General features: G+C 65.9%; 21 protein-coding genes across 21 annotated transcripts in view; 11 read left to right on the top strand and 10 right to left on the bottom strand.

The window, feature by feature from the left end:
- EMIHUDRAFT_227853 (hypothetical protein) overlaps positions 1 to 1,073 on the top strand; it is a gene marked incomplete at both ends in the record, with an annotated part of 2,275 nt that extends 1,202 nt beyond the window's left edge. Inside the window, 2 exons of the mRNA XM_005787462.1 lie at positions 480 to 736; positions 1,049 to 1,073. Of these exons, the coding sequence (XP_005787519.1) occupies positions 480 to 736; positions 1,049 to 1,073 (282 nt within the window). The remainder of the gene's footprint in view (positions 1 to 479; positions 737 to 1,048) is intronic.
- An 857-nt stretch (positions 1,074 to 1,930) lies between these two features.
- Positions 1,931 to 2,404, top strand: EMIHUDRAFT_47319 (hypothetical protein; the record flags this gene model as incomplete). The annotated part of the gene is made up of 1 exon (XM_005787461.1): positions 1,931 to 2,404. A coding segment is annotated over one exon (474 nt), but the record flags the coding sequence as incomplete, so codon positions are not given.
- Positions 2,405 to 4,056: 1,652 nt separating this feature from the next.
- EMIHUDRAFT_441036 (hypothetical protein) lies at positions 4,057 to 7,578 on the top strand. Its single transcript, XM_005787460.1, has 9 exons — positions 4,057 to 4,676; positions 4,747 to 5,457; positions 5,522 to 5,569; positions 5,724 to 5,969; positions 6,146 to 6,220; positions 6,285 to 6,395; positions 6,471 to 6,627; positions 6,874 to 6,948; positions 7,019 to 7,578. The coding sequence occupies exons 2-9, from the start codon at positions 5,104 to 5,106 to the stop codon at positions 7,444 to 7,446; spliced, it is 1,494 nt and encodes a 497-aa protein (XP_005787517.1). The 5' UTR covers positions 4,057 to 4,676; positions 4,747 to 5,103; the 3' UTR covers positions 7,447 to 7,578.
- Positions 7,579 to 11,287: 3,709 nt separating this feature from the next.
- Positions 11,288 to 13,231, bottom strand: EMIHUDRAFT_417860 (NADH dehydrogenase). The gene is made up of 4 exons (XM_005787459.1): positions 12,840 to 13,231; positions 12,193 to 12,290; positions 11,767 to 11,995; positions 11,288 to 11,583 (listed from the first exon to the last, which is right to left on the bottom strand). The coding sequence occupies exons 1-4, from the start codon at positions 12,975 to 12,977 to the stop codon at positions 11,464 to 11,466; spliced, it is 585 nt and encodes a 194-aa protein (XP_005787516.1). The 5' UTR covers positions 12,978 to 13,231; the 3' UTR covers positions 11,288 to 11,463.
- Positions 13,232 to 14,191: 960 nt separating this feature from the next.
- Positions 14,192 to 14,652, bottom strand: EMIHUDRAFT_227847 (hypothetical protein; the record flags this gene model as incomplete). The annotated part of the gene is made up of 2 exons (XM_005787458.1): positions 14,192 to 14,326; positions 14,404 to 14,652. 2 exons carry the CDS (start codon positions 14,650 to 14,652, stop codon positions 14,192 to 14,194), a joined length of 384 nt encoding a protein of 127 aa, XP_005787515.1.
- A 32-nt stretch (positions 14,653 to 14,684) lies between these two features.
- EMIHUDRAFT_227846 (hypothetical protein) lies at positions 14,685 to 15,384 on the bottom strand (the record flags this gene model as incomplete). The annotated part of the gene is made up of 3 exons (XM_005787457.1): positions 14,685 to 14,932; positions 15,069 to 15,245; positions 15,300 to 15,384. The coding sequence occupies 3 exons, from the start codon at positions 15,382 to 15,384 to the stop codon at positions 14,685 to 14,687; spliced, it is 510 nt and encodes a 169-aa protein (XP_005787514.1).
- A 65-nt stretch (positions 15,385 to 15,449) lies between these two features.
- On the bottom strand, positions 15,450 to 17,272 carry EMIHUDRAFT_227845 (hypothetical protein; the record flags this gene model as incomplete). Its single annotated transcript, XM_005787456.1, has 9 exons — positions 15,450 to 15,465; positions 15,601 to 15,734; positions 15,874 to 15,939; positions 16,056 to 16,284; positions 16,466 to 16,559; positions 16,645 to 16,695; positions 16,861 to 16,889; positions 16,996 to 17,108; positions 17,174 to 17,272. 9 exons carry the CDS (start codon positions 17,270 to 17,272, stop codon positions 15,450 to 15,452), a joined length of 831 nt encoding a protein of 276 aa, XP_005787513.1.
- Positions 17,273 to 21,468: 4,196 nt separating this feature from the next.
- EMIHUDRAFT_71170 (hypothetical protein) lies at positions 21,469 to 21,720 on the top strand (the record flags this gene model as incomplete). The annotated part of the gene is made up of 1 exon (XM_005787455.1): positions 21,469 to 21,720. The coding sequence occupies one exon, from the start codon at positions 21,469 to 21,471 to the stop codon at positions 21,718 to 21,720; it is 252 nt and encodes an 83-aa protein (XP_005787512.1).
- A 320-nt stretch (positions 21,721 to 22,040) lies between these two features.
- EMIHUDRAFT_441031 (hypothetical protein) lies at positions 22,041 to 22,455 on the top strand (the record flags this gene model as incomplete). The annotated part of the gene is made up of 1 exon (XM_005787454.1): positions 22,041 to 22,455. A coding segment is annotated over exon 1 (255 nt), but the record flags the coding sequence as incomplete, so codon positions are not given.
- A 26-nt stretch (positions 22,456 to 22,481) lies between these two features.
- On the bottom strand, positions 22,482 to 24,180 carry EMIHUDRAFT_441029 (hypothetical protein). Its single transcript, XM_005787453.1, has 2 exons — positions 23,344 to 24,180; positions 22,482 to 23,156 (listed from the first exon to the last, which is right to left on the bottom strand). The coding sequence occupies exons 1-2, from the start codon at positions 24,148 to 24,150 to the stop codon at positions 22,518 to 22,520; spliced, it is 1,446 nt and encodes a 481-aa protein (XP_005787510.1). The 5' UTR covers positions 24,151 to 24,180; the 3' UTR covers positions 22,482 to 22,517.
- A 405-nt stretch (positions 24,181 to 24,585) lies between these two features.
- On the top strand, positions 24,586 to 27,457 carry EMIHUDRAFT_363137 (hypothetical protein). Its single transcript, XM_005787452.1, has 10 exons — positions 24,586 to 24,636; positions 24,710 to 25,180; positions 25,249 to 25,303; positions 25,423 to 25,498; positions 25,699 to 25,762; positions 25,871 to 25,978; positions 26,439 to 26,689; positions 26,822 to 26,857; positions 27,081 to 27,123; positions 27,375 to 27,457. Exons 1-6 carry the CDS (start codon positions 24,619 to 24,621, stop codon positions 25,886 to 25,888), a joined length of 702 nt encoding a protein of 233 aa, XP_005787509.1. The 5' UTR covers positions 24,586 to 24,618; the 3' UTR covers positions 25,889 to 25,978; positions 26,439 to 26,689; positions 26,822 to 26,857; positions 27,081 to 27,123; positions 27,375 to 27,457.
- Positions 27,458 to 27,868: 411 nt separating this feature from the next.
- EMIHUDRAFT_467456 (hypothetical protein) lies at positions 27,869 to 28,072 on the top strand (the record flags this gene model as incomplete). Its single annotated transcript, XM_005787451.1, has 1 exon — positions 27,869 to 28,072. A coding segment is annotated over one exon (204 nt), but the record flags the coding sequence as incomplete, so codon positions are not given.
- A 4,145-nt stretch (positions 28,073 to 32,217) lies between these two features.
- Positions 32,218 to 36,028, top strand: EMIHUDRAFT_455397 (hypothetical protein). Its single transcript, XM_005787450.1, has 5 exons — positions 32,218 to 32,900; positions 33,046 to 33,447; positions 33,605 to 33,718; positions 33,929 to 34,153; positions 34,358 to 36,028. The coding sequence occupies exons 1-5, from the start codon at positions 32,421 to 32,423 to the stop codon at positions 35,729 to 35,731; spliced, it is 2,595 nt and encodes an 864-aa protein (XP_005787507.1). The 5' UTR covers positions 32,218 to 32,420; the 3' UTR covers positions 35,732 to 36,028.
- A 2,993-nt stretch (positions 36,029 to 39,021) lies between these two features.
- Positions 39,022 to 39,828, bottom strand: EMIHUDRAFT_110927 (hypothetical protein; the record flags this gene model as incomplete). Its single annotated transcript, XM_005787449.1, has 1 exon — positions 39,022 to 39,828. The coding sequence occupies one exon, from the start codon at positions 39,826 to 39,828 to the stop codon at positions 39,022 to 39,024; it is 807 nt and encodes a 268-aa protein (XP_005787506.1).
- Positions 39,829 to 40,355: 527 nt separating this feature from the next.
- On the top strand, positions 40,356 to 41,054 carry EMIHUDRAFT_363135 (hypothetical protein; the record flags this gene model as incomplete). The annotated part of the gene is made up of 3 exons (XM_005787448.1): positions 40,356 to 40,635; positions 40,693 to 40,694; positions 40,863 to 41,054. Coding segments are annotated over 2 exons (282 nt in total), but the record flags the coding sequence as incomplete, so codon positions are not given.
- Positions 41,055 to 42,486: 1,432 nt separating this feature from the next.
- On the top strand, positions 42,487 to 45,326 carry EMIHUDRAFT_441026 (hypothetical protein). The gene is made up of 11 exons (XM_005787447.1): positions 42,487 to 42,568; positions 42,639 to 42,717; positions 43,248 to 43,299; positions 43,371 to 43,485; positions 43,608 to 43,732; positions 43,976 to 44,251; positions 44,456 to 44,515; positions 44,590 to 44,794; positions 44,924 to 45,034; positions 45,106 to 45,143; positions 45,210 to 45,326. Exons 2-11 carry the CDS (start codon positions 42,650 to 42,652, stop codon positions 45,246 to 45,248), a joined length of 1,089 nt encoding a protein of 362 aa, XP_005787504.1. The 5' UTR covers positions 42,487 to 42,568; positions 42,639 to 42,649; the 3' UTR covers positions 45,249 to 45,326.
- Positions 45,327 to 48,024: 2,698 nt separating this feature from the next.
- Positions 48,025 to 48,855, top strand: EMIHUDRAFT_227832 (hypothetical protein; the record flags this gene model as incomplete). The annotated part of the gene is made up of 1 exon (XM_005787446.1): positions 48,025 to 48,855. One exon carries the CDS (start codon positions 48,025 to 48,027, stop codon positions 48,853 to 48,855), a length of 831 nt encoding a protein of 276 aa, XP_005787503.1.
- Positions 48,856 to 50,121: 1,266 nt separating this feature from the next.
- Positions 50,122 to 50,316, bottom strand: EMIHUDRAFT_48453 (hypothetical protein; the record flags this gene model as incomplete). Its single annotated transcript, XM_005787445.1, has 1 exon — positions 50,122 to 50,316. A coding segment is annotated over one exon (195 nt), but the record flags the coding sequence as incomplete, so codon positions are not given.
- Positions 50,317 to 51,228: 912 nt separating this feature from the next.
- Positions 51,229 to 51,444, bottom strand: EMIHUDRAFT_71181 (hypothetical protein; the record flags this gene model as incomplete). Its single annotated transcript, XM_005787444.1, has 1 exon — positions 51,229 to 51,444. A coding segment is annotated over one exon (216 nt), but the record flags the coding sequence as incomplete, so codon positions are not given.
- Positions 51,445 to 53,328: 1,884 nt separating this feature from the next.
- Positions 53,329 to 54,446, bottom strand: EMIHUDRAFT_363132 (hypothetical protein; the record flags this gene model as incomplete). The annotated part of the gene is made up of 2 exons (XM_005787443.1): positions 54,246 to 54,446; positions 53,329 to 54,020 (listed from the first exon to the last, which is right to left on the bottom strand). The coding sequence occupies exon 2, from the start codon at positions 53,800 to 53,802 to the stop codon at positions 53,332 to 53,334; it is 471 nt and encodes a 156-aa protein (XP_005787500.1). The 5' UTR covers positions 53,803 to 54,020; positions 54,246 to 54,446.
- Positions 54,447 to 58,389: 3,943 nt separating this feature from the next.
- Positions 58,390 to 59,388, bottom strand: EMIHUDRAFT_227827 (hypothetical protein; the record flags this gene model as incomplete). Its single annotated transcript, XM_005787442.1, has 2 exons — positions 58,390 to 58,428; positions 58,975 to 59,388. 2 exons carry the CDS (start codon positions 59,386 to 59,388, stop codon positions 58,390 to 58,392), a joined length of 453 nt encoding a protein of 150 aa, XP_005787499.1.
- Positions 59,389 to 62,639: the final 3,251 nt, after the last annotated feature.

The following is a 62,639-nucleotide window of genomic DNA, read 5'->3' as shown; positions in this document are numbered from 1 at the left end:
CTCGTTGCAGAACAACAGCGGTGGCACCGCGCTGAGCCTCGCCGCCGCGAACGGCCACGAGAACCTGGTCGAGCTGGCATTGCGGCGTGGCGCGGAGATCGACCAGCCAAACAAGATTGGCAGCACTGCGCTGATGGAGGCCGCCTACAGAGGCCACGAGCGGGTTGTAGACACGCTGATCCGGCGGCGCGGAGATCGACATGCAGGACAACGACTTCGACACCGCTCTGATGGCCGCCGCCCTCGGCGACCGCCCCGCCGTCGTGCTCCGCTTGCTGCGGGCGGGCGCAGACATGACGCTGTGCACTAAGAAGGGCAAGACCGCGCTGCAGTACGCCAAGGAGAGGGGCCACGCCGAGTGCGTGCGCGCCCTCGAGGAGCATGCGGCGGCCGAGGCGGCGGCCGAGGCGGCAGCGAAGGAGGCGGCGAGGGCTGCGGGGGCGGCGGCGAGGGCGGCGGAGAGGGCGGCGGCGGAGAAGGAGGCGGCGCGGCACGCCGAGGAGCTGCTGGCGGAGGTCGAGGCGGAGAAGCGCGCCAAGGGCAAGAAGGGCAAGAAGAAGAAGAAGAAGGGCGGCGGGAGTGGCAGCGCTGGGCCGTCGCAGGAGAAAGAGGCGCCGGCGGAGGCAGCCGCAGCCAAGCCCGCGCCGTTGGACAGGGAGGGGCTGCTCCGGCTTCTCGCGGAGCTCCACGAGGACAGGATCCGGTTCGGCATCACGGCGGAGACGTCGGTCGAGGGGTTGGCGGAGGCGCTGGGAGAGGCGGCGGGCGAGGCGAGCGAGGAGGAGGGCGACGAGGAGACGGCGGAGGCGGCCGAGGAGGAGGGCGAGGAGGAGGGCGAGGAGGAGGGCGAGGAGGAGGGCGAGGAGGCGGCAGCGGAGGCGCGCCGGCAGGCTGAGGCGGAGGCTGCGGCCGTGGCAGCGGCAGAGGAGGAGGAGGCTGCCGCAGCGGAGGAGGAGGCGGCAGTAGCGGCGGCCGAGGCGGCAGTAGCGGCGGCAGAGGCGGCGCTCGCCGCAGCGAAGGCAAGGCGCGCGTCAGGTGCCGCTGCGAGGGCCAGGGCGCGGGAGGCGGCCTAGCCCGCGCGCAAGGACAGCTGGCGCAGTGGCAGCCGTGGGGAAGGGTCTCTCGTACTCTGGGGTGCGTTCTCTTGTGAACGATCGTGGCTGTGGGCTGGGCCCCGCGCCGCGCGGGCGCGCGTGCAGTCCCTCGAGGTCCCGCCGGGAGCTGCTCACACAGCCGTACGAAGGGTGGGCGGTGGCGCGGGAAAGTGGCATAGCCTACCAATGCCACAGAGTGCGAGCATCTCTCAGACACCAGAGAGTGTGTGGGGAGCTGGGTGGAGGGCGGGCACCCTGCCATCATCTGGGCGAAGACCTGCGTCGCCGGTCCGGCGCTGCGCGCGGACGGCGATCCTCGCGGAAACTCTTCCCGTGTGGGTTTGTTCTAGCCCCCAGGTTAGCGCGTGGGTTAGCGTGTGTGGCTGTGGGTTAGCGTGTGGGTTAGCGTGCGGGTTTAGCTCGCGGGTTTAGCTCGCGGGTTAGCGCGTGGGTTACCGCGCAGAGAAAATAGAATGGAATGGAACGCGTCGCCGTTCAACAGACGTTCAACATAACAGTGGTGTCAGTGGTGGGAACGAGATGAGGGGGGAGATGGAACAGCCTCGAGCCTGAGCGCCGTGAGGGAGGAGAATTCAACTCTGGGCCCTAGAGGGTATCCATGCGGGGGGGAGATGGGGTCGGATGGCCCGCCGCAGGCGCCGATTTTTTCAGGATTTGTCTTTTTTTGCGCAATTTTTCACTTCCGAAGTGTCACTTGTTTCATGGGAATTCGGCGTACTTGCGGCCATGCTATCACGCCTTGCGACAGCCTGTCGGCGCTGCTGACCGTGCCATGCTGCACAATTGACCACCTGCATAGCTCGCGGCCTTACGGCCACGGCACGCACTGCGCCTCGACCGCGGGGGGTGCAACCTACGGTGTCGCCGAGGGCACCACCATCATCACCGTTCAGGTGCTGAACTGCGGCGGCTCCGGATCGACGGCCGGCATCGTCGCGGGCATCGAGTGGGCGGTCGCAGACTCGAAGGATCGCGGCTTGCCAGCGGTGATCTCGATGTCGCTCGGTGGCGGCGGGGCAAACCGCTTTGACGCTGCCATCAATGCCGCCTTTGCCGAGGGTGTCCTGAGTGTCGTCGCAGCCGGCAACTCCAACGCCGATGCGTGCGACTACTCTCCCGCCTCTACACCACTCGCAGTCACCGTGGGATCGACAACCAACAGCGACGCCAAGTCGGGCTTCTCGAACCACGGCACGTGCGTCGACATCCATGCGCCTGGCTCCGGCATCACGGCGGCGTGGGTCGGCTCTGACTCGGACACCACCACTATCTCCGGAACCAGCATGGCGTGCCCGCACGTCGCGGGAGTTGCGGCGCAGATCCGCGCGCTGCGGCCGAACTTTGGCCCGGGCCAGGTCACAACGTCTCTGCTATGCTTTGCCACTCCAGACACCATCAGCGGCCTCCCCTCCAACACTGTCAATGAGCTGCTGTTCAACGACCTCGACGACGCGGCTCTATCGGAGTGCCTCCAGGCATCAAGCCCTGCGCCACCGACGCCGCCCTCGCCGCCGCCCTCGCCGCCGAACCCGGGCAGCTCGTGCGAGCTGGCGCACTCCTTTGGCGACTCCTCGACCAACACCTTCTCGCTGGACATCTCCGACACCTCGGTCGGTGTCGGCCCGCCCGGCTACGATCCCTCGCTCTGCTCGGGCACGTGGTTCACCGGCAGCGGCGCCGTCTACTGGCTCAAGCTCGACGACGTGCGGCCAGGCGTGTCGCTCGACCTGACCGCCTGCGGCTTCGACACGGACCTCTCCATCTTCAAGGGCTCCTGCGACAGTCTCGAGATGGTGGCGTGCGACGGCGACTCCGGCTCGTGCAACGTCGCCTACAGCTCCTTCATCGACGACTTTGTGCCCGAGGCGGACACGCAGTACTACATCGTCCTGGCCGGGTACAATGGCCTCACAGGCGCCGCCACAGTGACCGCCACCTACGCCTCGGGCGCGTCGCCCTCGCCGGCGCCGTCTCCCTCTCCCTCGCCAGCGCCGTCGCCAGTGCCGTCGCCCTCGCCGGTGCCGTCGCCGTTGCCAGTGCCCCCGCCGTCGCCTACGCCGTCGCCGGGTCCGGTCGCTCCGCCTGGGCTCTTGCCATGCGATGCCTGCGACTTTGCCGTCGAAGTTTTCAATGGCGTCGAGTGCATTCTCATTTCTGATCTCCTCGACCACTCCCCCCTGGCGCCACCCTTCGCTTCCCCAATCCCGTCGCCGCCTCCGCCGTCGCCGTCGCCGTCGCCGCCTCCACCGCAGAATTGGATCGAATGCGGCAGGCCCGGTCGGTGCACGGAGGCAGCGAAGTTTGCAGCGCATACAGAGTTGCATGAGGTTCGCTGTTGCTCCGAGACGCGGCTCTCCAATTCGTGGCGCCGGAATCAGGGTTGCTCGGTGTGGAGTGATTCTCAGGGGCCAGAGATGGGCGAGTGCGCCCACTCCAAGACGTTCTTGGAGGCAACGGCAATTTGTGCCGATGCCGGCGCTCGCCTCTGCACCCAGGATGAGATAGCAGGCAGCTGCACTCGTGGCACAGGGTGCGGCCATGACCGTGACCTCATCTGGAGCTCTACGACTGATTGAGCCAAGGAAAGCTTTCATTCATTATCCATCTATTTATTGGCACCGCAGCCTACGAAGTTGTTCATTATTGGCACCTCTTTGCCCCCCTCCCGCCCCTCTCCCCTGTTCATCTAGAAGATCGATCTCGAGCTCAGATCGATGCTGTCCCTAGTATATCTGTGACGCCTCATGTTGCATGTCCGTGGAGGATCTTGTCGAGCGTCCGGTCTTTTGTGTACCACATTACGCGGCACCCACTCACCGTCGTCCAGGCTGGCCCTTTAATGGTTTCCCCTAGCAGCAGAACGCCCCCTCTACTCGGAGCTAGTAAACACCAGACAAGGACACGCGACGACACACACTCCACCTTGGCGGCGTCGCTGGGTATTTTTTTCACTCGGCTTTGGGTCGCGGCCAAGTCTCGATCGCTGCTCCGCCGCCGCTCTTCTCACTGCGCAGCTCACGGCCCTGCCTCCTCGGTAGATTTGGGTAGATCGGCATGTCACTGGCCAAACGTGCGCTGCGCGCGAGCCTGGACGCCGGCTCCGACGGCTCCGTCACGCTCGCCAGCCTCTCCGGCGCCTCGGCGCTGCGCACGCTCGACCTGATGTTTGAGGCGGCGCCGAGCGGAGGCTTCCAGTACCGGCTGTCTGGGCAGTCCGCGTCGGCCGCAGAGGGCGGTCCCTCGGCCCCGCCGGAGCGCGCCATTCCGCTCGACACACTCGACCTCATGTTCGAGGCGGACGGCGGCGCCTTCACGTACCGGCCGCCTCCGGCGCGAGCCAACGCAGAGAGAGGGTCCGAGCCTCGCACGCTCGACCGTCTGCTGACGCCGGCGCGCTGCTCGGCGTCATCGGCCTCCTCCTCCGGCTCTGGCTGCACCGGCTCTGGCCGCACCTCCCGCGCCTCTGGATCCTCCGACACTCCGCCTCGGCTGTCTGGCGGCGCTGGCGTCCGCGGCTCGGGCGCGCGTGCGGCCCGGCAGCGTGGGACGGGGCTTCCCCAGGTGGACGAGACCTCGATGGTGCGGGTCGCGAGGAGTGAGTAGAGGAGTTGACTCACAAGGAATGCCTCAGGTCGACGAGAACTCGGTGCAGGTGAGCCCTCCAGGCACGCCCAGCGCCGCCGCCGGCGCAGCAGGCCGCACGCTCGACTCGCTCTTTGGCTCGATGAGTGCCGGAGACAGGGACAGCGGGTCTGTGGGTGGGTCCGGACCGCTGTCGCGCCTCTCGCTACCGCGCTCAGGCAGCGGCGCCAGCGGCGGCCCGTCTCACGCAGCCCAACTGACGCAGGACGAGCGGCTCGGTGGCAGCCGCGGCTCGGCGCACGCGGCGCTCCTCCACGCCCGACGAGCGGGCGCCTGGCCGTCTCAGTGAACAACGAATGGATGGTGAGTGGTGAGTGAACAGGCGCACCTCACGCTCGACGAGCGAATGGGCAGCCGCGGCTCCTCCTCCTCCTGCCGCAACTCCTCCCCCTCCACCGCCGGCAGCCGCCATCTCGGCCCACCTCGGGCAATCTCGGGCCACCTCGGAGGCGGCGGGGGAGGCGGAGGCGGCGGCGGCGGCGGCGGCGGAGGCGGCGGAGGAAGCGGGGGCCGCGCGCCAGCGAGCAGCCGCGGCGTGCGCATCGACGTGCCCGACGGCGGTGGCGGCCCAACCAGCGGGCCACGGCGCGTCGCGTCGCTGCCGAATGCGATGCCTGACGGCCAATCTCGGGCGATGCCTGAGGGCCAGAGGCCGCCCGCGTTGGCCAAGAGTGCGACCACGGGCCACGCGGGGTTGGAGGCGCTCGGCTGGCGGCTGGACGACGGTAGAAGTGCACCGCGCAAAACAGAACGACACCACGCAGGCGCTCGGCTCGCGGCTGGACGAGCTGCGCGCCGCGGTGTGGACACAGGCCGACCCGCCACACGTCACGTCCGTGACCGTGTACACGTCCCACCCGTATTGACGAGGGCTGGTTTGTGATCGGCGTAGGCCGACTCGCCGCCCGGCCGAGGCGACGAGTACGGCAGCGGAGTCGCTAGCCGCCGCTCTCGTCTTTGAAGTAGGCCGGTTCGCCGCCACACGAGGCGACGGCGGGCGTGCGCGAGGTCGCGGCGAGGCGCTCGCTCTACCTGCAGACCCTCTCGAGCCTCCGCCGTGTCGCGGGGCTTGGTGCGGGCCAGTTCGGGTGCGTCTCCCTTGTGACGGACGTGCACGGGCAGCCGCACGCGCTCAAGGCGCTCTGGAAGGGGCAGCTGATCGCGTCCGGCAGCGTCGGTGCCGTGGTGCGCGAGCGTGAGCTGCTCGCGTCGGTGAGCTGAATCTGGCCTTCCGACTAGCGCTCGAGAGGACACGCACCCCACTGTGGTTCGCCGTAGTCTTCCGCCGCAGTCGATGCTTTCGTAGCGACTCGTAGTCACGACTCCCTGCCCCGAGGCATGTAGGTGACCATGTAGGTGTGCCACGATTCCCTGCTTTGACCATGTAGGTGAGCCACCCCGCAGTGGTGCGGCTCGAGGCCTCCTTCCAGGACGCGCGGCGCGTGTTCCTGCTGCTAGAGCCGGTCCTCGGCGGCACGCGTGCGCACCTCTCCCCTCTCGCCTCTTCACACCTCTAGGTGTGAACAGGTCCTCGGCGGCGAGCTGTACGCAGTGCTGCACATGCTGGGTCGCCTCGAGGAGGGGCAGGCCCGCTTCTACGCCGCGTGCGTCGCCGACGTGCTCGGCCACCTGCACGACGCGTGTGGCACCGTGCGTACCGCACCCCTCTCCAAGACATTTCCCCGACACCTGTCCCCGACACCTCCCGTGCAGGTGAGCGGCATCGTGTACCGCGACCTCAAGCCGGAGAATTTGCTCGTCGATGGCGTCGGCTACCTCAAGCTCGTCGACTTTGGGCTCGCCAAGCGGCTGCGGCCCCTCGCGGACGACGGCGAGGTGCACGCCGCAGAGCGGACCTCGACTATCTGCGGCGAGATGCAGCCGAGAGATAGCTGAGAGAGAGCCGCGAGAGAGCCGAGAGATAGCCGAGACGTAGCCGAGATGCAGCTGAGATGCAGCTGAGATGCAGCCGCGATGTAGCCGAGAGATAGCCGAGATGTAGCCGAGATGTAGCCGTGATGCAGCCGCGGCAGAGCGAACCCCGACAGGCACGCCCGAGCCTCTCGCCCCCGAAATGGCGGGAGAGCCCCCCGAGAGTACCCGAGATTGCCTGTAGGCACGCCCGAGTACCTCGCCCCCGAGATGGTGCGGGGGGAGGCGTACAGCTTCTCCGTCGACTGGTGGGCGCTCGGCGTGCTGCTCCTCGAGATCGGCCTGTGGCTGTGAAGAGCGTCTCTTCACGCCTCCAGCTGCCAGCACAGGCATGCTGCTCTTCGAGATGCTCGCCGGCGTGCCCGCCTTCCGCAGCGCCGACCCGGCAGAGGTGTACCGCAAGATCCTCGTCGAGGCTCCGCGTTTGCTCTTCAAGAGCAGCGCCGAGTGCGACGCTCTGCTGGCCGGTCTGCTCGCCAAGGCTCCCGAGCAGCGGCTCTGCGCGGCGGACGAGGTCTGCGACGCGCCTTTCTTCGCAGCGATCGCGTGGTCGAGCTTGCGCAGCCGCAGCACGCCCGCCCCGTTCCGGCCGAAGATCGCGCACCCGACGGACACGTCCAACGTCGTCACCATCGAAAAGTACGCGAGCCCGGCGAGCGAGGAGGGCGACGGCGCCGAGTGGGACCGCTACCTCACGAGCGCCACTTTGCGCAGCTCCACGCACCCCTTCGCCTCCTTCGCTTCGGGCGTGTGGTAAAGAGATGGTGTTTGTGAGCCTCGTGTGGCGTCTCGTGTGGAGGCAGCCAACTTTGAGTGTCCATTGCCAGCGCGGCGGCCCCTTAGATTAGCTTGTAGGTTGGTGTTGCGATCGAGGGACGAGGCGAAATCAGACAGCCCCAAGCTGCAGAACATGTGCGAGCCAGCGGCAGGCCTACAGCTAGAGAGCCGTACACACGCCGCTCAACCTCAAGGAGTCAGGTGCGGAGCGCCGCGCGCGGAGCGCGCCCGACGAAAATTTTGAGGGTTGAGGAGGGCTAGGTGCGATATTTCTATTAAGAGTTGACTCACACGCTAGGAACCACTCTGCCCACCCACAGGCCCAATCTCAAGTGGCGGCGCTCCGCGCCTGTGCAGCGGCGCGCTCCGCGCGACCGTGTTCTGCAGCGGCGCGCTCCGCGCGTGTCTCCGGGCGCTACATGCGGCCGTCGCCGTGCCCTTCATCAACCGTGCGCTCGAGAACTGGAGCGGGCTCAACTGGAAAGACCGCTTTCACCACAACGACAGGTCACATGCACAGAGGGGCGGCATTGGAGCTTCGCTGCAGCGGGGTGTGGTCATGACGCGGAAGAAGGCAGAGACACAGCGTCTGCCAGACGCGTGCTACGACGTCAGGCCAGCTTCGAAGCAGCGTGGCCACAACTGACTGCAACAGACTGTCTTCATGTGTCTAGACTCTACCGGTACCGCGGTGCGCTCTCCGCGCACATAGGTGCCAGCGCGCTCCGCGCGGTATCTAGCCAGCGCGCTCCGCGCGTGTGTCTAGCTAGCGCGCTCCGCGCGTGTGTCCAGCTAGCGCGCTCCGCGCGTGTGTCCCCAGCGCGCTCCGCGCGCACGATAATCCAGTGCCTACACTTGTAGGCACTGAAAGCTTGTTTCTGCAGCTTGGCGAGACAGCCCGGCCATCCCGGATCTGACTTCTGAGTTGGACCGCCCCCCCTTTCTCAGAGTTAAGGCACCCGGGAAATATTGAATATATTGCTGCAATAGTTAGAGATGCGATCAATATCAATATATGTATTGCAATAGTTAGAGGAGGCTGGGCCTGGGCTGGGTCAGGACCGTCAGGTTGGACTCAACATATCAATATGGGGGCCCATCCCGGGCTTGAAAGTGGCTCTAAATCGTTCAAAACGGGGGCCCAAATCGCTTCAAACTCGCTTAAATCGCATGAAAATCGCTTTAAACTCGTATTTTTTTTATTTCAGCCCACATGTAGGCGTTCGATGTTTGGGACAAATGTCGACATTTGGTGCTCTTGGAGGTTAAAATCAGCGATCAATATGTCAATATATTGTCAATAGTTAGAGGGGATGCTGTCAATAATCAATATCAATAGTTACAGGGGCGAGAACCAATCTTTCCCGGGTGCCTTACTCAGAGTTGGATCCCCCGTCGAGTGTGGCCCCCTGAGAGTTGGATCCCCCGTCACCGTGTGGCCGTGGCCCGTGCCCCCCACGGGCCACGGCCGACGCCCCCCCGAGCCCGACGGCGCCGAAACGCGAAAGCAAAAATCGATGTGAGGGGGCGAAAGGCGGCTGGTCCGCGCCGCGAGCGCCAAGTTGGGATTCATTCCGATTCTCGTTCTCTCGCTCGAGCGAGACTCGCTAGCGACGGCAGGGGCTAGACCTACGTGGGCGCTCGCGACGGCCGACGCGTCTCTCGAGCCTCGTCTCTCGTGCGTCTCTCGAGAGAGCGGGAAAACGAGGCTGGGGCGTGGCGCCGTGGGGTGACTCAGGCTGAGGCTCGACATCCTAACGTGTGGCATTCTCTCGGGTGATCAGATCGTACAGATCGTCACTACCGCAGCACTACCGCCGAAACGCAAGCGAGACCGAGAGAGCCAAGAGCACTGCGACGCATCGGGCTCAGGTAGGCCTCCCAAGCCTCGAGGGAAAGAAAAAAGCTACCGAGGGAAGGCAAAAGACTTTCCTAAAAACGCTCCCACTATCTGTCTGGCACCTCCCCCACCGTCGAGGCGCCCTCCTCGAGCGGACCCCACCAGAAGCGAATGCCGCTCACGCCGGGTGAGTAGAGCACGAGCGGCGCGGCGTCGGGGTCGACGAGCGCGCCGGGCAGGCCTGGGACCGCATCCAGCGCCCTGCAGCGGCCACGGGTCGTGCATGATGCGGCCCACCCACAGGCCGGCCTCCCGAGGCATCACGGTGGAGCCGGAGCAGCCCCGCCTCGTTACCGCGCTCGACCAGGAGCCGGGGGCTCTGCCGGATCGGCAGGGCCGTCGCAGATATCTCACTCGAGTGTTTTCGAGTATGGTCTAGATTGAGACGACTCGAAGAGTTCACGCTCCGCCGCGCGCCTCGATCTTCTTGGGCAGCAGCTGGTTCGACAGGTCCTCTCCGTGGCCTAGGCAGCCGAGATCGCCCTTGCCCCAGGTAAGGACGGCACCGTCGGCGGTGATGGCGAGGCTGTATTCGCCTCCCGCCGACACAGCGACGACGCGCTGGCCAGCAAAGGCCTCGACCTTCTTCGGTAGCAGCTGGTTCTGCCGGTCGCCGTGGCCCAGCTCGCCAAAGTATCCGTAGCCCCAGCTCCAGACGGCACCGTCGGCGGTGAGGGCAAGGCTGTGCGACCCTCCAGCCGAGACCGCGACGACGCGCTGGTCAGCCAAGGCCTCGACCTTCTGGGGCAGCAGCTGCTGCTGCGTGTCGCCGTGGCCCAACCTGCCTTGCCCTCCACGGCCCCAGCTCCAGACGTCGCCGTTGGCGGTGAGAGCGAGGCTGTGCAAGAGTGAAGCAGACACAGCGACGACTCTCTGCCCTGCCATGGCCTCAATTCTCTTGGGCAGCAGCTGGCGCTGCTGGTCGCCGTGGCCCAGCATGCCGTAGAGTCCATCGCCCCAGCTCCAGACAGCGCCGTCCGCGGTGAGGGCGAGGCTGTGTTCGCGTCCTGCCGACACGGCGACGACGCGCCGCCCAGCTAAGGCGTCGACCTTCTTGGGCAGCAGCTGGTTCTGCTCGTCGCTCCCGTGGCCGAGCTTGCCGTAGTCTCCATCGCCCCAGCTCCAAACCGAGCCATCGGCGGTGAGGGCGAAGCTGTGGTACCGTCCAGCCGACACAGCGACGACGCGCCGCCCAGCAAAAGCCTCGACCTTCTTTGGCTGCAGCTGGCGCTGCTCGTCACCGTGGCCCAACTTGCCAAATAATCCACCGCCCCAGCTCCAGACAGCTCCGTCGGCAGTGATGGCAAAGCTGTGATAGGCTCCAGCCGACACGCTCACCGCGCGCTCGCCGTCCAGCGGGGAAGCGAGGCGGATCGGCGTGTTGAGCTGCGTGACGCCCTCGCCGTGCCCGAGCAGTCCTGGGTAGCCCCCCTCCGAGCCGCACGACGACAGCCGCCCCTCGCCGTCAATGAAGACATTGTGCTGACTGCCTCCCGCCGCCCTCGCCGGCGGGTTGTGCTCGCGCAGCAGCGCAGCGAAGCACAGCCACCGCACGGCGCAGCTCTCGCCCTCTGGCTGCGCCGGCAGCTCGAAGCCGCGCTCTTGCGCCCACAAGCGGATGCTCTCCTCCGCGAGCGAGGCATGAAAGAGGAGCGAGACGGCGGCGACGCGAGCGATGTCGATGGGGCTGTCGAAGCGGGAGAGGACGCGCTCGAGGAGCTCCCTCGGGAGGTCGAGGAGCCGGGCGGGCGGCGGCGAGTTCGGCGAGGGAGCGGCGGTGGAGGCGGAGGCGAGGCGGCGCGAGCGGCGGCGCGGCGCGGTGGACATCGCGAGGAAAAGAATTTTTTGAAAATGAGGGCCTGGCGCACAAGCACAACCCCCCTGGTCAACTCGCACCCTCCACACCCGTATCTCTCTCGCTCTCTCGGGCGGCATGTTTAATTGTAAAGAGCCACAGACAACGAGAGAGAGAGAGAGAGCCTAGCCTCTCCATAGGACCAGACTAACCAGCCACCGCGCACTGTGGAGCGACCGACGACGCGCAACGGGGACGATATGACTACATAGTGGCCGGCACTGGCCGGCACGCATGCGCGGCTACGCGCCGAGGTCGCGGCACTGCGGCCCCAAAGGCGGCTCGATGAGGGACGTCCTGCCCATCGGCCCCTCGGAGTTTGTGAGGCCGTTCTGCGGCCCGATCTTGACGGGGTTCCCCGCCTACGAAAGAGACCCCGCATCTGGGGAGATGTGGGGAGATATGGGGAGATATGGGGAGATCTTCGGAGAGATCTGGGGAGATCTTCCGCATCTAGAGGCTCCGAGGCCTTGGGGTTGTCGAGATATGGGGAGATATGGGGGAGATGTGGGGAGATATGGGGGAGATATGGGGAGATCTTCCGCCTTGAGGTTGTCGAGCAGCTCGACGGTGCTCTCGGTGGTCAGATTCTCGAAGAACATGTCGTTGACCTGCACCATCGGCGCGTTCACGCACGCGCCCAGGCACTCGACCTCGGTCAGCGTGAACTCGCCGTCGGCAGTCGTCTCGCCCGCCTTGATGCCGAGGTGCTTCTCGATGGTGTGCATGATGTCATAGGCGCCACACACCATGCAGGGGGTGGTGGCGCAGAGCCTGGCCAAGGGGGTCTCTCTCTCTCTCTCTCTCTCTCTCTCTCTCTCTCTCTCTCTCTCTCTCTCTCTCTCTCTCTCTCTCTCTCTCTCTCTCTCTCTCTCTCTCTCTCTCTCTCTCTCTCTCTCCCTCTCTCTCTCTCTCTCTGTGTGTGTGTGTGTGCGTGTGGGGGGGGGGGCGGAGGGAGGGAGGAGGTGCACATGATGTGGAAGCGCCCGCGCTTCTCGCGGTTGTACATGGTGAAGAATGTTGCAACCTCGTAGGCGTCCATGTGGGAGCACCCGAGCCGCTCGGCAATCTGGCGGGGCCCCGGCGGGCGGCGGTGAGAGGCGCGAGGAGGGAGGAGGAGGCAGGAGGAGGGAGGAGGAGGGAGGAGGGAGGAGGAGGGAGGAGGAGGGAGGAGGAGGAGGGAGGAGGAGGGAGGAGGGAGGAGGAGGAGGGAGGAGGAGGGAGGAGGAGGGCGGTCGGCAGGGGCGGGGTCGAGGGGTGTGGCGGGGGGAGGGGGGCGACGGCGGAGGAGGTGGGGGACGGCCGCAGGGGCCGCGAGGCGACGGGAGGAGGCGATGGGGGAGATGGTAGAGCGCAGGGGCGCGCGAGGGGTCAACCCGCTGCTGGCGGCGCTCGCGCGAGGCTGGCAGGCGGAGAGGGGTGCAGGCGAGGAGAGGGCGGCGGGGGAAGCGGACGGCGGAGGACGCCGGGGCGGGGAGGAGGCGGCGAGGGCGGGCAGGAGGCGGCGAGGGCGGGGAGGAGGCGGCGAGGGCGAAAGCGGAGGCGGGGGAAGGGTGCGCCCCCCGTTCGCGGCAGGGAAGCGGGTGGGTCGGGCGGCGGCGCGGGGCGGCGGGGCCGCCTTATGCATCGCCGCGAGTGGGACCCAGCCACCACCGCCCTGCGACTTTGGGAACGCCATCGCGCCGCGCGGGTTGTCGGCTTTGATCGTCGCGTGCGCGCGGTCGAGCTGGGCCTGGACGATCCAGAGCAGCGGCATGATCCCGGACTGCCGCCCCTGCAGCGTGTCCGGGTACTTGTTGAGCGTAAAGGCAATCTCCTTCTCCGCCTCCTCGTCAAACTCGAAGGGCGTCTCCTCCAGGTTGTCGGCCTCCTTGACGTGGTGGAAGGTGCCCGAGGCGCGCGACGGAGCCGCCCGCAGCAGAGGAGCAGCGCGCGGCGCACGTCGCAGCAGCGCGGTGTGGAGCGACCGAGCACCGGCCGAGGTGCTCCTGCAGAGCGCCGTGCGAAGCATTCTCTGGGAAGCCCAAAAAATAAATGGCGGTGTCGCGCCGTCCGATGGTCTGCTGCCCCGCGCAGCAACCGTCGGGCGACGACCCGGGGGCCAAAAACCCGGCGACGACGGCGCTCTGGATGGGGCGTGACCTCCTGCCTCCAACCTCCTTCCTTTTTGAGCAGGTGTGACGCCGCGCGAGCGACGCTCCGAGATCGCCCGAGATAGCGCGGCGCGGCCCCGAGATCGCCCGAGATAGCGCGAGATTGCCCGAGATCGCGCGGCGCGGCCCGGGGCGGGGTGGATGGGTTGGGAGCGAGGGGGCGAAAGTGTTCAGTGCGGTAGATCGGTCAGTCGGGGCGCATGAGCCGGACTTGTGGGCCGGACCACCCAAGTCCTTTATCTGCGTTGTTGAGCCAGGACTCAACATACTCGTTCTGTTGCCGTCCCAAACTGTCACTCCCCTTTCTCCCGGCCGGGGTGGGCGCGCGCGGGGGGCGGCGGGTGTGCGGGATGTCTGTGGGCCCGAGAGCGATATGCCATGTCCGCCTTGCGTGTTTGTTTCATAACATCGAAGGCTAAGCTCAAAAATAAACCCAACTAATATTGCAATATTACAAAAGAGAGTCGTGGCCTGAGAGCCGTGTGCGCCAACGCGAGATCGAATCGTACGGGACACACATCTTGCCGCGCCTCTCTCCACACCTCTCTCTATAGAGGGTCTCACTCTCAAATGATGCTCCCGCGTCCGGCGAGACGCGGTCCCACCTGTGCGCATCTCGGACACACGCGCTGCCACGCGAGATCGAATCGTACGGGGCAGCGTGGCGCCGCCAAGACGCACAAGGATAATGAGCTGCATGGGGGGCGGAAGAAGGGGGGGGGGAGGGGGTGGACAGCGCACGGGGAGACGCCTTGGCCAGCCACGGCGCAGGCACCGCAACCACACTTGTGGCATGGCTCTCCTGGCGCCGCGCCCTCTACTCCTTTGCGGACTGCGGCGCGGTGCCGGGCTTGATCGAGTTGGGGTGGATGCGCAGGTAGAACCACCAGTTGACAATGATGCAGGTGAAGTAGTAGGCGCCGAAGATGAAGAAGGGCGTCTCGGGCGCACCCTGCTGGATGGCAGTCGCAAAGAACTTGGGGATGAGGAAGGCGCCTATACGGGACGTGTCGTGCACGCGTCGCAGACGCGTCGCAGGTGGGCCCGGGCCCCCGCGAGGAGGGCGCCGAAGGAGGCGATGGCGGACGACCAGCCGAGGACAGGCGGCGCGAGAGTCTTGTCAAAGATGACGGCGATCTGCTGGAAGGTGGAGCCGTTGCCGACGCCTGCAGTCTCGTCGCGAATGTGTTGGGCGCGGGCGGTCTGCGTCCACGCGCGCGGTGGCTGTGTGGGGCTCTCCGTGCCATCCCGCCAATCTACACGCCACGAGACAGACATGATGTCTCGGTCGCATCGCGGTCACACCGCGGTCACATCGCGGTCACATCCCGGCTACAGCTCTCGCCGGTGCAGTAGAAGAGGATCATGAAGCAGACCATGAAGGGCGGGAAGAAGCGGATGCGGTTCTCTTCTGCCTCGCGCGCGTACTTGACGATCACGCCGAGCCCGATCGTGACCGCCGTCATCAGGACCGTGTGGTAGTGGGTGACGCGCGCGCCGCCAATCTTGTCCGACATCATGCCGCCGAGCGGGCGGATGAGCGAACCGATGAGCGCGCCTGTGTGGTTGCAGGCGCTGTCTCCGGTGCTAGTTGCTTGGGCGTGGCCGTGGATTGAGGTTGCCTAAGTACTAGCGTCCTACCCCCACCACACTGTCCCCGCTCCTGCTCCCTAGATCTACAGATACTGCTCTACTTCTGAGCGCGCCGAGGAAGGCGGGCGAGAAGCCCTTGACGGGCCAGCCGGTGTACGAGCAGTCGCCCTGCTCAAGTGTGCCCTTGAGCTGGAGCTCGGCGCACTCCTTTGGTCCGTACTCGTCGAAGATGTCGACGATGAGCTTGGGGAAGGCGGAGGAGAAGCCGATGAAGGAGCCTAAGGGGACGCGTCGTGCGTGAGTGTCGCGGACACGGCTGCGGGGGAGGCGACGCGCGCTGGTCGGGCCGAAGGTCATGATGTACAGGTAGGTCATCACGTAGTTGTGCTTGTTCTTGAAGATGGCGAGGCCGGTCATGAGGGCCGGCTTGGCCGCCTAGCAGAGCAGCAGCCGTTGAGGAATCGCTCTGTCAGTCCGCGCACTTACGCGCTCGGCCGCCTTGGGGAACGAGGAAGAACATGAAGGTGCGCTCGGCTAATCCCGGCTGGTCTCGGCGAACCTCGGCTAGTCTCGCTCCTCGACTAATCTCTGCTGATCTCAGGAGCTAATCTCACCTTGGGGATGAGGAAGTACATGAAGGTGTGCTCGATGATCGACACGACGACGATGATGCCGATGGTGATCGGGATGGCGGCCGCCGGCTGGGTGAGGTTGCGCGTGCCGTAAATGATGGCGACGCCGATGGCGGAGGTGATGTAGGCGGGACCCTGGAAGAGGTGCGAGCGGGTATAGGCAGCGGGGGCGGGTAAAGGCCGTTCTGGGAGTGCGGCAGGAGAGGTGTCTCGGAAGGAGGCGCGCCTGGAAGGAGGCGTAGTTGCAGAACATCTGGAAGAAGCCGTCGGGCACCGGGTGCGTCTCCTTGGGCATGTTGTTCATGAAGAAGAAGGCGAGGAAGACGCACGCGATGCAGATCTGTGCGCGGGGATCGCGCGGGGTGGGAGAGCAGGGGGGGGGGGGGGGGGGCTGGTGAGTCTGTGTGAGAAGGGGGCGCTCGGGGCTGCTGACTGCTGTCTGACTCACCCTCCGACGAACGGGACGACGAACGAGTTCGGGAGGCGGAAGATGCCGCCGGAGAGGCCGCCGGTCGCTCCGATGACGTAGAGCGCAGCCTTGTACGCCTTGTTGCGGTCGGCGTCCACCTTGCAGCCGTACGCCTCGTCCGGCGAGTAGAAGCCGCCCGGGCCGTCCTTGGAGGCGGGCGCAGTCTTGAGGTCCTTGAAGTCCTTCGAGTACATGAAGTCGTCGGCGTTGGAGTACCTGAGGCGAGGGGCAAGATAGGCGGCGAGCGGGGGTTGGAGGTAGAGTCTCGCATGGTGATGGTGATGGCGGACTATGTGTGTTGAGGCGAGGGGCAAGATAGGCGGCGAGCGGGGGTTGGAGGTAGAATGGTGATGGCGGTGGTGTGTGTTGAGAGGGGAGAGGGGGGGGGGGGGCGCACGGCGTAGCCCCGTCGTAGTTCTTGGTCTGCCAATCATTGAAGGCATCCTGCGTGGCTTTCTGCCAGGTGGAGCAGCACGCCTTGTCGTACCAGCCTGGCTCGGAGGGCGCGGAGGCGGGAGGGGCGGTGGGCGGGGGTGGGCGAGGGTGAGAGGGGGGGGGGGGGAGGCGTGGCTGCACCCGGGCAGCCGCGGAAGCCCTCGTTGATGCCGTCGATGCTCGGGGCAAAGTCTTTGAAGTAGTAGACGCCGGGGTCGGCGGTGTGAGCGGCTATGCGGGTTGAGGACGAGGTGAGGAGAGGCAGTTGAGGACGAGGTGAGGAGAGGCAGTTGAGGGCGAGGTGAGAGGCAGAAGGTGCTAGGGTGAGAGGGAGGTCCGGGCGAGTCAGGTCTCCACCTTGAATCTTGGTCGTGATGACGGACCACCTGAAGACGCCGACGCGGGGCGCGGGCGTGCGGCGGAAAGCCCCCATGCGGGACGGGGCGAGGGCGGCGGCGGGCTCAGGGTGGGGAGGCAGGTGACTCCGCACACATGAGCCAGACGGCAAAGCCCATGAGGAGGTTCGGGACGGAGGCCCAGAGGTTGCGCGTGGCGATGTTGAGGCCCTCCTTTTCGTAAAACTCCTTGTCCTCGATGTCCCACTCCTGTTGTTCATCGGGAGAGGGCGTGTCGAGTCCGCGATGAAGGGGTGGCGGCCTGTGAAGCCGACGCGCGCCTCAAGCGTAACGCCTCCAGTCAAGGGCTGTGCCTTGCAGTGGCCGACCGACTTGGGATTCTTGATCGTGTACTTGCCCGCCTCCTCTGCCATTTCGAACGACCTGTCGGAGGTGGTGGCGGCTGAGGGGCGCGAGGGCGATGCGATGGGCGAAGGGCGCTCTCGGCGTTTGCGGCGGCGATGAGGGGCTGAGGAGGTATGGGGCGGGCTGTTGTGGACGGTGATGCGCGGATGGCGAGCAAATGTGGTGGGCTGGCGACGCGGAGGACGCGACACAGCAAAGGCGGCGCCTGTCTTGGTGGTAGCAGGCACTAGGCACCCTGAGTTGACGTTCGCCGACAGTTCTCTCGTTCCCCCGCTCTCGTAATGAATGTAGGCGCGAGATCAATCAATCAAGCGCGAGACACAGTAATGTCCTGGAACCGTCCGCCGCAAGTTTCTTTTTTAGTGAGGGAGTCCGTAGCAGAGGAGGGCGTCCATAGACACCTCACTAGACCCCAACGGTCTCGTCCGTGCCTCGCCGGGCGGCGAGATTGCTAGAGGTGGAGCAAGCCTGCTCTAGCCTCGCATGTCACTTCCTGTCGTCTGTTGTTGTGCCCTTGTTTGTTCCTTTGGCACCTTGGAGTGCTGGGGGGGGCGACAGGGGGGATGTGGCCCTCTGGGGGGGCGCGGGGGCCCCCGGAGGCACCGTGCGCCGCGCAGCAGTGCGGAAACGGGGCTCCGGCGCTCAGAGTCGCTCAGAGCACCAACTTCCCGAATGAGTACGGTTGAGTAGAGGGCAGATTTGGAGAGATCTCGAGGAGTACATACAGATAGACCCTCCAACCATCAGAAAACTCCAACCTGATCGGTCGTACTGACCGCCGACAGATCACTCCAGACAGCAGACAGGCCGACGTCTGCACGCGGCCGGCCGGGCGAGAGGCTTGACACGATCCGACCCTGCGAGACCCTGACGCTGCTGCTAGCTATCAGACATGCACTGCTGACTGCTGCCACAATGTGCGACCTGCGCTGGCCCACTTGGCAGCCTTCCCGGTCAGTGGTGAGGCGCAGTTCAGAGCTGTCGATGGCGCGTCCGATGCCGCACTGGTCCCACATTGGTGACACGAGACCACCAAGTTTGCCGGTCCAAGAGAGAGGCACTGGTGCTGTCCTGAGAAGGTGCGTGGTCCCTCTTGACTGCCCATGCGCGCGAGGCTGTGTAGGCATAGCCTCGAGAGTGCCAGCAGCCAGTCGCCGAGGCAGTTTGTGACGCGCATTGCGTCAGAAGCGTGCACGCGCTGGAAGGACACCTTCCTACTGGCCGTACGATCAGGTCGTCACTGAATGGTGGATACTAAGGCCGCGAGCTATGCAGGTGGTCAATTGTGCAGCAGGGCACGGTCAGCAGCGCCGACAGGCTGTCGCAAGGCGTGATAGCATGGCCGCAAGTACAAGTCCGCCGAATTTAAGATTTTAGAGGCCGGCCGCAGGCCGGCGATTTTCAGATTTTAGACCAAGATTTTAGAGCTCTGGAGCGCATTTTTGCAAGATTTTAGCTGTAAATTCACACATTTTCAAGATTTTACAGCTCACGGCCGCCCCGCCTTCAAATCTTAAATTCGGCTGGTTTGTACGGCGAATTCCTCTGAAAACAAGTAAAAAATCGAAAAAAGAAAAAAGTCCCGGACCCCATCTCCCCCCGCATGGATACCCTCTAGGGCCCCCGCCTCCCCCCAGAGCCGGGGTGGCAAGAAGGGCGCATCGCAAGCAGCGACTTTATTTATGTACAGCTCTCATCGCCACATGACGTGGCTAATCACGAGCGGCGGTGGCGGCGGCGCCACCTCCTCGTCTGTGTGGTGCGCACGGGCCGCGCGCACCGCGAGCTCGACGGTAGTCCCTGCGCCGGCACTGGCGAGCTCCGGCGCGCGCACGATGCTGCCGCCACGGAGGGTACCGGTCGGCTCGCACGCGGTGACCTTCTTGCCATTGAGACGGAGCTCCGCATTCGGCACGCCACTGTAGTTCTTGCCCTTCAGCAGCACGGTGCCCCAGTCGCTCGCGCCGCAGTTGATGACGTTCGGCGAGACGCCCCATCCGTTGAGGATGAAGACGCCGAGGCGCACACGCGGGAGCTGCAGCACCAGCCAGCCCGAGGCGTGGTCGCCGCTGTAGTAGCCACGGCCAAACGTCTGCCCCGAGGCGGGGCACAGTCCGCCTTTTCCGGACCCGCCGTCCGTGTGGTTCCACCGCCCGCCCTTCCGCGAGACGAACTCCGCCGGGTCGTCGCCCACGACGAGGTCGCTGATGGACGCGCCGACGCGCGGCGCGAACTCAGTCGCACACTCATACGTGACGTGGCAGCCGAGGCTGTCGAAGGCAGGCGACGTCGCACACGACGAGTTGGCCAGCGATAGAATGGAGGCGGCGGCGGCCGCCTGGTCCTCGAGCAGCGGCGCCGCGTGCCACGCCTCCGACGCCAACGGCAGCGCGCCGACCGAGGCTTCCTGCTGGAAGGTGGTAAGCGCCTGCTCCAGTAGGTCGAGGAACATCGCCCCCGCCATGTGCCCGCGGATCCGGTGCTCGCGCCACCCTGGGTGCCACGACGCCGCTCCGGGGCACGCCGCACCGTGCTTGCCGTTGCCGGTTGCTTTCGCCGTTGCGTAGTCGTCCCAGCAGTGGCAGTCGTAGGCGTACTTGCGGCACGTGTCCGAGAGCAGCTGGTTGTTTTGGGCGCGGCAGTGCAGGAAACGCACGCCCGGCGGCAATGAGGCGAGCGCTTGCTCCGCGGAGGTGGTCGTGTGCGGCGAGGTGCCGCCGGTCTCTCCCGCCGGCTGCCACGCGACGGCAGCGCCGGAGACGCCCGCCACGTGGTAGCCGCGCTGCTCGTACACGCGCAGGAGCCGCCACAGGTCAAACTTCTCTGATGGGTAGGAGTTGCTGCCGCCGCTGCCGCCGCTGCCGCCGCTGCCGCCGCTGCCGCCGCTGCCGCCGCTGCCGCCGCTGCCGCCGCTGCCGCCGCTGGCCATCATGGGCGGCGGGCAGGCGGCGGGGCCCGCGGCCTTGGTGATGGGCTGGAAGCCCACGAGGAGCGGCCGGCGCGGCTGCATCATCGCCTGCCGAAAGAAGTAGTCCATCTCGTGCGGCGAGCCCGCCGTCATCGCATAGTCCCACAGCACGGCGTCGGCGTCCGCGCCGTACGCCGCCGCGAAGCACGACGCGCGGTGGTGTGAGGGCAGGCCGCCCATGGCGTGATTGCGCGTGACGAGCTCGACGCCCACCGCAGCGAGTGGCGGCGCCAGCAGCGAGTGTAGCCAGTGCGTGTACGACTGGTTGAAGTGGTTACCGGAGGCCTGGGCGGCGGAGTGGCCGGCGAGCACGATCGTGTACGGCGCGGAGGTGACGACTGCGTGTAGGAGGCGCCGCACGGTGCCCGCGCGCGCCGCCTGCGAGATGAACGTCGGCACGCCGTACGCGCAGCTCGACGCGACCGACGCGACCCGGCCGTAATAATCGCCGTACGTGGCCTTGAGCTCAGCTCGCGCGTCGGCGATCTTGCGCAGCCCGCGATCGAGCAGATGGTTCACCTGGTGCGCGTTCGTCTGCCATGCGCTGTCTGTCGGGAACTCGGCCACGTCGCCCCACGGCGCACGCAAGATTGGCGCCGGTCCGAATGGCTCGCGGTCGTCCATGCTGTGCAAGCGGCCGCCGCCCAAGCCAGCCTCACGCGGAGCACGCGAATGCGCGGTTTGCTGGCTCTCGAGCAGATACTCGGGACCGGCCCAAGCGTTGGTAGGTGGCGGGCCGCGTGCGCTCACCCGCATGGATGCCATGCTCTCGTTTGTGCAGCCATTGGCGCAGTCTCCGGGAGCATGCATCTCTGCACTGAGCTTGGACTGTACATCCTCAGCATCCGCCATTGCATTCACGTGCCCGCCTTGCTTGTACGTACTTATAGCTTACTGGGAGAAAAGAGAGAGGGGGTTGTGTTCTCTAGGCCCCTAAGGGCCCTACGCGCGGCGTGAGAGCTCGGAAGCGAGCTTTGCGAAAGAAAGAAAGAAAGAAAACAGACAACCCAAGGGAGGGATGGGAGGACGGCACGCCGCCACCACACAGGGATTTTAAGGAGAGGTGTGTGGTGCGCTAGCCGTCGCCCACCCTAGGGAGTCTGCCTCTTCCTATTCATGAGTGACGCAGGGTCTGGGTGGAATTGGCGATTTTTTTGGCCTCGTTCGACCTATAACGAGCCAGCCGCCTCACGCGCACCGCCACACGAACATCCCCACTACATACCTCCCCGGGTCATGTCCAAGAACCCGAACGCGTCGAACCCGTCCGCGTTCCTCAAGAACGTGCTCGGCCGCCCGGTCGTGGTCAAGCTCAACTCGGGCGTCGACTACCGCGGCGTTCTCGCGTGCCTCGACGGCTTCATGAACATTGCGATGGAGCAGACGGAGGAGTACCACAATGGCCAGCTCAAGGCTAAGTACGGCGACGCCTTCATCCGCGGCAACAACGTGCTCTATATTAGCACGCTGAAGAGAAAGCCCGCGTGATCTCCGTGCTGAGGCGTGGCGCGTCGGCCGCGGGTGAGGAACTCACAGTCCACGTCGATGCTGGCTGCTCGTGCTGCCTCGATGATCTGCACGCGGCATCCTTGCGCGGGAGCGCGTGTGCTCTCACACCACCGGCGCCCGGCCTCCCGGCCGTGTGCATCTGTGTCGGCACTCGCAACTGCCAACTCCCGCACCTCGGCAGTTGTGGTGCCACTGAGTTGCGTGCAGCGTGGTCCTTTGAACCTCCCCCGGGGCACACGAGAGGACCGCCCCTGCCCCGGACCCATACGTCCCGCATGCGCGCGCAATTTTGGTAAAACTCGTAAACTGCAAATGATAAGAGCGACGCCCCGACCGACGCGCGACGCCCGCAGAGTAAGTCGAGACAAACGGTGTGGCGTGTGCGAAAACTAGACAGAGTTCGGAGCGAGCGAGCGAGACAGCCGACAGCGGACAGGGACCGAATATGCAGGGGAGTGTATGGGCCATCTCTCTCCGTGGGCGCTCCGGTCCGGGGGACGACCCCCGTGCACCGGCCCCGCGCTCCTTGCGCCGCACGGCGAGCCAGGGTTGAGGACTGAGCCTGTAAGCGTGTCGCGGCGCCGTCAGGACACGGAGCACTGTTCGGGGGGGGGAGGGTGGGGAGGTTCAGGGGAGCGCGAGCCCAGGCCCCGCTGCCGACGGCCGCGTAGGCTCCTAGCCGCCGCCATGAGAGTAGGGACGCGCCCCCCCCCCCGCCCCCCCTCCCCCCCCACCTCTGCCCCCCCGCGCGCCCCGCCTCGCAGACTGGTTCCTCCTCACAGCGCGTCGAAGGCGGCCTCGTCGACGGAGAGGACGCCGACCGTCCGGCCGTCGAACTTTCGGCCGGAGAGGGACGCGATCGCGGCGGCGGCGGCCTCGAGGCTCTCAAAGCGGACGTATGCGCAGCAGTCCGGGTTGGCGTCCGCGGGCACCTTGACCCCGAGCAGCTTGCCGAACCGGGCGCACTCCTCCGTCACGTCCTCCTTGAGGCCCTCCCGCTCCTCCGGGTCGGCGAGCTCCGCCGGGGTGAGCATGTTGCTGCACGAGATGACGGTGCTCGTGCACGCGGGCGCGCCGCCCGCGCCGGCCGCGCCGGCTCCTGCGCCGGCCCCGGCGGCGAGCTGGGCGGTCATCGCGGACAGCGCCGCGGGCGTCGGCATCGGACCAACCCCCGCGAGGGCGGCCGCCGCGGCGAGTGCGCGCGAGGCCGCATCCTCCCCGGTCACGACGCCCGTGCTGCCTCCCCCAGAGGCCTGCGGCGCGAGGCCGGGCGCGTCGGCGGCGTTGGCGACGGGGACCTGGTAGTTGTTTGGGCGGGAGATGCGCAGGGCGGAGGTGAGCAGCATGATGCCGTTGAGCCCAAGCGCGAGGTTTGCGATGTCGGGGCTCTGGAACTCGACGAATGCGTACGTCCCCTAGGGGGGGCAGCCCTCGCGTCTCCACGTCTAACGACAGGAGCCCCACGGCATTCAAAGTGCAAGGCCCGTTGCGCGTGGGTGAGCGGTGTGTGTGTGTGTGTGTGTGTGTGTGTGTGTGTGTGTGTGTGTGTGTGTGTGTGTGTGTGTGTGTGTGTGTGTGTGTGTGTGTGTGTGTGTGCGTCACCTCGGGCGAGAGCCAGACCGAGAGGACGGGGTCAGGCGCCTCCTGCGCAATCAGGCCGCGCTGCTTCATGGCGGTGGAGACGAACTCGGAGAGCTGCTTGTCCGCCAGCCCCGCGCCGATGGGCAGGTTGCCCACGTACAGCCGCCGGTCCTTGCGCGTCGCCTGCCCCATCAGCGGCGCCGAGTCGGCCTCGTTCTTCTCGACGTCGACCCACTGGAAGCCGTCCCAAAAGCGGGCCGGCTTGTTGTCGGCCGGCGCCGCCGGCTTCTTCTTGCGCACGGGCGAGGGGCTGTAGCTCCGCGACCTCCCCCCATAGCTCCGCGTGAAGTCGCCGCGCGGCGGCGAGCTGCCGCGCCGCCGGTCGTCGCGGTGGCGCGGCGGAGGCGAGCGCCGCCTGCCATGGTCGCGGTAGCGAGGAGGCGAGCGGCGGCGGTCGTCGCGGTAGCGCGGCGGCGAGCGGCGCCGGTCGTCGCGGTAGTCGCGGTAGCGTGGCGGCGAGCGGCGCCGGTCGTCGCGGCGCCGGTCGTAGCTCGGGCTCCTGCTGCGGCGGCGCGGGCTGCGGCTGCGGCTGCGACGGTCGTCTGCGCGGCCGCGCGAGCCAGCGCGGCCGCGCGAGCCGGAGCCGCGGCCGGGCGAGACCTCTGACGCCTTGGCCGCCTCTGCCGCGCTGTTGCCGTTTGCGGGCTCGCCCTCAGCGTCAGCGCCGTCTCCCTCCTTGGAGCGGTGCTTCTTGTGCTTCTTGCGCTTCTTCTTGTGCTCGCCGCCTCCCTCGTCGGCGGGATCCTCCACTGGAGGGGGCTCCGACATGTCTGCCTCTCTGCGCTGGGCGCAGCGTGGTGCTTGTGTGGTGTGAAGATCACAACGCGGGCTGTGAACAGGACCACCGAGAGAGAGAGAGAGAGAGAGAAAACCGCCAATGGCCGTTATCCGTTAGTGCGGACGTCGCCGCGGCTCGCCTCTGCCGCGGCGGCTGCTGCGCGCACGCGGCGGCGCCGCTCTCTCGCGAGACGGCTGGCGACGCGGCTCGCCGCCGTGTTATGAGAAGAAAATACGTTATGCCGCTATGCGCTGGTCTGTGAGAGGTTGAGGTGCGAGCCCTGGAGGCCCTGGGGATGGGGGGAGACTGAGGGCCCAACTTCAGAATCGAGAGAGAGAATCTCTCTCTCTCTCTCTCTCTCTTCAGAATCGTGCTTTCTGGGTTGGGTTGTTGGGTTGGGTCGGTGTCGGCTCCTGACTTGGCCGTGCGACGCCGCACCGACTGGATCGCTGTGACTTATGCCGAAGATTACGGAGGCGCTCGCGCGCGCCCATGTTGTCACGCACCCAGCACCCTGTAACGCCTCCTTCCCTCCGCAACCGTGCGCAGGGCGTGCAGTTCCCTACCGGCCCCGAGGGCAAGCGCTCGACGCTCGCGACCGGCGTTGCTGTCTTTGCTGCGGCGGCGGCGCCGGCGGGCGAGGAGCTGGCCGGTGCGATCCGCAAGGCGCGGAAGACGTGGCGACAGGAGTACCCGGAGATGCTCACGCGCCTCGTCGAGGCGCAGTCCTACTCTGCGCAGCGCGCCATTGCGATCGCCGAGGCGGGGCTCGCTGAGATCTACTCGACGTTCGAGTTTGTGCGAGGCGGCGAGGTGGTCGGGGTGGAGGCGGCGATGGCGGCGCCGTCGGCGGCGCGCGCGCTGCACACCGCCACGGTCGCGGGCAGCGGCGCCCTGCCAACCTCCCTCTCGGTGCCGTACTTTGGAGACAGCCTCTCCGACCAAGTACTCGTCGACCAAGTCAACGCCTGGGCCGACTATGGCGCTCTCGAGCCCGCGGGGGCGGCCGCGCTGTGCGCGGTGGCTGGACCCGCCGGGTGGCGCGGCCTTGCTGACCGATTCGCAAGATCAATCGACGAAACCTGTAGGTGGCAAACTCGGCTGAGTGGCGCGATCTGCGCGGCCGCACCTTCGTCGCGCTCGGCGCCGCTCTTCGTAGACCTTTCGCAGACATGGGAGCGACACAGAGACACACGCCGACGCTTGGCATGCGGGCGGGCCTCCAAACAGAAGTATCAGCCGGCGTGTATTTCTTTTCACAGGCGCGACCGCCGAGCTGGGCCCGCTCGCGCTGCTACTGCAGTGCGGCGCAACCGTCGTCGCCGTCGCGCGAGGCAAGCCTGACACACACACACACACATGCACACATGCACACATGCACACATGCACGCGCGCGCGCGCACACACACACACACACCACTCCACACCACACACGCACGCACGCACGCACGCACGCACACACGCACGCACACACACGCACGCACACGCACGCACGCACGCACAATCTCCCGCAATCTCCCACAATCTCCCTCAGGCAAGCCTGCCAAGTGGGCGGAGCTGGTCTCCATGGCGCGCGCCAGCGCCGGGACACTGGTCGTGCCGCTCAAGCGGCCCGCGAGCTATGAACAGCGTCTCTTCACGGCTGGCGGTGTGAACAGGTCGTGCCGCTCAAGCGGCCCGCGAGCTCGGACGAGGAGATCGCCGCTGCCGCCGGCGCGGATCTTCTGACGGAGACGCCCGAGCTCGCAGCGTGGCTCGCGGAGACGCTGCCGGCGCTGCCCAAGGGGGCGACAGTCGGGACCTACACGTACCTCGACGGCGAGCTGCAACCACCCACACGCTGCCGCGTCCCGCACAACCCCCCACTGTCTCGACACGCCTCCCGCACCCTCCCGCACCCTCCCGCACCCTCCCGCACCCTCCCGCTCCAACCCGCTCCAACCCGCTCCAACCCGCACCCTCCCGCTCCAACCCGCACCCTCCCGCACCCTCCCGCTCCAACCCGCACCCTCCCGCTCCAACCCGCTCCAACCCGCTCCAACCCGCACCCTCCCGCTCCAACCCGCTCCAACCCGCACCCTCCCGCTCCAACCCGCTCCAACCCGCACCCTCCCGCTCCAACCCGCTCCAACCCGCACCCTCCCGCTCCAACCCGCACCCTCCCGCACCCTCCCGCTCCAACCCGCACCCTCCCGCACCCTCCCGCTCCAACCCGCACCCTCCCGCTCCAACCCGCTCCAACCCGCTCCAACCCGCACCCTCCCGCTCCAACCCGCAGGGGAGCTGAACGTGCGCATCTCGCTCGCGTGCGACCTGGTCTGCTCGTCCCTTGTCGCGAAGGGCTTGTGCGCCGGCTTGGCCTTTGTGCAGACTCCCTCGCAGGCCTTCCTTCTCCCCGCCGGATGCACCGAGGCGTGCGACGAGTCGTACGCCTCCAGCTACTTGCGGCTCCTCCGCTACGAGCCGAACGCGCGCCCCGCCGCGCCCGTCGCGGATGGCGAGCCGACGCGCCACGCGCATGACGGGTACGTCCCGCACATCCCGCACTCTCCCGCAATCTCCCGCAATCTCCCGCAATCTCCCGCAATCTCCCGCACTCTCCCGCACCCTCCCGCACTCTCCCGCACCCTCCCGCACTCTCCCGCACTCTCCCACAGGTACGTGCCGATGCAGGGGCCAAACTACGCCCTCGCAAAGGCGATCGCCCACTGGGCCATAGTCGCAGACTCAGTCGAATCGCGCGTCCGGGGGCTTTAGTGAACGGGCCAGTTTTGCGGGAGGTTGCGGGAGGTTGCGGGAGGTTGGTCGGGCATGGAGCGGGGACCCGTCATGCGCGTGGCCGTGGGAGATTGAGGGAGATTGTGGGCGATTGCGGGACGCCGCTCTTTTGAACTCAGGGCGCCCACTGGCCTGGTGCTAGGCGATCAACAACTGGCGCGCGGTGCTCGCGCGCTCGCGCGACGGTACCAACACGAGATCATACAAATGCCCAGTCAGTATGTCAAGCAACACACCACCACAAGCCACACAAGACACACGCCCCACAACAGCAGCGCCACACAATCCCGGCCTAGACACACTTCCGAGACTCCGTCGACACCTTCCACACACTTCGTAGACACTTCCTAGGCCTCAACCGTCTTGTGGCTGTGGCAGATTGCGGGAGATTGCGGGAGATTGCGGGAGATTGCGGGAGATTGCGGGGTACTCCTAGGCCTCACGGTCTCGTCGAACGTCGCGCCCGCCTGCCGCACTGCGTCCATGGTTGCGGGCGACAACAAGAATGCTCGCGCCGTCGCGGCCGCATTGGCGGGAATGGGCAGACGCTTCTTCCGCCCGACACCTCGTCCTCCGCTTGCGGCGACGCCTGGACACCGCGCGCGCGTGCGCCTCTTCTAGGCGATTTCCGGCCGACGATGGTCGTCTCAGACACGTCGCAGGCACGTCCCAGACATCTCCTAGACACTTCCTAGGCAACTTCCGGCCGATGCTCGTCTTTAACGCGGAGACCGTCGCTGTGCTGATGGGCATGCTCCCTCCTCCCCGGCGTCGCAGGCACTCACCCGAGACACTCCCCAGCACACACTTCCCGGACACTCCCTAGGCATGCTGCTCATCCACGACGTCCGCAACCCTGCGTCGGTCGCGGAGCGCCTCAACGTAGACACTTCCTAGACACTTCCCAGACGGGTCCTAGACACTTCCTAGGTCGCGAGCCCCTCTACCCCGCTTGGCCACCCGCTCGAGCTGCTCTCGGCGCAAGCCTTCCACGGCGGCTCCTTCCGCGTCGGCGTCAAGCCCGCCGCCCTCGGCCGCCTCTTTGCCATCACGGGCTTTCTCTTCCCGTCTGACCCGCGCCCAACCTCGGCTGGCCAGCTGCAGCGGGGGAGCAGCGCCGAGTCGGTGGCGTGAGACTCGAGGCGGACGGCGAGGCTTCGGGGGCGGGCAGGCGGTAAGGCGTAGCCGGGCGGCGGAGAGCTGGGCCAGCTGGCGCTGGGGCGGCTGGGCCAGCTGGGGCAGCCTCGGGTAGCTTGCGGGTGTCCACCGTCCGCCAGCTACGGTCGAGCGCGTTGGGTTTGGGGTGAGCGCGTGCGGGCGGTGGACGGACGAGAGTGCGAGCGTCTCGACCATGAGCGACGGGGTTCCAAGCGTTGGGACACACGCGGCGCGCGGCGCCGTGACGTTGTGAGGAGACGCCTCCCGGCGAACGACGTGCTGCGTGTGCAGTGGCAGAGCCTTCAAAGGAAGTGAAGGGCCGTGCTGGTGTGGGGAGGGTGTGTTTGGGGGGTGGTTGGAACACTACGAGACTGCCACGCTGCCGGCGCTCGTGCTGCCCGCGCTACCCTCGCTCCCAAACACCGAGCGCGAACGGCACTAACACCGAAATGCGAGCACCGCGAACGAAACGGTCGGCACCGAAAATGGACGCGCGACGGAGGCCGCGGACCGCTCCGGCGGCGGCGGCGCCCGAGGTGCGACAGTGGCGCCAGGCCAGCACGAGCGGCCTCGGCCTCGACCCTGACCGCCGCCTCGTCGGCGTGCGTCACCAGGCGCAGGCCGCCTGTAGCATTGCGCCGCCGCCAACGCTCACAGCCCCCCTCGCCGCCGTTTGCGCAGGAGCACCAACACTGGCTGGACATGTGCCGGCGATTGGAGGCGAGCGAGAAGCGCCGGGCTGCTGCCAGGGCGAGGGGGGACGCAGCACGGACACGTTACGCGCACGAGCAGCGGCTCAAGGTGTGGTGATTGAATTCCGGCCACCAAGAGAGATCATCTTACAATCACACCGCGGACAGCAACCGACGTCGACCCACGCGCCCCACACAGGCGCAGGCGTGGGCGGTGCGCTCGAGGAGAATGCGGACGCTGGCCGCCGCCGCTGAGGCGGAGGCAGAGGCGGGCGAGGAGGTGCTCAGCAGCGCGGCGCTCTTGCACAACATCAGTGACTCGATCCTATTGACGGGCCGCGCGTGCTCCCCTCCTTCCCCCTTCCGCAGCCGCTCTCGGGATGCCTTGCCGCTGCACCGGGGCACCGGACGCGTCTGACAAGAGAGAGTCGGGCGCGCCCTTTCTGGAGGGCATTTCGTGTACGCCGTATAAAAAACGCGCGCGCACATGCGTACAGGTCCGCTGCAGGCACGAGAGTTTGCTTGCGAGCAGGTCAAAATGACATCCGTGGCTTCTCCCCTTCTGTGTGAATGGGCAGCTTGAGCTTGGGCAGCTTGGGAAGCTTTATCCGACGGAAAGGATTCCACCCCGTCTGGTTCCCCTCACGGCTGCGGCGTCTTCTGCTCTTCTTGGCCTCGGCTTGCCCTTGCCGGGCGGGGCGCAGTCGCAAGCTTGTGGACGGCTTTGCGTCGAGCTGCGTGGCGTTCTCGGAGGCATGCACCCGCCGCCATGACGACTTAGCCCTGTCCTTCCCATCACGGCTGGGGCGCCGCTTCTTCACCTTGGCTGGGGTGGTGCTGACGGCCTCGGAGTGGTTCCGAACCGCGCGGAGGTTGCACACGGGCGGCTTGCGCGCCTCCTCGAGCGCACTGGCCGATGGCTTGGGCTGCACCCACTCGGTCCTGCAGTGCGGTGCCGGAGAGGGGTCGCGGGGTCAGAGGCATCAAGGCGCATGCTCGCGCTCGGATTCGGCGCGCGCGCTTGCCTGGGCGAACCACACTCGTAGCCGCAGATTCGATGCTTCTGCGAGCGCGCCAGCCGAAGGCAGTTGTCGTAGTATTTCCACGGCGATTCCGGCTTCGAAACGCCGTGGAGTACAGGTGAGCCATCCTTGACGTCAGCGCTGATGCGGGAGGAACCAGCCGCTGGCGTGAGGTGTGAGCACCCGAAGGGGGGCAGCCAGCGCCGCGCACCTGGCGGGTTCGCCGTTGGAGCGTATCCGGACGACGCACATGCGGGTCGTCTCGATCGCCACCCCAGAGGTTCGCACCTTTCCATCAAGCTAACGGTGACGGCGCCCTCGCCAACGGTCCAGGGAAGGACGAGGGCGGGCCTGGCATCGTGCCATGTGCATACAGAGGAGCCGCTCCGTGTTCCACACCTATTTCCAAATGGCGAGAGGCGGTATTGGCCGAAAAGGCGAGGCCCACTCGGGACGCACGCGCAAGACGTTCTGAAAGCTGCTCTTCCACGCCGCCGGATACCGCGACATGTAGCAGTGTATCATTGAGCGCGCGTCGCCTAGTCGCAAATTGCGCCTGGGATGGACGCCTCCTGTCCCGCGATCGGCCAGTCTCGTGAGGGAGGACGCCAAACGCGAGGCGGTCGTTGAGGCCCCAAAAGTGCTTGTAGTTGGGCACGCGAATGGTCGGGCGGCCGGCGGTGGCTTGCAGCTCCGCCAGCCACTGCGTTGGCGAGACTGGCGAGTAGAAGCCGGTGTCAGGCCGTGCAGCGACAACGTGCGTGTAGCGGAAGTCCTTGTTGGCGATCCGAGAGACGTGCTCGTGCGAAAGCACCTGCCGGGAGGCGGTGTGGTGCTGGCTGGCTCGGGTCGGGAGGACGCTCGAGCTGTTGGGAGAAGCGCGCCAGGCGAGAGACTCTCCACAGGCTATAGTGGGCCCGGAGTGCATTCATCCGGGTGAGCTGGTCGTAGTCCTTTTCGGCCTTCCCTCGCCATTTCGCCGCCAGCTGCTCTAGCTCTGCGTCAGCGTCGACGAGGTCCTGGTCCTGCGGAGGGCGGAGCGGACGGTGGCTATTGGGCGGGTCCCTCGCTGGTGTGGTTTGACTCTGGAGTGCCGTGGCGCCTCGGCCACGAAGCGGCACGGTCGCAGCTCAGCGAACGCGAGCCGCTGTGGCGCGCCACCGCCCGACTCCTCGCTCCGCGTGTTTACGAGGCTGTTCACCTGTCACAAGAGAGGGGTCGCGAGTACGTGACTTGCGCGCGGACGAGGGATGGAGCTTGGCCCGGCGAGCTCACCACCATCGCATGGACAAATACATCCGTCGCGCCTGACGACGGTGAGGGCTCAACGCCACGCTGTCGCTGCCTGTGCCACCCTGAGGGCCGCCTCGCACCGTTTGTCGCTGCCCGCAGCGGGCGCAGCAGGTTGGCGCGGATGGTCGGCAGCGACACTGTCATATTGCGCGAGAGGCCGAAAAAGCACACCTGGTCGCGACGGCCGTCCACATACTGAATTGGACCAGGCGGGAGCGTGTGTCGGCAAGATCTATCCCTTCTGGGATGCCCGCACCGCGACGCGAAGACCAGCAACCTCGGGCCCGCTGCAGCGTGCGTCGCCGTCGTGGTCTGCTGGGCGGCTCTGGTTGCCAACCGTGGCCTCTCGCCCCATGAGGATCGCTGCAGACATATATCCGAATGCGTCAGCGTGGCGCTGGACGTGCGACTTTCACGATCGACGTTGGGTGCGACTTTTGGACGCGACCGAAGCGTGCCGTTTGTAGCTATCTTGTGGCGTGGGCCGCCCTCGTCGAGCGGTGCTCTTCGTGTCGATCGATTGACAAGCGTCAAGCCGCCGGCTTGTGCTTGTGCATGTGCATGTGCACGTGCATGCCATGCATGTATGTAGCGAGCGCTCTTGCGCACGCAGGCTGTTAATAGTTAGCGTGACCTGACTGATTGATTGATCACCTGAATGCCACCCGTCTCTCTCTCTCTCTCTCTCTCTCTCTCTCTCTCTCTCTCTCTCTCTCTCTCTCTCTCTCTCTCTCTCTTCCCCTGAACAAATCTCTCTCTCTGTCTCTCTCTCTCTCTCTCTCTCTCTCTCTCTCTCTCTCTCTCTCTCTCTCTCTCTCCTGCCTGGATCCCCCGGGGGGATGTGAGGATGTCACCCTTGACGAAATCTTTGCCCCGCTCTCCTTTCCACATACCTTATTGGTCAAACTCGCATGGACCATGGTGACGTTTTGTTTTGTCGGCTCGTGTGTGGTTATAAAATGAACTCGGGGGCACGGGACGCGGCACAAACGGGGCACAAACGCCAGGCTACAAAGACGGGGAGGCACGTAGTGACGCTCGTGTGTGGTGTGTATGTATCGAAGGTGAAGAACAGCTTCCGCAAAAAAAAGAAAACACCCGCCAGCTTTTCAAAGGCTCGCCGCAGGGTCGCGACCCTGGCCTCCGCCGCGCCGCCGCCCTCCCCTCCGCCGCCGCTACCTCCTCCCCGACGCCACCCCTCTCTCCTCCGCCCTGCCTCGCGATCTCCTCCAGCCTCCGTCCCCTGCCTTCACCCCACCGCCGGCCCACCGTCGCTCGCCGCAGGCACTAGTACACGAGAAGAGCCACCTGCCAGCCATGTCCACGCCGACGCGCCCGCTCGGTGCGCGCAAGACCACCAACAACAAGCCCTCGCCATGGGCCCTGAACCAGAAGTCGGACCGCTTCGGCGGCCCCGGATCGATCTACAAGCCCGCCGCCGGCACCGGCATCGAGCGCTCATCGCCAGCGCCCACAAAGACGCCGGGCAAGGCGACCCCTGGGTCGCGCAACGCGCGCACGCCGTCGGGAGCCGGCCGCCCCACGCCCAACATGGCCAGCAAGACGGACCGCTTCGCGATGCCGGGCGGCGTGTACAAGCAGTCCGACTCGCCGGCGCCCTCGGCGTACGCGGCCAAGCCGCTCAAGCCGTCGGGCCCGACGGTCTCGCTCGTCCAGAAGATGCATCGGCGGCGGCAGTCGCGCGGCCTCTGGGCCGACGCCGTCGCCAAGGCCAGCGGCGACGGCCCGACGTACTACAACCCGTCGGCGCTCGCAAAGGCGTCGGTGCAGAAGGAGGTGCGGACGCTTCTCAGACGCCTCCACTGCCACGCGCGTTCCAGAAGGAGGGCGGATCGAGCCTCGCCTCGCTCCCGCGGAGACCCCTCCCCCCCCTCCGTCACTGGGGCCACCCGCACCTCAGTTCCTCCCGTTCGGTGCCCAGGTGTCTGCTCAGTACAAGGACGGACGCGGCCGCTTCGAGACGCACGACAGCGTGTACGCCGCGCCGGCGACGCCGGCGATCGGGCAGTACGAGACGGCGGTGAACATTGGCTCCTCCAAGTCGTCCACCGTCTCGTACGCAAGGGCGCGGCCCGGCCGCTTCGAGGCGCACGACACCATCTACGCCAAGCCCGCCACGCCCGGCATCGGCGAGTACGAGACCGCGGTGCATATGGCCTCCACAAAGTCGTCCACAGTCTCGTACGCCACGGCCAAGGAGGGCCGCTTCGAAGGGCGCGACACCATCTACGCCAAGCCGGCCACGCCCGGCATCGGCGAGTACGAGACCGCGGTGCCATTCAACATCGGCTCCTCCAAGTCGTCCACGATCTCGTACGCAAAGGCACGTCCCCATGCACACTCTCGCACCTGCGCGCACACGCCAACACACGCGCCGCAAGATACGATGTAAACGCCTCTACGCACCCTGCACTCGCAACCCCTGCCCCCGCATCCCCCCCCCCCCACACACACACATACACACACCTTCCCTGTTTCAGGAGCCGCGGCGCCAGTCGCGCGGCATCTGGGCCTCCAACGCCAAGCACGAGGGCAGCCTGCCGCCGGCTCTCAAGTACGCGGACGCCGCCCCCTCGGCGCTCGCAAAGGCATCGGTGCAGAAGGATGCGGCGTCGGCCTGGTCCAAGAAGGACCCCAACGGCCGCTTCGGCGGCCACGGCTCTCTGTACGCGCCTCCGAGCGCACTCGCCGGCCTCAAGCCGTCGCCGCAGCGCGCCGCGCCGCCAGGGGCCCGCCCGGCGCCCGCGGCGTCGCCGGCGGGGCAAAAGTACTCCGTGGGTGGCACCGCCGTCGACGTGTACGAGCCGGCGAAGATCGAGGCCTTCCCTTCCCCGCAGCAGCCGATCGAGGCGGCGCCGGACAACGAGCCGCCAGTCGAGGCACCGCCCCTCGCGCCTGCGCCGGCCGACGACGGCGACGCAGAGTGCGACGCGATGGCGGAGGGCGAGAGGCTGTTCGCGCGCCTCTCGCGCGTCTCCACCGCGCGCGTGTCGCGCAATGACTACTACGATGCCAAGCTCGGCTGGGACGTCGAGGGCCTCCAGGCGCGGCTGATCCCTGCCGCCTCTGCTCGCACCCGCCTCTGCTCGTTGCCACCACTCTTCCACCTCTCTTCGCTGCCAGCTCTCTTCCCTGCGCCCCCGCCACTCCGCTGCACCACCCACCAAGACCGAGACCCACGCCCGCCCTCCCACCCGCCGAGCGAACTCACGACCCCCTCTCTGATGCCGCAGGAGGACCTCGAGATCGAGCATCAGGCCGCCGAGGAGGGCGTCGCACTGCCGTCCGAGCTCGACACGTTCCTGCGCGCCTTCGCGTTCGCGGCGCCCTCCGAGGCGGTGCGGCGCGAGGAGGCGTGGCGGCTGTGGGACCCGAACGGCAACGGCTACCTTTCGCTCGCCGAGGTCGACTTGGGCGTCAAGATGACGCTGCAGTCCTTCCTCAAGGACGCGGGCGCGGGGGAGGCGGTGTGGCGCCGCTTCCGGCCGTCCTTCATCCGCGCCTTCAACGACGCCAAGGACGCGGCGGCGGCCGCCTCGTCGCTGTCGGACGACTACGTGACCAAGGGCGAGTTCCGGCTGCTGCTGTCCTACCTCGGCTACTACGCGACGTGGTTCGAGGTGTTTGCGATGGTGGACGGATGCTCGGACGGCACCACCGCGACCGACGACCGCCGCATCTCGCGCGAGGAGTGGGAGGAGGGCATCGAGAAGGTGGTGGCGGCGGGGCTGTCGTGGGCGCCGTACGTGGCGCTGCGCTCGGCGACCCCCGCCAGCTTCGACGAGATGGACTCGAACGGCGGCGGCTACGTGCTGCTGATCGAGTTTTGCGCGTGGCTCAAGGCGGCCGAGGTGGAGGCGGCGACGCCCGCCGGCCTCGCCCTCGCCGCGGGCGACGAGCAGCTCGCCCCCGCCGCACCCGCCCCGAAGCCGGCTGTGCCGGCGGCCAAGGAGGCGGCCAAGGAGGCGAAGCCAGCCGTCCCCGAGCTCGACACGTTCCTGCGCGCCTTCGCGTTCGCGGCGCCCTCCGAGGCGGTGCGGCGCGAGGAGGCGTGGCGGCTGTGGGACCCGAACGGCAACGGCTACCTCTCGCTCGCCGAGGTCGACTTGGGCGTCAAGATGACGCTGCAGTCCTTCCTCAAGGACGCGGGCGCGGGGGAGGCGGTGTGGCGCCGCTTCCGGCCGTCCTTCATCCGCGCCTTCAACGACGCCAAGGACGCGGCGGCGGCCGCCTCGTCGCTGTCGGACGACTACGTGACCAAGGGCGAGTTCCGGCTGCTGCTGTCCTACCTCGGCTACTACGCGACGTGGTTCGAGGTGTTTGCGATGGTGGACGGATGCTCGGACGGCACCACCGCGACCGACGACCGCCGCATCTCGCGCGAGGAGTGGGAGGAGGGCATCGAGAAGGTGGTGGCGGCGGGGCTGTCGTGGGCGCCGTACGTGGCGCTGCGCTCGGCGACCTCGGCCAGCTTCGACGAGATGGACTCGAACGGCGGCGGCTACGTGCTGCTGATCGAGTTTTGCGCGTGGCTCAAGGCGGCCGAGGTGGAGGCGGCGACGCCCGCCGGCCTCGCCCTCGCCGCGGGCGGCGATGCCACCCGGTGATTACGTCTAGGGAGACTTACCGGCAGTGAGGGCTCTGCAGTCTGTGACTGCTCCAGGTGCTTGCTGTGTGTCTCCGTCCTGCTGCTCCGGCGTCCGGGAGGGTGCATCAGACGCGCGCTCTCTGTGGCTCGGGGCGTTGCAGCCGGTCAAGTGTGACTCGTGCTGTGGTGTTGTGAGCGTGGTGGGAGAGACTGTCCGGGGGCGGGGCGGGCGGGCGCCTGCCGCCGATATGCGCGATATTGCGCAGTGTGTGGCGCGTGCATGCCCATCCGACTTCCGAGCCCATAAATAAATAAAAACGGACCCGGGACCCACCTCTCTCTACTCTGTGAGATGGGTGAAAAGGGTTAGGTCCCCGCCCTTGCGATCTTTGTGCAGGGTTCTTTGTGGGTGTGGTAGGCGATAGCACTAGCCGTCTTCCACATGGTCCCTCGGATCCCTGCACGCCTGCTGCTCCTTTAATCTCTTCGTACCGGATCCTCCTGCTGATCTCCGCAAAGTCCTGCTCCCTCCCTCGTCTCGCCCTGCGCGTCTGCTCCGCCTCACCGTCTTCTGCCTGCGTCGTCTGGCGACGGGTCCTCCATAGTCGGTTGAGGTCGCCGCCCTCCTCGCATGAAAACAAAAAGAACAAGAGCAGGAGCAATGGAGACGAGGGAAGGCGCGAGGCGCTCCGCCGACAAGCAGCAGAGGCGACGGCGAAAGTAACGACGGCCATGCTAACGACGGGCGGCACGGTGGTAGGGGCGAAGTAGGTAGGCCCCTCTAGCATAGCGGAAGGGGAACTCGGCCTACTGGCGACGAGGAGGCTGGAAAAATTCGAGGTGTGTAGCATCTACACTGGGGAGATCTTCCGGACAGTTGGAACGGCGCAGCCACCAGAGACAGTACCAGACGAACTGTCACGACACACGGCAGCAGGGGGGACGCAGCTGGATGGAAGTGACGACGAGAGCGATAACGACTTCGACTGGCCAGCAGCATCGAACGAGCCGAAGCAAGGCACGCGGGCGACGCACTTCGTTCGCTACGAGGAGGTACAACTAGGCAAGGCAGCTGCGCAAGTGATGGTCCTGTTTGCAGAGAATGGAGTCAAGGAAGGCAAAGAAATCACATGGTCATATGGGGACTCATACAGGAGCCACCGCAAGGAGATGGGATACAAGGCGGGGACGAGGGCGAATCCGAACGCAATAACACCCCAGCAAGCGCGGACGGCATTTGCTAGATACTGCGCAAAAAGATAGACGTGACGAAGGAGGAGCTAGCGTGGAACTTTGGATGCATATCGGCAAGCCAAAATAACGAGCCGGAGGCTGTCCTGGTGCGTGAGCTAATCCTGAGCAACAATAAGCGACTGTACCACGGAGCACAGAGCGCAACAGACAGGACAGCGGCGACAGCGGACACGGCAGAGACGAGTGTGAGACAAAGGGCGGCGGGGATGGAGGGCGGTAGCGACGGGGATGGCGACGGTGACAGTGGCGAGGGAGAGGAAGGGGGTCCATTAACACCAGACAGCGAGAGGGGCAGGGAGGAAAGGGGGAGAGAGGAAGCCAACGGCGATGCCACCAGCAGCAGGGGAGATACGATGAGAAGGTAGACAACGGCAAAGGCGATAGCGAGGACGAGGAGAAACGGGACGATGGCAGGCGAGACGAGGAAGACGGAGGCGAGGGAAGAGGCAGCGCCGCAGTCGACGGAGGCAACAACGATGGAGATGGAAAGAGAGCGGCGACATGCGCAGAGGATGAGGATATAAACTGGGACGACGCAGCGGAGGGGATAGGCGAGGGAATCGAGGGGCCGGAGGGCTTTCGCGACAGCGACGATGACGACGAAGGCAGGGGAGGAGACGGAGGGGCGACACGCAGGAGGGGCGAAATCGCGAACGGCCCGAGCAGAGAGAGCGACGGCGGGGCACGAGGGAACAACGGAGACGCTACCGATGACGCGAACCGAGGCACGGACGACGGCGGGGACGGGGACGGGGAGGGCGACAGCGACGTCGAGGTTGACGCAACCGTATCGAGAGCGCCACCCAAAAGGAGGCGGACAGCCATGGAGGTCACCGAATGGAGGGCGAACGGCATGATACGAAAGGCAGGGCGAGTCGGATGGAGAAAGAAGTGCCGAAAGGCCATGGTGGAGGGGAGGGACGGGAGGACGAAAGAAGGGCGAGGAGGACGAGCGGCCCGCACAGGTCGCGAGCAGACAGCGCCTGCTGGCCACTTCGAGACATTCGCAAAGAACGCTAGCTACATGGGAGGGCTTCGTGAAGGATGGATTGAAAAACATTCGAACAAAGAAGAGGCGACGGGAGGAACCGGCGGAGGATGCAGTGACGTGAGACACACACACACACACACACACACACACACACACACACACACACACACACACACACACACACACACACACACACACACACACACACACACACACACACACACACACACACACACACCGCTCACCCTTGCCACGCGCACTGGGCCTTGCACTTTGAATGCCGTGGGGCTCCTGTCGTCAGACGTGGAGACGCGAGGGTTGCCCCCCCTTGCCCCACCACCTCGTGTGTGTGGAGAAGTTTACCTTACCTTACCTTACCCTCCTCGTGCCTCTTCCCAACGTTCCCTCGGCGGCCGATGCCGTCTGCTCCGGCTCCCCAGTCCCCGGGTCTGCCCTGCTCTCGTCTGCGCTAGTTTCTGCTCCGTCCTCACCAGCGTCTCTCCTCTGTCCTTCTCTTCTTCCGAGCCCATGCCCCATGGGGACATACGTTTTATCAATTATCATATTTGAGATATATACGTATCCGGAAGCGGGATCTCTCTCATCTCAATCGGCGCATCGGAGAGCAGAGGACAAGCCTGCTGTGGCGTCGCCGCTGGGATCGATCGGCGGCGGCGCCAGCAGCGTTCTCCTTCTCGGATCTGAACTTCTGAAGCCGACTTTGAGCGCCGATCGATCGATCTGAGGGCTGGCCGATGGGTGGGGCCGCGCTGGGGCTGGGACATCGCCGCCTCCGCGGAGGCCGGTGGCGACCAGATAAAGCCGTAGGAGCGGTTGGGGCGCGTGCTGTGGCGCGCATGTCCGCGGAGACCGCCGTGGCCCGTCGGCGCCTGGCTGCGGCCTGGCGTCACGCTTCTGGCGCCGGAGCGAGGGACGTCGCGCTCGCGGAGGAGACTCACAACCACAAGCACACCTTCTCTCCAACACACTCTCGAGCTGTGGGCTGCCACTGTCTCTCCCAGAGCTGCACAATCAACGACACAAACCATCTCCGGCGCACACTCTCACGGCGCATTCTTCTGCCCCTTCTCCTCCCACGAGGTCCGCTGCTGGTGCGGCCCGATGGCGTCCTCGAAAAGCACCATGTACGGCAGCGAAGCAGCCTTTCTCAGCCCCTCCCGCAGCAGCGCGCGTCCCTCGGCGCTCACGCCCGTGTTGAGCAGGTCGAGGGTGGAGAGGGGCTTGTTGGTCGGCAGCAGCGCGGCAAACGCCCTCGCGCCTCGGTCGCCCATCGCGTTGCCCCGCAGCTCGAGCGTTCGCAGCCCGTCGTGCCTCCCCTTCAGCGCGATGGCGATGGCCTCCGCGCCGGCGCCGCTGATGCCGCACTCCCACATGTCGAGCGCCTCCAGCACGTGGTTCGCGGCGAGCGCCGTGGCGAGTGCAGCCGCGCCCTCGTCGCCCGCGTTCGTGCGGGTCAGCCACAGGTGGCGCAGCCCGCGCGCCTTGGCCAGGCCCGCCGCGATGCCCTTTGCGCCCTCGGCGCCCAGCGGGTTCTCGTTGAGGTAGAGCCGCTTGAGGACGGTGTTCTTGGCGATGGCGGCGCCGAGCGCCTTCGCGCCGGCGGCGCCCACCCCATTGTGCCAGAGGTCGACGAGCTGCAGCTTGGTGTTGCCGGCGAGAGCCGATGCGAGCTTGATCGCGCCGCCGTCGCCGACGCTCTCGCCAAAGAGGAGCAGCTCCTCGCAGCTGCCGAGCTGAAAGCTGCCGTCGGGCTGCCGCACGTCGCCGAGCCGGCAGCGATGCTGCGCCGAGGCGAGGAGCGGCGGGAGGAGGACGAGGGCGAGCGACAAACAACGAGCGGCTCCCCCCATTTACGAAAGGCTGAACAGTGGGGCAGACCACCTACGCGATCGGCGGGGTTCGGACTGTTGCAGGGTATGGTGTGGTCAGCAAAAAGAGGTACACATCAGGATCCTACCTACCTACCTCATTATGTCAGACCGTGGTCAGGATGGAGCACTTGGAGTGCAGTCGGTAACCGCACGCCCAGGACCGGGGAGTTGGGAGGTGATAGACGCGGAGATGTACGCGATACGTCTTTGTCGATACGTCGATACGTCATTTGTCAGCCGCAAAATGTACGCGATACTCGCCTACTTACGCGGCCTCTCCTTAGTTAGATAGAGGCGATTGCTTACTATATATAGATCGCAACAGAGGCGGTGATTTTCGTGCGGGTACCATCGCATGTGGGAATAGCTTGCAACGCTTACGCCGACGCAGTGGCGACAGCATTATTTCGGACGGAAATGACAACACGGACGGAGAAAACACCTTTTCATTCATTCATTCAAGAAGAGAATCTCTCTTCATTCAAAGAAAGGCAAAAAACACAGGCGGGCTCGGTGGCGGTGGGCTGCGAGGCGGCGGCGCGACGGCGGGGGCGGGCGGGGGCGGGTGGCGGAGGCAAGGGAGAGGGTGGGCCACCGCGGTGGCCGTGAGGGCGGAGGCGACGCGGGCGGCGGTGGGGACGGACGCACGGGAGACGGCGGCGACGGCGGCGACGACGGAAGCGTGGGGACGGGCAGGCCCGATGGCGGGGGCGTGCCCCGATGGCGGGGGCGTGCCTGATGGGAGGGCGGCCGGCCGACTGACAAGCGCTGCGCTGGGAGGCGGTGGTGAGCCGCTAGACTGCGTCCCCCCCCCCCCCCCCGCACGCCGCTGTGCGAGCACAGGTGTGCAGGACGCGACGGCGGCGCGCACTGCTCCTCGCCGTTTTCCCGCTCACTCGCCGCGACCAGGAGGGAGGAACTTGGTTATACCTATAGCATATAGTCGGATGCGGTGCTCGTCAAAGGCGCAAGGCAGAAGCCATGCGTGCGCGCAAGCCGTGGAGGGAGCTCGCAGTGCTCGGGCTGGCGCGCCCACGCGTTGTGCTCGGGCGCAGCTGACCCGACCGCAATCGGCGGGTCGCGACAATGCGCGGGGCAGCCTGCGCGTCCCGACAGCGCCGACAAGCGAGGCGCAGGCTGCGGAGGGCAACCTGAGGAACGCGCGACGAGCGAGTCGCGTGCGCGGCGAGCCGGCGAGGTAGCCGCACAGCCGTTCGAGACGACGCGGATGAGCCAGCCCGTCTCGGAGGAAGAGTGCCGCCGACCCAAGTGGGCGCCCGCTGGACCTGCGACACAAGGCCGCGGCGACAGCCGCGCCGGAGGCGCAGTGCGACAGGATCGGTCCAGCGCCTCGCCGGGGAGCCGCAGGCACCCTCTCTCCACGGACGGGGCCACGGAAGCCGCTCAATCGGGCGCAGGACGCCTCGGTGTGGGCGGCACGGGCGGGACGCCGCGTCAATCGTTTCGAGGTTACATTCCGTGTGTGTCTCGCGCCTTGCGGGTGGGGAGCGGAAAGGAGGAACCTCTTCCCAAGAGCACCACTCTTGGAGCGCCGCCACTACCACCCAGAGCGCTGCAAGCAGCGCCGGGCAATGACGGCTTACCGCCCACCCAGCCCCCCCTCGGCACACCCCGGCAGCCAATGTGTGACGGCTCGAACCCGCTAAGCCATCCCGCAAGCGGGATAGCCCGCCACTCGAACCCGCAAGCGGGCGTACGAACCGCGAGCGGCTCGCACTCGTGGCACGCAGGCGTCCGACAGACGGCGCCGGGGCTAGGCGACCGAAGAGGAACTACGGCAAGAACCGCACACCACCTGCTGACGAGCGCTCGCGGAACTGGTCCGCGGCGCCCGCCAGGGGCGTGCGCGAGACAGGGCTCGAAGCCCTTTTCTGTGAGCAGGGATTCCCTCCCGGCGGGGGTTGTGGCGGAGAGCCGGCATGGGAATCGCCGGCCCCCACCCAGGGGGTGCCCCTTCCCCCCGAGGTTAGCCGCCACCGACCCCGAACGAGCTGGCCAGAGGGGTCGAGCATTGCCAGTGCGCGCCAGTCCCCCGTGAAGGCCAGTCCCGTGACGGCCAGTCCCGTGTCGGCGGCAGCGCGAGCTTGACTGAGCGCGAGCTTAGAGCGAAACGTTGCCATGGAGCTCGCCCTCTCCTCGCCGCCGCCGCTCGCAGGCAAGACGGTCGCCGTCGTCGGCGGCGGCGTCGGCGGCCTCGTCGCGGCCGGCCTTCTCGCGAGGCAGGGAGCGGCGGTGACCGTTCTCGAGCAGCGGCCGGTTGCCGGCGGCCGGCTCGGCGAGCACCGGCTCGGCCCGGCTGGCGAGTGGCGGTTCGACTCCGGCCCTTCTCTGCTGCTGATGCCCGAGGTCTACCGAGAGACCTTTGAGCTGCTCGGCGACCCGGAACCGCTCGAGATGTCTCCGGTCGCCGCGCCCTTCTACCACGTTTTCTTTGGGGACGACCCGGCCGGCACCGCTCCCATCCAGCTCGACCCGGCGCGGCGGCGCGAGGAGTTCGCCGCCGCGATCGAGCGTCTCGAGGGCTGGCCTGGCGACTCGATGGAGCGATTCGACGCGTACATGGCCGCCGCGAGCGCCGCCCTCGACGGCGGCTGGCCGCTGGCCATCGAGGAGCGGTGGGACGTTAAGACGGTCACGGCCGTCCTGCCCGCCTTTGCGAGGTCGGCGCTCCGCAACTTCCCCGCCAACCTACCCGTGGGCGCGAGCCGCGGAGGCGGCAGCCCGCCCTTGCGGTCCGCGTCTCTTTACGCCGCCCGCCCTGTGGACAGGCCAATCGCACATGCAGCAGCTCCGCCGCTACTTCCCAACCTCGGACAAGGTCCGCGCCCTGCTCTCCTTCCAAGACCTGTGCGCAGCTAGAGCTCACACTAGACTCCTTCCAAGACCTGTGCGCCAGCTAGAGCTCACACTAGACTCCTTCCAAGACCTCTGCGCCAGCTAGAGCTCACACTAGACTCCTTCCAAGACCTGTGCGCCAGCTAGAGCTCACACTAGACTCCTTCCAAGACCTGTGCGCCAGCTAGAGCTCACACTAGACTCCTTCCAAGACCTGTGCGCCAGCTAGAGCTCACACTAGACTCCTTCCAAGACCCGTGCGGCAGCTAGAGCTCACACTAGACTCCTTCCAAGACCTGTGCGCCAGCTAGAGCTCGCACTAGAGGCCGTCCTCGCATTCGCCTTCCTGGGACCCAGCGCTGACTGCTGACTGTCGTTGCGGTCCATCCCTTTCTCGACTAGGTAGGTAGGTAGGTAGAATCTCGACTGTCTGAGCTTGTGCGTCTTTGGTCCCGGGGTTGTGTCTTTGTGTGCGCCTGGCCTCTCACCGCGCCTAGCCGCGCCTACGCATCCGAGGCCACTCGAGTCTTCCGAGCGAGTAGGTACGTCGGCCTGTCGCCATACGAGGCGCCCGCCGTCTTCTCGCTGCTGCAGGCAATGGAGGTCCAATCTCGGGCGGATCTCGGGCTGGTCTCGGCCAATCTCGCGTCGTCTCGCTGCTGCAGGCGATGGAGCTGGACGCCGCGTCGTACGGCGTTCGCTATCCGCGGGGCGGGTTCGGGCGCGTGAGGAGGAGGCTGCTCGAGCAGTGCGAGAAGGTCGGCGTGCGGGTGCGAACCGGCGCCGGTGTATCGGTATTCGGCTGTATCGGCACTCGGCTGGACGACACTGCGTGTTCCAACCCTGATCTTCTTCACGCGGCGTCTCGGCTGATCTCGGGCTGATCTCGGCCAATCTCGCAGGCGTGGCCGTCACGCGAGTCGAGGTCACCCAGGAGGGCGGGGAGGCGGGCGAGAGCGGCGCTGCTGCGACGGGCGTTCGGATCGTCGACGGCGATGGCTCCGAGTCGAGCTTCGCCGCCGACATCGTGCGGGCCCCCAGCCGAGATTGCGCCCGAGATCGCCAGCCGAGATTGCGCCCGAGATCGCCAGCCAAGATTGCGCCCGAGATCGGAGCCTCCCCGAGGCGAGGGCGTGTGGGGAGGACTGAGCGTGTGCCTCTGCTCGCGGCGGCGGCTGCCGCGAGGGCTCGAACGGAAGAGAAGAGAGGAGAAGAGAGAGAGAGAGAGAACAGCGAGAAGGGAATAGGAGGGCCCTCCGCCCGCCGGAAGGTGCTTTGCAACGCGGACCTGCCCGCCGCGGAGGAGGCGCTGCTGCCGCCACACCTCTCCAGGGCCGACAAGCTGCGGTCCGCCGCCTCCTCCTCCTCCGTGCTGTCCCTCTCCTTTGCCCTCGACGCGCAGTTTGCCGACGCGCTCGCGCACCACACCATCGTCTTTGCAGAGGACTTGGGCCAGGCGCCGTGGGAGTCGCTCTTTGGCGCCCGCCGGGCCTCGAGCTTCCTGCCCGTGGCCGCAGCCCCCACCTGGGCCCCGGGCCATTTCTACGTGCGCCGCCCGACTAGGGGCGTCTGCTCGCTGCGGACAGGTCTCTCTTCACGAGCGTCTGCGTCCGCAGGTGCACTGCCCGACGAGGACCGCCGTGTCCAGGACACGTCCATGACATGTCCGAGACGTGTCCGCAGGTGCACTGCCCGACGAGGACCGCCGTGTCCAGGACACGTCCATGACATGTCCGAGAGGTGTCCGCAGGTGCACTGCCCGACGAGGACCGACCCGACCGCAGCTCCTGCCGGATGCGACGCCATCACGGCGCTCCTCCCGACGCCGCCGAGCCTTTTGGAGCCCGAGCCTTGTCAGAGCCTCCCCGGAGCCTCTCCCGGTAGGTTCTCCTCCCGACGCCACCGCTGCCGGTCGGCGCCTCCGAGGCGGAGGCCGAGGCGCTGTCCGACGTGTGGGCGGCGGCGGGGCGGGCGTCTGTCGTCGAGCGGCTGGCCCGCTTGCCTGGCATGGCAGGGTGGCAGCAGAGCATTCGCCACGAGTCCGTCATCCCGCCGGCTCGGTGGCGGCGCGAGTACGGCCTCGCTCGCGGCGCGAGATGAGCCGAGATGAGCCGAGATGAGCCGAGAGTTCAGCGAGCACGGCTTCGCCCGCGGCGCGGCCGCCTCGCCCTCCTCCCCCGGCGCGCGCGCGCCTCTTCACCCCCTGCCGCCGACGCAGGCGCCGTGTTTGGCCTCGCCTCCAGCCTCAACCAGCTCTCCTTCCTCCGGCCCGGCCCGCGCCACCCGAGGGTGCGCAACCTGTACTTTGCCGGCGCCTCCGCGCGGCCAGGCAACGGCGTGCCGCCGGTCATGTTCATGTGCTCGAGACGTGTCCATGACATGTCCTAGACCTGTCCACAGGCAACGGCGTGCCGCTGGTCATGTGCGGCGCCAGGCAGGTGAGCGAGTTGCTGCTTAGTGGCTAATTGACATTAGTTGGTCAGTCATGTGCGGCGCCCCGGCAGGTGAGCGAGGCCATCGCGCGCGATGCGTGCGGCGGGTGAGGGACGCGGCGGCCGTGTCGCCTTTCAGCGCCACCACGGGCACCACACCGGCAGGGCGCCACGGGCGGTCGCCACAGCGCGGCCGCTCGTGGTTGCGCCGCGCAGGGCCGCCAGCAACGTCGCCGCCTCTGCGCGCCGCCGCGGTCCTGGAGCGGGCGCGGCTGCTGCGCGAGAGGTCTGCGGTCGGGTCTGTGGCCTGGCGTCTGCCAGGGCTCTCTAGCCCATAGCCCGATCCCGATCATCCGGCCCGCTGGGTGCGCTTCTTAGCTCCCCGGCCCTGGATGTGAGGCTGATGACTGCACTCCAAGTGCTCCAAGTGCCCAGCGATTAAACCGGGGCCCAACTCGACGACTTTCTAGCGATTTGCCTCGCACGAACCACGGGGTCGGCTCCCCTTGCAGCCTTTCGAGGGGCGCAAACCCTGTGACTTAACCCTAGAGATAGATACACTGTCGGTTACTGGACCGTCACCAGCTCGACGTCGTCGAACAACGTTCGACCATGGCACTGTTCACAGCGCGCGCGGACGGCGGTTCTGCGAGTCCCGCTCAGCAGGACTTTTGTAAAGCATGCTTGTGGCAAGTTATAGACGCTAGTATCGACCTCAGAGACCCAGGTGCATCGTCTGGGCCGACTCGGACAGCGCAAGCATGGGCGGTCGGCCTCCCTAGATGCACGCGAGGAGTTGTGGCGCGGTCCTTCCCGTTGCTCCTCCCTGTCACCCAACCCACCCGCTCCACGGCCGCCTCAAGAGCTTGAACCTCCCCCGGTGCAGGCTGCCACACCAACGCGACGTTTGTCGAGGCGGAGGCGGTGTGCATTGCGGCGGGTGGGCGGCTCTGCACCTCCATCGAGCTCGAGATGGGCTGCGCGCGCGGCTCCGGCTGCTCCCTCGACGACCACCTCGTGTGGTCCTCTGGCAAGAACCGGCCGCAGTTCGACGCCGCGCAAGAGTTTGGGGTGGACGCAGCAAGGGGGCTGGTACCTCCATTGTACGGTGGGCCTCAAATCCTCGGCCTCGACCGCTGCCAGGCGTACCGCGCCGCGACACCCGTGGTGCGCCGCCGCTTTGGTGTCGCCGGCCTCTTCAACACGGGCACAAGCCTGCTGCAGCAGTTGCTGGTGGAGCGGTGCGCCATGCCGGGCCGCGAGAGTGCAGAGCAGAGCCGCGATGGCAAAGCAGTGTTACGGTACGCGCGAGTGTCGGCCGGATCTGCGCCGTGGGGCAAGCACAGCCCGGCTACGTGGCGCGGGAGACACGCCGTGACTGCACCCGACAACGTCTCCGACGTGGAGAGCACCCTCCCGCTGGTCATCGTCAAGGACCCGCTATCATGGATGGCCTCGTTGTGTGGCAACGCCCAGGATAAGCACTAGGGAGCGGATCGCATTCATCGCAGCCTCCGAGGCCGTCGGGAGGAGGAGCGGTGGGGCCGTGATTGCACGTTCCACGTGACTCCGCACATCCGCAGCCCAGGTTCGCCCACGCTGGAGCGGAAAGGGGACTTCTACAGGTAGGGAGAGCTGAACGTTTCCGCAGGCGAAAGGACAGACGAATTTTCAAACGGGGGTGAACCGTGCCATCCTCGATCGCCGTGCAAAGCTCGCTTCCGAGCTCTCACGCCGCGCGTAGGGCCCTTAGGGGCCTAGAGAACACAACCCCCTCTCTCTTTTCTCCCAGTAAGCTAAAAGTACGTAACGAGGGACGTTTTCATTGGATTCCCACCGTCCAGCCCCTGCCGCCTCCTTTTCGTGTGTGCGAGAGTACCTCGATGAGGTGACTTGGACCACCAAGAACTGGCTGGGGCTGCAGAAGCAGCGTATCTCGGTCGTTCTTCACACACGGCCATCGCAGAGCAGATTGTGAATGAGCTTGCCTGCGTGCGGCGAGGGCGGTCGAGTGCACGGAGCTAGAAGTAAGTGCCTCGCCGTCCTCGCAGTTACTGCCAGTGAGCGCCAGTCCCGTGCCTACTGTCGTGAGAGGGAGTGCCTAAAATTCTTTCCAGTGCGCGTCAAAGAAAGAAAGAAAGAAAACAGACAGAGAGCAAAGTGCCAAGGGAGCACGACAAAGAGCAGCTACTATCTCCGCATTCCAACGCGGCGGCGTCGATTATTCCTATCATGTCGCTCACCCACACCCTTGGTTAAAGTGCACTCCACCGTGGTGGCCAGCAATCGCCAACCGGCCGTCGATGTAGAGATCACACCACTTTTGATCGCTGTCGCTGTACCTGATCTCATCGCCGTGGCATTCATGTCTCCCACAGCCTTCCCAATACACCTTGTAAGTGCACCCCCGCACCCCTGCGCCGTTATCCCTGCAGTCTGTTCTCCAACCGCAGCTCAGGCTGGTCGTCCGGTAGTTCGCGCCGTTGACAAAGAACCTAGTCTGCCGGACCGCTGTTGCACAGGACGGAGCACCAGGAGATGAGAGTAGTTGACGGGTTGGGCTGCCGACCGTGCCTCCCCTCTTTACGTCAGAGTGGGACCTTTGCCGCGCCGGGTCTGGGGCGCGCCCGGTCCTTGACGGAGCCGCGCGCCCCGAGCGGCCCAGGCGGCGAGTAGTCGTCCTCGAACCTTCGACATGTAGTAGTCCGTGGTTAGCGCCCGCCCGCCCCCCCCTCTCCGTCGCTTCGCAAAAGAAAAAACAAAATAAAAACAAGCAAAAGAGAAAGCGAAGCCAAAAAACGATTGCGTAAACGGCGTCACAAAGCCCGCCGGTTTTGATCGACAATCGTGAGATTGACCGCCGTCGACCAGAGAATTGACGGCCAGCATGCAAACGATGTGCCAGCCTGCACTGCTGTTGGTCGCCATGCTCGTCCCTCAGGCACGCTCGCAGTCAGCCCTCCTCGAGCACTGGCGCAATCACCCGCCAAGCGACTACTACCTCGATCGGTGGGTTCACTACGCACCGCACTACGAGCAGCACCTCCCGGCCCGAGACAACGGCTCGCCGCTGCGAATGCTCGAAATTGGCGTCAGCTCTGGCGGCAGCGCAATCGCATGGAAGCGATGGTACGGGCCGTCGCTCACGTACGTGGGCGTCGACCTCAACCCCGCATGCAAGCGCACCGAATCAGTGGGCGAGCGCCGGTACATTGAGATTGGCTCGCAGGAAGACCCCGACTTCCTTCGCTCCATCTGCGCCAAGTACGGCCCATTCGACATCGTCATCGACGACGGCGCACACATTGCGCGGATGGTGCAGCTGAGTCTGCAGCTTCTCTTCGAGAGCGACCAGTGCATGCGTGACAAGTCCATCTATGTCATCGAGGACCTACACGTGCTCGCGCGCTGCTCGGGACCTGGGCACGACTCGACCTTTTGTAACCACCCGCGCGACTTCAGCAGCCTCTACTCGGATGCCTTCCTTGGCATGCACAACCGCTGGCAGGGCTGCAACCAAGCTGGCCGCCGCTGCCACCGCGCGCCGAAGACCAGGCCGCTCGGTCCCTCGTGGGCGTCGATGGTTGCGGGCGTGCATCTTTACGATAGCATGGCCTTTTTCGAACGCAACTCTGGGCAGAATGCCACCGTACTCGGTCGGCTCACCCGCGGCAATAGAACGGAGAGGGTCACGACCATCGACCCTAAAGTAGGCTGAGAGGTCGAAGAGAGTAGAGACCGCTCTCAGCAACGTGCTCATCGGCGCGCGTCTCGTTTTGGAGAGAGACCCTCAACGAGTGTGTCGGGTGTGTCCGCATGCCGTCGACCGACACGTGTCGACGTGTGCCGGTGCGACGTCTGGTACTGTGGTTGGAGCGGAGTTGTGATCACACGGTGTATATGGCTTTCCGGCTCTATGTACATCACCTATACGCTGCGAATGCGTATTACGCACAGACGCGCACCGCGTCCCCGCGTGGGACGCGCCTGGAACTTGTACTTTTCGTAATAGTATTCATCATTGCGAGAGCGGACCACTCCTAGCGTGCAGACCGCGGGAGCTTGGTGCCGCGGCCAGTGTGGAGACCTGGCCTGCGCTGTGACGCGCGCGCTCATCTCGAACGTGGAGCCTCCCAACAGGCTGTCACGTTAGGGCCTGACAGCGACGGAGCACCTCGACTGTCAGACTCTGCTGTCATGCTGTCAGAAGTACGTGCTGTCAGACTGTCGGAGAAAGTGCTGTCAGCGCTACAGCGTTGTCAGGCTGTCGGGCACTGTCAGGCGCTGACCGCTGTCCGGGGTTTGCTGTCAGACTGTCAGAGACCAGGGCTCAGAGGCGGGGCGACCCGAAAGACTCACACTTCACACACTGCCAGTCTTGTTCTCTTGAACAACTCAAGGTATTCAGTGGAGGCTAAGGCGGAGGTAATGTAACACCTAAAAGCACGAGGAGGAGAGCCAATACGTGAATCCTGAATCGCAATCGGTCCATTACGAGTCACGGCTTGCCTTCGATGGCGATGCGGCTCTCAAGACCCGCAATCTTCTCTTGCAGCCTGGCTTTCATCCTGTCCACCTCAGGGTCGTCACCACCCATGCGGTCGAGCCGCACCAGCACCTCTCGCGCACCCGCCAGCTGCTTAGCCGTGGAGGCTTGCGCTGCCAAAGGCTTGCTTGGAGGCACCGGCGAGCTGACACGAGGTCGAACCTCTGCTTCCGTTGCAGTTCCCGAATCCTGTGCTGCTCGCTCTGCCGCGGTGGCCCGTGCCTGCGCCGCAGTCAGCTGTGCCCGTGCCTCTGCCGCCTCCAGCTGTGCCCTCGCCGCTTTCGCGGCATGCGTCGCGAGCTCGGCTTTCCGCTTCGCCGTGTCGTGATCGCTGACGCGGTGCGCGCACGCCTGCGCCGGAGGTTGCGGCGGGAGCAAAAGCTCTTGCACGGAGCGGACGGTGCAGCGAGCGTCCTCCGCCCAGGCGAGCCACGCGCGCAGGTGCTCGTCGGCTCTCAGCGTGCCGGCATGGCCGAGCACGATCAGCCCGGAGCGCGCGCGCGTCAGCGCTACGTTCAGCCGCCGCTGGTCGGCGAGGAACCCCACGCGGCCGCGGTCGTTGGCTCTGACCATGGAGATGATGACCAAGTGCGCCTCTTGCCCCTGGAAGCCGTCGACGGTCGAGACCACCACGCCGTGCGCCTGCTGCATCTGCCGCAGCCTGGTCTGGATGAGCGCCTTCTGCCCGAGGTAGTGCGTTATCACGGCCACACCAGCAGTGTCGTCGTTGCCGCTCGCGAGCAGCGTCGGACATGCGCGCCGCAGTCGGGCGACGCAGTCGACGACAGCAGACGCCTCGCAAGGGTTCACCTTGGAGCCGCGCGCATCGACCTGCTCCCACGCGTGCTCCATGCGCACCAGTGCCACCGGCCAATCGCTGCGCGGCCAGCGTACGAGGCGCTTGAGCTGCACTGCGACCGGCGAGGGTGGGCGCTCGGCGACTGGTGCATTGGACACGGCCCCTCCGTAGAAGTGCCGCAGCGGGAACGCGCTTATGGCGGCGTCCATCCTGTACTGCGTGTTGAGCAACAGCTTGGGGCAGCCTGCGCCGAGCAACATCTCGAATACAGGCACCGCCAGCCCGCCCTCCCTCGCCCGCAGCGAGATCACCGTCGGAGGCAGCTGCTTGTGGTCGCCGGCGAAGACGACGCGCTGCGCCTCCGGCCGCTTGCTGTCGAGCAGGTTGAGTGGGACGAGGGCGGCAGGCAGCGTCGCCTGCGTGCCCTCGTCGAGGACGAACATTGTGAAGGCGGCGCCCGGCGGGAAGATGCCGCTGCCGCTGCCAATCAGTGTGGTGGCCACCACCGCAGCGTTGGCGATGAGCTCGTGCTGGATGGCGAGCTCGAGCTGCTGAATGCGCTCCCACAGCCGCCGCTTCTGGGAAGGCTTCTCGCAGGCCAGCATCGCCTCCTTGAGCTCACTCAGCTCAGGTGCGCTCGCGTGCGCCTTTGCGAGAGCCAGCAGCGAGCACCGCGCAAGCTCAGGCGGCACTGAGCCCGAGCACGCTCCCACGCGCACCAGCTCGCCCGGCGCCAGCTGCGAGCCAGAGCGCTTGAATACGGCGTGCACCAGGTTGTCGACGGCGGTGTTGGTCTCAGCGAGCAGGAGGACTCTGGTGCCGCTCCGCTGCCGCAGCGCCGCATGCACTGCGCTGGCGAGCACCGTAGTCTTGCCAGTGCCAGGGGGTCCATGGATCAGTGAGATGGGGAGGCTAAGAGTGGCGTCTACCGCCCGCTGCTGGCTAGCGTTGAGCCACGACATGGGTGCGACTGCGGAGCCCAGGCAGGGCGCGCCGCACTCGCCGGCAGAGGATGGGGATCCCTCACACCGCGTCACTACGGTGGGCGTTTTGAGCAATGGCAGGACCGCATCCCACACTTGGGAGCGCTCCTTCTGCGCGCTGCGCTGGTCGCATCGCTGTATCGCTGAGTGCATGCGGTCGAATGGGGTCTGCTGAAATCCCTTGTCGATGCGGAACGTACCACCACGAGGCGAGAGCAGCGCGCTGTCTATCGCCGTGCCCCGCTTCAGTGTGAGCTGCAGCATGGACCCGCTCACGCTTGTCACACAGCCCAGCGCCAGCACACTCGTCGATTCGTGCGACACGATGCCGACGTCACCAAGCGCGAACACGTTGTATGCCAGCCGCGTACCCGCAGCGCTGCGGAGGGTGAGGGTTCCGTCGTGCATGTGCAGCCGCGCCTCGAGCCCATGCAGTCTGAGCCCCTCTTGACAGAGCGCCTCGTTGCTCCATGTCTCGAGACGGTGCTGCACCTGCTCCTCCTGCGCCGCCATTTCCTGCTGGAGGAGCTGCACCCAGAAGGCGGCACCGTCACTCAGAGCAGCAGAGTCTGGCAGGTCTGCGTGCTTCTTGAGCTGGCCCGACTGCTTGTCAACGCGACACTCGTGCTGCTTCCCAGTGTGGCGCATCAGTTCCAGGTGTGCTTTGCAAACCGACCACTTCTTGAAGCGCTCGCCACAGGTCGGACAGGCATAGGACGGCATTGGCGCCGGATCGGTTTGGTCATTTTTTCTTTTTTGCGCGATTTTTCACTTGTTTTTGCGGCCATGCTTCGGCGTACTTGCGGCCATGCTATCACGCCTTGCGACAGCCTGTCGGCGCTGCTGACCGTGCCGTGCTGCACAATTGATCACCTGCATAGCTCGCGGCCTTAGTATCAAGCATTCAGTGACGACCTGATCGTACGGCCAGTAGGAAGGTGTCCTTCCATCGTGTGCACGCTTCTGGCGCAATGCGCGTCGCCTCGGATTGGCTGCTGGCAATCTCGAGGCTATGCCTACACAGCCTCGCGCGCATGGGCAGTCAAGAGGGACCATGCACTTTCTCAGGACAGCGCCGGTGCCTCTCTCTTGGACCGGCAAAGGTGGTGGTCTCGTGTTACCAATGTGGGACCAGTGCGGCATCGCGCCATCGACAGCTCTGGACTGCGCCTCACCACTGACCGGGAAGGCCGCCAAGTGGGCCAGCACCGGTCGCATATTGTGGCAGCAGTCAGCAGTGCATGGCTGATAGCTAGAGCAGCAGCGTCAGGGTCGCAGGGTCGGATCGTGTCAAGCCTCTCGCCCGGCCGGCCGCGTGCAGACGTCGGCCTGTCTGCTGTCTGAAGTGATCTGTCGGCGGTCAGTACGACCGATCAGGTTGGAGTTTTCTGATGGTTAGAGGGTCTATCTGTATGTACTCCTCGAGATCTCTCCAAATCTGCCCTCTGTTAGACCAGGTTAGATCGGTGCTAGTTCTAGATAGTGGAGACTAGTGGAGCCGGGCCCCCCCCCTTTCCGCACTGTCTGCGGCGCGGGCCGCGGCGCACGGTGTGCCTCCGGGGGCCCCCGCGCCACCCCAGAGGGGATCAGCAGAACTGGCAGCAGCTAAATAAATAAATAAAACGGACACCTCTACTAGGAGATGGGTAAAAAGGAACAGGTCCCCGCCCTGCGGTCTTTGTGCAGCGCGGGGTACACTGGCAGCAGCTGATTTTCTTACTCTCAAGAGTTTTTTGACCACACCAGTGCATGGCATACGAGATCGAGAGAACTCAGGGGACCGCGTGCCCCACTGCCCCTCTGCCACTGCATGCGCGCAAACACGGGTGCGCCTTGTGGGTGCGCGAAGGGCGCGGCGGCCGCGCGTCAAGAGCCGAGCTGCTGCTGCTGCAGCAGCGCCATCAAATGGGCGGGCATGCCGTCGGCGGGCGCCTCGGAGGACGACGCCTCCGCGCGGGTGGCGGTCGTCTGCTGCGTCCTGCCCCGCCGGTTGCGCCCGGCGCCGGTGCCGCCCGAGGAGGAGGAGGAGGAGGAGGAAGGGGCCTGGCCGACGGCGGGCGACTGGTGGCTCTCTTGAGAGCGGTACTCGCGGGCGAGGGTCTCGAGGAAGGCGTCGTCGTCGAGGAGCGCACCGAGCCTCGCCCGCAGCTCCACCTTGAGCGCCTCGAGCGACGTGTCGCCGTCGGCAGCCCCCGCCCCGTTCCCGCTGCCGTTGCCCGCAGTCTGCTCGGGGGACGGCTCCTCCGAGGCGCGCTCCGTGGTCGCCGAGGCGTCCGTCGCGCCCGTCGGGGTGGGCGGCGCAGGCTGGCCGCCCGCCGGCGGCTGCGCGCCCTGCATCATCGAGAAGAAGGCGGCCACATTGTTTGACGCAGTGGCCGCCTCGCCGCCTGAGGCCAAGTCCGATGTCGGCGCCGCTGGAGGCGGCGCGGGCACGGCGGGCGTCGCCTCCGCCGCCGGGTCGACAGGGCTCAGCGCGGCGGCGTTGGCGGCGTCCGGCTCCTCGATCGGGGCCGATGTGTCTGGCTCCTCGCCCGTGTCCTCCCCAAGCTCCTGCGCCGCAGGTAAGGGAAGGTGAGGCAGACGTCTCCACACACACGAGGTGGTGGGGCGAGGGCCAGGGCTAGCCCCTCGCGACTCCGCGTCTAGACGGCAGGAGCCCCAAGGAGGGAGAGGGAGAGGGAGAGGGAGAGGGAGAGGGAGAGGGAGAGGGAGAGGGAGAGGGAGAGGGAGAGGGAGAGGGAGCGGGTGAGTAAATGCAGGCGTACGTGCAAGCGCCTGCGCTGCAAGGGACTGGAGCAACGCGGCGATCTCGGCGCGCTCGGGCGGCGAGTAGAACCAGATGCCGATGATCTCGGACGCGTCGTTGCGATACCTGCGCCCGTGATCTCCCGTGATCTCCCGCGATCTGCCCCGGCAGCTTGGCGGCGCCGACTACCTCCTCCGTGTGTGTGCGCGTGCGTGCGTGCGTGCGTGCGTGCGTGCGTGCGTGCGTGCGTGGGTGCGTGCGTGCGTGTGTGCGTGCGTGAGTGGGTGGGTGGATGGGTGGGTGGGTGGGTGGGTGCGTGCGAGCGTGTGTGTGGTGGCGCGCACAGCAGGAACTGGTCGTTGAGCTCCATCTGGAAGTCTGCCGTCACCGCCTCGACCTAGCGAGCCGCACAGGACACATCACGATCTCAAGCAAGATGCAGCAGCATGCACGATGGTCCGTCGAGATGCGTGCAGAGACGGGCGAGAAGGGAGGGGCACATGGTGTGATCAATGTGTGCTCGGCCAGGTTCTGGGACGAGAGGAAGGGAGGGGTACATAGTGATACTTGTGCATGTGCGTGTGCGTGTGCATGTGCATGTGCATGTGCATGTGCACGTGCATGTGCGTGTGCATGTGCGTGTGCGTGTGCATGTGCGTGTGCGTGTGCGTGTGCATGTGCATGTGCATGTGCGTGTGCGTGTGCGTGTGCATGTGCATGTGCATGTGCATGTGCATGTGCATGTGCGTGTGCGTGCTCGACCAGGTTCTGGGACGAGATATGGGGAGATATGGGGAGATATGGGGAGATATGGGGAGCTCGACCAGGTTCTGGGACGAGATATGGGGAGATATGGGGAGATATGGGGAGATATGGGGAGCTCGACCAGGTTCTGGGACGAGATATGGGGAGATATGGGGAGATATGGGGAGATATGGGGAGCTCGACCAGGTTCTGGGACGAGAGGAAGGGAGGGGTACACGGTGATGCATGTGCATGTGCATGTGCATGTGCATGTGCGTGTGCGTGCTCGACCAGGTTCTGGGACGAGAGCCGGTTGAGGACGACAAACATGTGCCTGCGGTACGGTGAGGTCCACGTCTCCACACACATGACAAGAAGATGAGGTGGCGGGGCAAGGGCCAGAGGGTGTGTGTGTGTGCGTGTGTTGTGTGTGTGTGTGTGCGTGTGCGTGTGTGTGTGCGTGTGTGTGTGTGTGTGTGTGTGTGTGTGCTGCGTGCCTTGGCGCTGTCGTGCGCGCGACGACGAAAAGTGAGCCCTCCACCTGCAGGGGAGATGTGGGGAGATTGCAGCAGCCGGCGGGCGCAGGGGCGCTGAGAGGCCGGAGGAGGTGGGCGCGCTGGCGCGTGCTTGGGGAGGTGGTGGTGGCGGGGGTGGTGGGGGGGCGGCGGCGTCGGCGGCGAGGGCGGTGGTGGGCTGGGAGGGGACGGGGGCGGGGGGGCGGCAGAGACGGTGGAGGGGACTTGGAGGTGGTGGCGAGGGCGGTGGGGGAGACGGTGGTGGGGGGGCTCGGTGGGGGAGGGGGAGGGGGCGGTGGAGATGGAGGTGGGAGGCGAAGGGGGCGGAGGGCTGGTGGTGGCGGCAATGGCAGCGGAGGCGGCGGCGGAGGCAGGGGTGATGGTGGGAGGCGGCGACGGTGGCGGTGGCGGTGTGTAGGGCTTGGCGGGGGCGGGCCGGGGGGCGGTGGAGAAGGAGGCGGCGGCGGCGGTGGTGGTGGGCTTGGAGTGGCAGGCTGGGTGCAGGGGGCGAGGGCGGAGGGAGGGGGGGGGGGGGGGGGCGGCGGCCGTGGCGATGAAGGCGGCGGTGAGGGGGGTGGCGGCGACGGAGGTGGTGGACAGGGCGGCGGCGGCAAATGGGGTGGGGGGTGGGGGTGAAGGTGGTGGGTGAGGTGGCGGTGGCGGTAGGTGGTGGAGGCGATGCGGGTGGGGGCGATGGTGGGTGGGGCGATGGAGGCGGCGGGGATGGTGGGGGAGGGGAGAGAGGCGGCGGGCTCGGTGGCGGAGGTGAGGGCGGGGGCGGTCTCTGGCGGGCGGCTGCGTGCGCGCCTTCTTGAGGTCCCACGACTGGCTGTCCTCGTTAAACTGATAGAGCACCACGTGCCCGGCCATCTTGAGCACCTCGGTGATGGCCGCGTCCCTCCGCTTGAGCACGGCGAGGTTGTACTCGAGCTGCTTGTCCTTGTCGATGCTTGCCATGGTGGGTGCGAGGGTGTGAGGGTGTTGCTCGCGCCGCAAGCAGCAGAACAAAAGAATTTGAACCGGTTATCAGGCTCGGCAGCGGTAAAAAGGAACTGACTCTCTCAGACAAGATGTTCAACAGCATGCTGACCGAGGTGGGGAGAGACCTGAGAGCGATGGCGAACGACGCAACGTACCGGGCGGGCACGCAAATTGACAACTGGATAGTCACCCCGGCGCTAGCGAATGTGATGGGGCGCGTATACATCATGCCAGGAGTTTGCGGGAAAGACCATGAGATAGTGGCGGTTGAATACTACGGGGCGGACGACCCAGAAGGAGAGCGGGAATACCGACCGAAAGGAGTCAGCCGGAAGCTGGACCGAGACGCCGAGGAGGCGTTCACGAAGACCGTGCAGGAAGCCTACGACGGCGCGATGCAACCGCGCCGATGGGGCGGGAATGTGGGGAGGAAAGCTGCCGAACATGTGGGAGCCGATAGACGCGGAGATGTACGCGATACTCGCATACTTACGCAAAATGGCGAACGCGAGCGATGCGCAAGCGCGGCGGTGCTTAGTGCTATGCGACTGCAAACCCGCGCTGCAGCAGATTGAGAATGCGCACCGCAAAGGGATGCCAGAAGGCCTGAGGGACTGGGAGAGAGGCGGACTGCTGGAGGCGATCGCTTACTATAGATCGAAGCTAGAGGCGGTGGTCTTCATGTGGGTGCCAGCACACGTGGGAATAGCCTGCAACGCTTACGCCGACGCGGTGGCGACAGCACACCTCGGGGATAACGACACGGAGGACGCCTCGAAAGTGGTGCGGGAAGCGGTGCGGACGCGGCCATGCATGTACACGGTGCGAAGGGAGGCGGCAGAGAACGCAGAGAAGAGGGAGATAGTGGACCGACGGACGTACGGACACATGTGTAAGAGCGCGCACGAGTGGGTGTGCGAGCAATATCGAAAGACAGTGAGGCCGGGGTCGCACACGGCAGGGGTGGCGGGACGGTTGTGGAGCGAAGTGGCAGTAGCCAGCCTCAAGCATCGATGGGATAATAAGATGAGATTACCAGACGAGACCGGGGGGAAGGACAGGCGGGCGACATTTGACGACGTCGGGGATCACAATGTGACGACCAAAACGATCTTGGGGGCCAGGGTGAGACAACAGGTCGGGGTGCCACATGGGGAACACCACAGGCGTATTCTAGAGGGGGAAAAGAAACGGGGAATGAGGGGCCCCGCCACGAGAAGTGCGTTCTGGGGATGCAGAGCGTGCAAAGCGGCTAGGGATGAGGTCGCAAAAGAGGCGCGCGAGGCAAGGAGGAGACGCGGGGAACTGAAAGACTGGGACGACTGGAAACAAGAAGACAATGAGCCACCACAGGCGTCGTTGGCGCACATACTGAGCGGCAGCTGCGCTGGAAATAAGGAAGAGGCGCGTCACTTCATGCGGAAGCTCGACAAACACACAGCGAGGGCGATAGCAAGAGTTGAACGGGAGGCGCCGGACTCAAAAGACACCGCCACATTCCTGAGACGAGCGAGGGCAGCCTCCTTAAAGGCGAAAGGGTCTAGATTTGGGGCGCTCGCCGAAGAGGAGTACGACAAAATAGCACCCGTGATTGCCTGCACGCTACCCGCACTCACGGACTCCATACCCGAAAGAAAGAGAAGGGAGCTCGCGGGAGAGGTGACGAGTGAACTTCAGGTAGTGGGGAAGGCAGCCTCGATTGCCATACAGACATGGGTGCGAAACAACGACAAGACCAAGGCAAGGGCAGAGGAACGAGAGAAGAATATAGGGTGGATAAAGCGCCTGTTCACGGCATGGAGGGTGAGCCACACCGAACGTACCGAGCGAAGGGCCGAGCGGAAGGAGGACGGGGAAGATGACTCGGGGGAGGACGAACCAGTGGAAATTCAGTTGTCAGATGTCACGATGCACCCGAAGGGGACCCCAGCGCCGGCATCATCCGTAGAGGCACGAGTGTTCGAAGAGAGAGTGGACCTGAGCAACAACATGACGTGTAGGCAAATGATCGGAGTGGGAGTCAGAAATGTGGTCCTTGCGCGAGGGGAGCTTGATAGACTCGAGGGGCCAGGATACGCCGCGAGGAGGACGGAGTTGCGCAAGGCGAAAGAAGCCGCGAGAACAAGGGACCGGCAGGCGGCGGCGTCGCAGGACGAGGCAGAAGAGAACGACGCGACAGAGGAGGAAGTGACAAGGGAGAGACCGACGAGAGTGGGACGGCCGCGAGGTGGCATGAAGGTTGCAGCGAGAAGCGGCGAGAGACTGCGAAGTGAGATAGGAAGAGGCGGACGCCCAAGGGTGGGCGACGGCTAGCGCACCACACCCCTCTCCTTAAAATCCCTGTGTGGTGGCGGCGTGCCGTTCTCCCATCCCTCCCTTGGGTTGTGTGTTTTCTTTCTTTCTTTCTTCGTGTTGGCCAGTCGAGAAATTGAGAGTGTGACTAGGAGGGTGGGACGCTGGGGATTCTCAAGTCCCCGGGCGGAAGTGGGTGTTGCTCGGCCAGCCTAGGAGCTGGGTGGCGACGTGGTGCAGCGCGCGCGGGCCCGCGATGTTCTCAGGACTCAGCAGGGACGACTGGTGCATGGCGTGCCTCAGCAGGTGCGCCAGGAGCGGGTGGCCGGGAGCGCACGCCAGAAACCACTGGTGTAGGTCGCCCCTTTGACCGATGCCGGAGAGCCCCTCGTCATCGTCCCTGATGAGCTTGCTGAGCGGCGTCAGGAGTGTGGTGTCCACGTCGGCGTAGACGCCGCCGTGCTTGTAGATGATCAGTGCGCGCCACAAGTCGCACCTTGCCGCTCCGGTGAGCGCCGAGTCATACGCTTGGACGAGCATACGAGAGCCGAGCCGATGCACCTGCGCGCGCTGCTCTGTGTCGTTCACGTATCGCCAATGGTACTCCGGGTTCAGCCGCCTCCACGAGTCGGTCGCCGTGCGCATGCCAGGGCCGAAGGCGCTCGGCTCGACCTTGAACGACTGCCAGATTATGAGAGGGATTCGGCTTGCAGCCGGCTCGACGATGCCAAGCAGCAGCAGCAGCAGGAGCAGCCGCGCCGCATAGTCTGAGGGTATCCTAAAAGTTCGGCCGATTTGGGTCAAAACACTAGCACCCACGTGGGTAGATTTGGGGCAAAACGACAAAAGTGGGCCCGCCCGGGGCAAAATGGTAAAAGTCGAACTGTGCTTTCGTGCAGCCGGGTCGACGCGGAGTCTCGGATTTAGCCAAAGTGACCCATCGCGCAGCACATGACGACCGCCCACCGCTTGTGCAAGCGTGATCACTCGCTGCTGCACTGGCTGCTGCTGCTGCCATGGTGGGTCGGCGCAAGCAGCAGAACAAAAAAAGAATTGTATGCGCCGCCGGAAGAAATTTTACATGTCCTCCCATCCCCTAGGGCTGCCTCTTTTCTTTCTTTCTTTTTGCGCAGCGGCGCCGCCAGGCGCCCGCCCCGGCGGTGAGCGACGCGTAGCGAGCGAATCGCCGGGGCGGGCGCCTGGCGGCTCCGCGGAGCTCCTTTGGCTCGGCGCGGGCGGGGGCGCGAAAAAAATAAATTTCCCTGTTGCCCTACATGTGATCACTCGCTGCTGCACTGGCTGCTGCTGCTGCACTGGCTGCTGCTGCTGCACTGGCTGCTGCTGCACCTGACCCAGCGCGTGTGAAGGCACTTCCCGAGGCTGCGGCCGAAGCGGTGTAGGCAGACAACGATGCGGCGTGACGGGCGCGCGCGCGGGCGGAGTGGCGAACGCGAGGACGCTGCCGTCAGACGAGGGGTTGCTATCATACGCAAGCACGAGCGGTCGGTGACGCGACGGCATGTACATCACCGTTGCCCAGGCGCGAAAGTGTGTTGTGGGAGCAGCGTGCTTACAAACTTGTAGCGCTACATGTTTGGACACATACCTGCGGGCGCTTTCGAGGCGAGCGGCAGCATTTTCTTGCCATAGTGGAACTATTTGCCGTTTGGGGGTATGATAGGTAGTAGTTACTGCACCCGGCGCGCAGCGCCGAGGAAAATTTTGAAAAATGCTAAAAGTTGGGCGCTCCGAGACGACCAAAGTGGTAAAAGTCGCACTCTCCCCTGACCCGATCAAAAGCGTAAAAGCACCCGAGCGAGGCTCCAGAAACCTAACCCTCAGACTATGCCGCGCCGACGCCGTTGCGTTCGTCACTCCGGTCGCCACGACGCCGGCGCTGCTTCACGTTGGGTCGTCGGCACCACCTGCGAGCGTGCCGATTATTCCTGTGTGCACTCTCACTTGTGTCTTGCTGCGATGTTGTGTGAGAGAGAGATCTTTCTTCTTGTTGTGTAGTCTGTAGAGAAGAAGAGAACAGAGCGGGGACACCAGAGTCGTCACCACACTCCTGTCTCTGCCGATACTCTAGTGAGACACGCACGGGTGTCGGTGGTAGCGACGAAGTGAGCCGCGCGCGCGCGCGCGCGCGCAGCGCGGCGCGGCTCCTCTATACTCTGAACCTTTGTGCTCTGAGAGTTTTTATGTAATGCACAGAGTGAGGCAGTCGATGATGGGACAAGGGTTATCAGTGCAACCACCAGTTCAGTCCCAGCCACACCGCCGCCGCGGTCGGCCCTAGCGGCCCGATCCGGTCGACGGCGCCGACGAGCACTGCGGTGGGCGCGCCCAAGAGCAGGCCGCGCCAGTACTCCATCCACCAGGGCGGCCGGCGGCGCGCCGCCGGGTCGATCGCGTGGACGACCGCAGTCGAGGCGCCTTCGGGCACCTCGACGACCGCGTCGGCGAAGGCGACCATGTCGGAGTAGACGAAGTTCTTGACCGGGGTGAGGGGGTGGACGTAGGCGGGGCGCAGGAAGGCGTAGTTGGGCAGGTAGGGCGGCGCGTGCCGCACGTGGCGGTACACGACGACGTGCGCGTTGCTCTCGCGGCCGTGCCGGAGATGCTCGCTCTCGAGCAGCTCGATCATGATCGCCTGGAGATCGGGGGAGATCGGGGGAGATCGGGGGAGATCGGGGGAGATCGGGGGAGATCAGCGGGCGATAGAGAGAGAGAGAGAGAGAGAGAGAGAGAGAGAGAGAGAGAGAGAGAGAGAGAGAGAGAGAGAGAGAGAGAGAGAGAGAGAGAGACGCGCCTTTGGGAAGAGCCTCGACCGACGCAGTAGGCCCGCAAAAACGAGACCTTGGCTGGTCCACTGCGCGCAGTTCCCCGCCACAAACGTCACCGCGCGCAAGTCTCGCACCGCCGCCTGCCACTCGAGAGGCGCCGCCGCCTCCGCCGCCGCCGCCGCGCGCTCGCCGCCCGAGAGCACCTCTGTCGCGCAATGCACCGGCGCCGGCGAGGCGGCGGCGGCTGCAGGTTTCTGCGGCGCGCGTCCGCGCGACAGCGTCTCGGTCGCGCGGCGGGCGCGGTCGAGCGCCTCCGCCATGGAAGACGCCAGCGTCAAGGGCGGGGGTGCGTGGGTACCACACGCACTGTGCATGAGAGAGTCGCGTCAGCCCCCGGGAGACAGAGGAGCCCCGCCGAAACTAGAGTCCCCCGGGCTGCTGCTGCTGCTGCTGCTGCTGCTGCTGCTGCTGCTGCTGCTGCTGCTGCTGCTGCTGCTGCTGCTGCTGCTGCTGCTGCTGCTGTTGCTGTTGCTGTTACCTCCGGTCCACACGGGTACTCCACCGTGCTAGGACAACAAGGCCCCACGGTACACGGCGTCTCCACACTAGGCGAGTCCCCCGGGCCTGTTCGCACCATTAAGAGGAGGGAGATAGGGGGAGATGGGGGGAGATAGGGGGAGATCGGGGGGGGAGAGAGAGAGAGAGAGAGAGAGAGAGAGAGAGAGAGAGAGAGAGAGAGAGAGAGAGAGAGAGAGACGTACCATCTAGCCTCGGGGCACCAGCCGCAGGACGTGGCCGACGGCGGGAGGGAACTGGTTGGCGAGCGACGAGAGCCTCGCCTGGAGAAGAGGGAACCGCGCCAGGTGGGCGGGGGAGGGCGTCTAGAAGAATACTGAAAGCATCGGTCAACTCCAGCCTTCGAGGTCTCTATACGGCTGGTCATACTGGTTCGCCTCGACGAGCTGGAATCGTGCCGCGCCCCCCTTGGCAGGCAGCGCCACCCCTGCCTGCCGTGCCGTTGGGTCAGGTAAGGTGAACTTCTCCACGCTCGCAAGGCAGCGGGGCAATCCTCGCATCTCCACGTCCAAAAAGGAGCCCCATGACATTGAA

This window comes from Emiliania huxleyi (genome assembly GCF_000372725.1).
Source record: "Emiliania huxleyi CCMP1516 chromosome Unknown EMIHUscaffold_142, whole genome shotgun sequence".
NCBI lineage: Eukaryota > Haptophyta > Isochrysidales > Noelaerhabdaceae > Emiliania > Emiliania huxleyi.
This window is presented reverse-complemented; position numbering and strand designations above follow the sequence as displayed.

Coding starts and splice junctions, on each gene's coding strand:
- EMIHUDRAFT_441036 (XM_005787460.1), top strand. CDS start 5,104: ATGGGCAGCCGCGGCTCCTCCTCCTCCTGCCGCAACTCCTCCCCCTCC. Junction 5,570..5,723: donor GCGCCGCGGTGTGGACACAG/GCCGACCCGCCA, acceptor TCTTTGAAGTAG/GCCGGTTCGCCGCCACACGA. Junction 6,396..6,470: donor TGCTCGGCCACCTGCACGAC/GCGTGTGGCACC, acceptor CCTCCCGTGCAG/GTGAGCGGCATCGTGTACCG.
- EMIHUDRAFT_417860 (XM_005787459.1), bottom strand. CDS start 12,977: ATGCCGCTGCTCTGGATCGTCCAGGCCCAGCTCGACCGCGCGCACGCG. Junction 12,291..12,839: donor CACTCGCGGCGATGCATAAG/GCGGCCCCGCCG, acceptor GGGCCCCGCCAG/ATTGCCGAGCGGCTCGGGTG. Junction 11,996..12,192: donor CGCGGGCGCTTCCACATCAT/GTGCACCTCCTC, acceptor CCCCTTGGCCAG/GCTCTGCGCCACCACCCCCT.
- EMIHUDRAFT_441029 (XM_005787453.1), bottom strand. CDS start 24,150: ATGTCGGAGCCCCCTCCAGTGGAGGATCCCGCCGACGAGGGAGGCGGC. Junction 23,157..23,343: donor CGGTCTGGCTCTCGCCCGAG/GTGACGCACACA, acceptor TGCCCCCCCTAG/GGGACGTACGCATTCGTCGA.
- EMIHUDRAFT_363137 (XM_005787452.1), top strand. Junction 25,304..25,422: donor CCGCACCTTCGTCGCGCTCG/GCGCCGCTCTTC, acceptor TTCTTTTCACAG/GCGCGACCGCCGAGCTGGGC. Junction 25,499..25,698: donor GTCGCCGTCGCGCGAGGCAA/GCCTGACACACA, acceptor TCCCTCAGGCAA/GCCTGCCAAGTGGGCGGAGC.
- EMIHUDRAFT_455397 (XM_005787450.1), top strand. CDS start 32,421: ATGTCCACGCCGACGCGCCCGCTCGGTGCGCGCAAGACCACCAACAAC. Junction 33,448..33,604: donor CCACGATCTCGTACGCAAAG/GCACGTCCCCAT, acceptor TCCCTGTTTCAG/GAGCCGCGGCGCCAGTCGCG. Junction 34,154..34,357: donor ATGCCAAGCTCGGCTGGGAC/GTCGAGGGCCTC, acceptor CTGATGCCGCAG/GAGGACCTCGAGATCGAGCA.
- EMIHUDRAFT_441026 (XM_005787447.1), top strand. CDS start 42,650: ATGCAGCAGCTCCGCCGCTACTTCCCAACCTCGGACAAGGTCCGCGCC. Junction 44,516..44,589: donor CCGGATGCGACGCCATCACG/GCGCTCCTCCCG, acceptor CTCTCCCGGTAG/GTTCTCCTCCCGACGCCACC. Junction 45,144..45,209: donor TCATGTGCGGCGCCAGGCAG/GTGAGCGAGTTG, acceptor GCGCCCCGGCAG/GTGAGCGAGGCCATCGCGCG.